The sequence below is a fragment of the Quercus robur genome, chromosome 9, assembly GCF_932294415.1.
Source record: "Quercus robur chromosome 9, dhQueRobu3.1, whole genome shotgun sequence".
NCBI classification, from domain to species: Eukaryota; Viridiplantae; Streptophyta; class Magnoliopsida; order Fagales; family Fagaceae; genus Quercus; species Quercus robur.
This window is the reverse complement of record NC_065542.1, coordinates 35,702,069-35,774,157: the sequence shown is the minus strand read 5'-3', so window position 1 is coordinate 35,774,157 and position 72,089 is coordinate 35,702,069. Positions and strand designations below refer to the sequence as shown.

Sequence of the window (72,089 nt, the reverse complement as noted above, 5' to 3'; positions counted from 1 at the left end):
AGCCCCATGTCTCCTTCATCATTTTTCCTTTCTCAAATCAAGACCTCCAAGAAAGTGAGGGGTTCTCTCCATTAGTCCTCCTAGTAACCAAACTCCATGAGATTTTGAAATGGATCAAACCCAAGGTTCCAAGGTACTTGATGATGGACCTAGTGATGAGATTGGTTGATTTCATGGTGCGCGGTTGGGGTAAAATTGGTTGGCATCCCGAGGTAAGTAGCTTTTAATGGGATTTTTGAAAAATAACCATATTGCATAAATGTTGTTTTTGGATTAGACACGCTTTTGGAAACTACCTATGGAAACTATATTTTCCTTAAAAAAACTATTGTGTAACTTTAATATATATATATATATATATATATGATTATATATGAAAATGCATCATATTTGATACTGCATTTGGGGAAATGCATGGATTGTTGACATGGAAAATATGAACATCTTTGACTTAATCCTATGATAAGGAATTCATGGACTTTATGGTATATTGGAAACTTAAAGGTGCTTATTTATCTTGTCTTGTATTATTTGGAAAATATTGATGCAAAACATTTTTGACAAGAAATACTTTTGAGAATATTGTGGATATTTGGTTGTTGTAATACCTTATGAAACTACTTGGAAGTAAACTATGTATTTTGAATACATTGAACTTGTGAGCTTTTGATGGGGCTTTGCCCTTGTGCTATGATGTTGGTGATTACCCCGTCTTGGTGACAACAAGCCAAGTTGGAGACTCACACTTTGCATGACACGGGTAAATCCTTGAGTGTGTGGGTGAGGTCGCTGCCTATAGTGCCAAAAGACCACATGCAAAAGGGGTACTGTGCAACACGTCATTCCCTGCTGCCCATGGGGGGAAGAGGTAAATCCTTGAGTGTGTGGGTGAGGCTAGGTAGGGCCAAGAGACCACATGCAAAAGAGGTACTACATGATGTGTTATCCCCTGCTGCCCATGGAGGGGATAGGTAAATCCTTGAGGGTGTAGGTGAGGCTTGGCAGGACCAATAGACCACATGCCAAACGAGGTACATATCATGCTAGTGTGTTTTGGCTCTAACTTGTTTGTGGCGGTATGATGTCTGGGCGATATCTCCATCCTTATTGGTCCTTGTTGCATCTTGGGTGAGGTTTTCTAATTTTGAAATGGTATTGGATATTTTTATGGCTCACAATGAATGGAATGTAGTTTCATATTTATTTTTGGAAGCTTGATACTAAATTATTCCTATTGTTCTTGTCATGTGCTTAATGAAACTGTTTTTGCATAAATTAATTGGAAATTCCCAAATTATAACATGTTTTGTAAAATGTTCATTATCATGAGACTTGCATTTCCCCCACCCCCATTAATTATGCTACTTACTGGGTTCTGTCTCATTCCATTATTTTATAAACTTTTCAGAGTAGGCAACAATCTTTCAAGACAGCTTTTTGGTGGCTAAGCTGAACTTTTGTAATGGAGACATTAGATGATGTACACCTTAGAATAGACTTGACTCATTCTTTTGTATGTTATAGTGGTTGTGACTTTATTTCCCACCGATGGGACGAGCTGTTGATATGTAATTATATATTCAGACCTCTATTCTTTTGTGGCTAATGGTCCTTGTAATTAATGCTTAGAGCTCTAACTTACTTTAAAAGTATATTCAATGGAATTGTTATGATAATTCTTGATGTTGGTACTTGATATGATTTATGTGGATTGAATTGTCAAAAAGGAAAAATCTATAGGTACTTTGAGACGTCTTTCTCATGCTTTGGACCCTTTGGGGTTTAGGGCGTGACAAATATTGTCATTTAAACATGACTCAATAGAAAGCTGTTCAAACACAACTAAAAAATACTAAGTTGTTCAAACACAACTAATATTGTCATTCACAACTCAATGAAAACTGTTCAAACACTGCTAAGGAGTACTAAGTTCGTCAACCAAACATGGCTGGTCAAAATGCAACTTAAGTACTAAGGTGTTCAAACATGATCAGAATCATCATTCACACATAATTGTTCCAACACAGCCAAAAACAGAGAGCTATTCAAATGTGAGCTAAGTATAAAAAGTTGCTTTAGCACATCATCATAAAAGGTCGTCCAAGCATAACCAAACGTAAAAAGAGTTGTCTACTGCAAACCTATCATTGTTAAAATGATTTTTTAATTGCCCAAAACAACGGGCCCAAAGAAAAATATTGTTCTTGCCTTGCAATAAAAAAAAGGGGGAAAGAAAAAAGGAAAGGAAAAAACATAAAAACTACTGTTTGTAAGGGATAGGGTCTACAGGGATTGTAATCATGGCCTCCTCCATTACTTCAGCAACGTCTGTGGCTCCTTCCATCACATTCTCCGCTGCAACCTTAGATGGATGATCAGACATAAGTTCCTTCTCAACATTATCCATGGCCAAGTCAGAAAGATTCAAGCCAGGGTGATGCTTTTGCCATCCACTTCACGAGAAGATCAAAGCTCTCCATGTAGTACTTGCATAACTCATCAGAATACTCGTCAGAGTCTTTGAAGTCCTGTACTGTCGTGGCCCCAACTGTTTACAGTTTCAGCTCCAACTCATCAATCTGCTTGTCCATCAGCTTGTAGAAGTCTTTCTCCACCTATAGGCTTTTCTCCAAGGTTGCCACGCGCTTCTTGTCATTTTCAGCTTCGACAATGAGAATAGCAACCTTGTTCTTCAGCATCTCATTCTCAATGGATAAAAACTTGACCAAAGGCTCAGACATGGCCATCTTCTTTTCTAAGTCCAAGAGCCTTTCCGAGACGAATAGAGACTCCCCCAAAGCCTACAAAAAAACTCCCTTAGCATAAATAAAGCAAAGGAAAAGAAGAAGTAAATATGACCTACAACACTTACTTGCACAAGCTTCTGGATATGAGAAGACATCACCTCATTGGACGACTTCACCATTAGAGGGCTTAGGTCATTCACGGAGAGCACTTCATGAGCCTTTAGAGCAGCCGTGTCAGCATCATCCCAGAAGGTAGGAAGAAAAGATTTACCACCAACCTTCTTCTTCTTTCTAGCCTCCTCTCCAGCAAAGGCAATTACCTTTAGAGACGAAGTGGGAGAGGCAGGGCACTTGGCAGGCAAATGGGTAGGAGAAGGAGTGATCACATGTTCTTTCTTAGAAATGTCACCCGTTTTTTTCTTGGACCTAAGACCACTAACGATGCCACCCTTGGCCTTCTTCTCTTGGGCCTCAGTTAATTTCTACTTACTAAACCTAGTCGTCATTCTTGGAAGAAAGAAGATAATATATATATATATATATATAAAAGAAACAAAAGCTCAAGATTTCAGGAAAGGGAAGGAAGTGCTTAATCTTCTTTACAACTTCCAAATTCTTCCAAACCTTAGTAGATGGTTCTGAACCCAAAAAGTGAAGAAATAGAGATTGAGGGGAAACGAGCTTGTCAAAATCTTTGACGGACTCCAAGTACTCCTTCACTCTTTCAGCTTGATGCTGATACCTTTTCTTCAGATGAGGATGCTAGGAAATTGCAAATAGAAACACAAGTTCTTTGCTTCAGACGAGCTCCAAGTACGTCAATGTCATGGATGATGCCTCAATAGAACTTGCCCAGGATGACGCCGAGCTAGCCAAGGACGACCTAAAGTCTGGGGGCAATGCCCCCAGTGGTTTATCCCGATAAAATTTATTTCTTTTTAAGAAAAATTTATTTATTTTAGTTTGTTAGGAATGCTCGTTGTTTTGGGCTTTAAAATTTATTTAAGTACAATCTTTTCGTTCAAGTTCATGGATGTGCAACAGATACGATAGCCTTCATTGGCTTTTAATAACATGAGGGTTTTTGGACGATGGTCGTCTACCCTTCTTTAAGTTTTTATGAATGAATGTCTATTTCCACCTTCATTCTTTATTTACTGTTGAACATGTTACTTTTTGTGTATGAACGAATTTTCTTTATTTACATTGTCCATATTATATTCTATGGTTTTATGTGTGGTTCGTCCACTTATGAAGGCATTTAGCTCATCCATGTTAGGATAATTTCCTCATGGTCAACATTTTACCATTCTTTATATTTTACAAGTATAACTCATCTATGAATGGAATTTATTTTGCTAGCTTTCTTTGTCCATAGATTTGACTTATAGCTTGCATTATTTTTCGTCTATAGGCTGGACGGTTCTTTACTTGTCTTTGAACAAGACGATTCTAGCATTCACTTGTCCAAAGATTGGATTGTTTAGTTGGTCATGTTTATGCATGGATTTTAAATATTCTTGCATGCACGCTTTACCTCGTCCATTAGTTAGACAAATATACCTTAGGTTTATTTTACTTTGCATTTACCTTATTTAAGGAAAGCTTATAGACGTTACATTCCTGCATCCGAAGATTTTTCTTGTCTTAAGCCTTTAGCCTTCTTGTGGATTAGTTTTAATGAGAATTTCAACAACATGAAAATTAGAAATTCACATAAAATTATATACACTGGAAATCCAAATTGTATATACACAACATAAACATCGTCCACAAGCATGGCACATGCTTAGAAGCTGGTGCCTTTAGGGAATTGAAAATACTTATGTACAAACGGACTAAGTTCATGACTTTGTCCATCACAAATACATCCATAGACAATGCACAAGCTGGAAGCTAATGCACTTTTAGGGAATTAAAATACAAAGAAACATATAGTACCAGCAACAAACACAAATAAACATAAGGAAAGTAACACATAACTTAAACTTCGTCCATGATGATGTTCATCCAGGATGATGCTCGTCCAGGCTGATGCTTTTATTGATAATATCTTCTTAAATGCTCAACATTCTAGGGGTGCTCCAATTTCCGTCCATCCAGGGCTTCCAAGTAGTATGATCCATTCCTTTTGCAATTGATAACACTGTAGGGTCCTTCCCAATTAGGCCCCAATTTTCCATGGTTCGGGTTTCTGGTTGCTAATGAAACCCTTTTCAGGACAAGGTCCACAATGTTGAAGCGCTTGGGTTGCATCATATTGTCTAACCATAAGGTTTTATAGCTCACTGTTCACTGTTCTGCATCCATCCTCACCTCATCTATTAGACCAAGGTTAAGACGAAGTTGTTCTTTTTGTTATTCGTGTGCTCCAACTTTATTCTCTAGTGGATCGATTTACCGCTTGGAGGGCAGCGGAGAGGTTTTTCGTCGAGTTCTTCGATTTCCTCTTTGATAACACATCGCAATGTTATCTTGTGTTTGCATCCTTCTTCCCTACTCTTTTAGCATTCATTTTATTGTTGATATTTGATGAATATGACTAAGAGTAGTTATATTGTTTGTTTGCTCGCATTTACTCTATTCCGTACTTAGTTTAAGTTAAAGTAAAATCAACTAAGTCTTAATTTTAATTTGGGGGTCTAAACAGCTCTTGTGTTTTCACACAAATTCGAGCTTTCAAAACCAAATATAAACCAAATACAAGAAAGCAACTGAATGGCAACTTATAAAAGCAAATGTAATTTGCTATAATACAGAGAACCCAACATGTATGAGGCATCTAAATAGAGGTTAACAAAGATATTTACATTTTTGCCGTTGACTACACTTCAAGTCCCAAAGTCCAAAAAACCTGTTGGAGTTGGAGGAAAGAGCACATGAAAATCTTGAAGATCCACACCCCAGTACACATTCCTTGAAGTTAATGTTAGGACATATGTGTTTCACATGTTAGGAACATATGTCACTATTTTATGTAATTGGCTAATCTTTTGACAAAACGCACTTTACTTGTAATTGGGTAGATTTAGGATGTATTTAATACTTTAAGGAACAAGAATCCAAGTCTAGTATTGAAGCCATGCAAATCTATCCAAGAAACAAGGGAAGAAGTGCTGATTTTTTAAAACTCGATAACTGCTCGACACCTCTCGACAACTAGGCTATCTATCAAGCTCTTTAGCTTCTTTTTATCGCAATCTCGATACCTCTCGTTAGCTGGTCGATCGATCGAGCAACTTTCTGTCTCTCCTCAATAGCTCTCGATAGCTCACAACAGATAGGCTCGATAGCTTCTCGACACCTCTTGATCGATCGAGCTATACAAAATTCAGATTTCCAAATCTGATTTTTGGCCCATGCTTATGTATTTGTGTAAGGTTTCTTTTTTCGCAACCCTAGACATATAGAAGGCTTATTTTAGAGGCTGTCACATAAGAGAATACAAGGAGTACACATGCAAAAGGTGATTGAGACCTTATTCTCTCTGAAATAAGCTACTGTATCTTTGCGCCTTTGGGTTTTGTAACCAAGTGCTTCTTGATCTTCATTGTTGATGAAGTGAAGAACTTTGTAGCCAAAAATTTTCTTCAAGTTGGTGTGTTAGTCACGTACTGGGAGCCGTGCATCATTGGTTAGTCACATATTGGGATCCGTGCAAAAAATGTGGCGTTCATATATTGAAGAGTTCAGAGGTTCTGAAGCGGTAGAAGGTTTCTACTGTGAGTTCATCTACGGGGATTGTAGAGTCTAGGGACAAAGGTTTTGTACTAGATCTGAAACTTCTCTTTACTATAGTGGATTGCTTTTCGGGAAGGTTTCGCCCCAGGTTTTTTTTCTGTGAAACTAGTTTGTTTCATTGGTTTTCTTGGGTCATCATATCTTGTCTTATTTACTTTTCCGCTGTGCATTATATTGACATGATTTGATGCTTGTTTTTTTTAATAAGGTTTATTCATAATAAATCTAATTAACCACTTGTATTTAAAACTTGTTAATTATATCAACCGGGGTCTAAATTTCCCAACAAGTGATATCAGAGCGGGTACACTCTGATTGGATTAATTTCCTGAGTATGATCCTTGACTCCCGTTGTCATGGATCGTGGACAATCTCTTTTGATTCCTCCTTTATTTGATGGCACTAATTATGCATACTGGAAAGTTCGTATGAAAGTTTTTTTGCAGGCTCTAGGTGAACAAGTATGGCAAGCTGTTGAAGTTGGTTGGATTAAGCCAAAGGAAGCGCTGGTGGATTGGGATAATGCAATAATCATAGCAGCAAATTTCAACAATAAGGCCTTGAATGCTCTATTTTGTGGGATGACCAATGAGGAATTCAAGAAAATATCATCCACAGAAGTTGCCAGGGAAGCATGGACCATTCTTAAGACCACCTATGAAGGTACCAATGCAGTACAAACTGTGAAGCTTCAAAGACTCACTAGTAGTTTTGAAGAAATAAGGATGGAGGAGGATGAGACCTTTGATGAATTCTATGCTAAACTCAAGAATATTGTGAATTCTGCCTTCAATCTTGGAGAATCTATTACGGAATCCAAAATTGTTAGGAAAATCCTTAGGTCCTTACCTAAAAGATTCCATGCCAAGATCACTGTCATTGAAGAAGTAAAGGATATTGATCAACTTCCTTTGATTAAGCTTGTAGGGAACCTTCAAACCTATGAGATAAGATTAGGCTATGAGATAAGATTAGGTTTAATGGGAAAAGGTGGAAAGAGTAGAAACTTGTCTCTTAAGGGTATAGAGGAAGAGATTGAGGACTCTGAAGATGAAGATGATGATGAGGATGAGGATCTAACCTTTATAACTGATGAGATTATCAAGCTTCTTCAATTTAGGAAAAAGGATAAAGGCAAACCTCCTAGGAAATCTAAATCCTTAAGGAAGGGCAAGAATGAGAAACCCCTTATCCAATGCCATAAGTGCAAAGGTTTTGGTCACATGAGGATAGAGTGCCCAAACTACCTTATGAAGGAAAAGCCCAAGGAGTCAAAAGATAAAGGGTTGGTTGCTACTTGGAGTGATACTGAGAAAGACTCTTCTGATGAGTATGTGGATGAATGTAGTCACGTTATGGCCTTTGCTGCCACAACTGATAAGGTGATTGTGGAGAGTGCTAGTGACAGTGAGGATTCTTCTAATGATGAAGTACCCCCAGAAGTTGACCCTTCAAGAAGCCTATGATAAGCTATGCATTGAATTTATAAAATCTTAAAAGACTTCTCATCTTTGTAGAAAAGAGCTTAATGAGGTAAAAACTGAAAAAGCTGATCTGTTAGTTAAACTAGATGAGACTACAAGGTTAGTTGAGACTCTTGTTGTGGAGAACACCTCATTAGAAGAGAAGGTCAAGAATCTTGAAATTGAGCTTAGTCAAGGTAGAACTCAAATAGAGAGGATGTCTAGTGTAAAGCTTAATGATGTCTTGAGTGCTCAAAAGCCTAATTCTGATAAGACTAGCTTAGGATATGTTGTTTCCTCCAGCCCTCTCTTCCATGGCTTCTGGATCAAGGACTGTCTTTGTTAAGACTGTCCACCCAACCCATATACCCAACCAACCTGAGCAACCTTCCTAAGCCCGAACCAAAAACTACTTGAACCGACACTCTGACGGTCGGTGGTGGGTCACCGCCCACAGAACCCAATGCCTTCGAGTTGGTAGGCGAGTTTCCTCTCCCAAAAACCGAGCAACCCTACTCGATCTTAAACCCAGAAACTTTTGATGATATTCGAAGGTTCTTCAATGAAAACATACAAAATCCGGTGATATTTGAAGTTATCTGGCGAAAATTTACTTGAAACCCATCAAATCGAATGAGATTCGGCGAGATCTCGTCGAGATCTACTCTAAATCCGACGAGATCCGGTGAGATCTCGATGAGATCTAACGAAATCTTGTCGTGATCTATCCAGATCTCAATGAATTCGGCCAAATATCGGCTAGATCTTGACGGATCCGGCCAAAATAACAGCACCAGAGATAAAAACCGAAACGGACTAATTAACTCAAAAACCCGACGCGACCCAAACTGGTTGATTCGACTAGCATTCCGGGTCGGTTTCGGGTTCTGTTTTCACCCACTCGAAAGTTTCGGGTTGGGTCCGAGTTGGGCATAAACCCGACCCGGCTCGACTAGTGGACACCCCTAGTCTTTGTGCCCTAATATGAGAAAAGAAATAAAGGTATGAAATCCAAAATTGATCTGGCTATTTCTAAATCCTTTGTTAGACCTTATGTTTGTTACCATTGTGGTGTTTCTGGACATATTCGTCCTAATTGCTTTAAGTTGTATCCTTAAAAGCAAGTGTCCAAACGGTCACAGATTTCCTCTCAAGGACCTATACCTTTGTTTGGAGAGTTATTAAAAGCTTTGAGCTTTTTAATTCAATTTCAGGAGAATTCTAATTCTTTTATGTCCTTTAGTAGACATACTAGGACACGTGCCTTTTCATCTTCACGGCCAAAAACTCATGTTGTGTGGGTGAGAAAGGAGCCTAAGACTTAATTGTCTCTTTGTCTGTCCTATGCTTTAATTCTCTCTATCTAAAGTAGGACTCTCTTTGCTTGATTTCTTATTTACTTTTGGAATCATGCTTTCATGCATCTGCACCTCTCTATCATTCCTTCATGCATATGCATCTTTCTTTCATGCCTTCATGTTGTTTGTCTGTTTTTGTTTGATTGTTTAGTCTTTATTTTATTTTTCTTTCTTTTTTTCAAAATAAAAGGAGAAAAATCAAAGTACAAAAATACAAAAATAGTGTGTTTTGTGTACATTGGTACTTGTGTACCTTGGATGGCTATTGAAATAAAGTTTTCTAAACTTTGTATCTTTTGTAGTTTAGATAAGCATCTTTATGCACAACTAAGCAAGTGAGCTTTGTGGCTCGTGTTTGTGATGAGTAAGATTAAGTAATCTCTTGTACTTAACACTCATATCACTCTTTTTGACGGGAAGGACTAGAAAATCCTAAGAGAAAGGTATAAATAACCATTTCACCACTGTTGCCCGCTAATCATGAAATGACATTTGTATGCTTCGGCCTAGCAAAAGTGGAATGTCAAATGCTTAAAATAATTGGGTATTTCTTTTTTATCTCTTATATGCCCATGCATGATTTGCTTAAAAGAAAAATATGCAAAGAAAAAAAAAAGCAAAAAGATCAAAATACTTTTAAATATGATAGCAAGCGTGTATTCTAGGAGATGTGGGAGTTATAGGATGTACCTCAAAAGTGACCCCATCAAACAGTTATGATTGTGTGTAAGTTAAAGTGATTTTCTCATATCTCAAATCGTCATAACATGTATACACTTATGTAATCTTGCGATGTTTTTCATGCACAACACACAATATTCTTTGCTACTTTTGATACATGTACAAGTACAATATGATTTGGCCATTACAAGGAATACATGTGTTAATGTATGCTCACTAAACTATCTTAACTTGTTTTTGAAATATAAAATTGGTTAGACTTGTTGTGTGTGTGTGTGTGTGTGTGTGTGTGTGTGTGTGTGTTTTTTGAATCTATGAGCATGACATTTTTTTCTTGTTGAGAGATTTGTTTTTCACATGTTTTGCATTTTTCTATTATCTTGTCATCTGTAGCATCTTGTTTCATTACATTCATGCATTTATATGGATTTCTTGTGCCCCCTTATCATCCTTGATCATCTTTATGTCTCTCGAGTGAAGTTTTCTAGTTTCTTGTACCCTTTGTCAATCATGACAAAAAGGAGGAGAAATTGTGGAAAATATGTTGTTTCTTTTTAAAGATTCTATATGTTAGGGGGAGAAATACATGCCTCTGTTAAAGGGGAGATGTGTTTCATCTTGTTAGGGGGAGTACTTACCTCCTTCTTCTTGTACACCAGTCTTGTGACCATTTTTACATATATTGTGCTTATTTTTGATATATATATATATATATATATATATATGATGTATGTCTTCTTTACCTACCTCTACATGTGTTTTTTCTTTTCTCTCTTTATACACATGTTTCTTTATTGCATGCAATCTATTATTTCTGTTTCACACTAAGATGCCATGATGAATTTTGTTTAAAATGTTTCAGAAATACAGGTTGTCAAAGTTGTCAAAGTCTACTTGCCGTAAATTCTCTTATTGTAAAGTTTTTCAAGAGTTTGTGTTAGCATAGATTTTATTGTATTCAACAATTGATTGTGAGTTGAGTGATTTATGACTTTTCTCATACTTCATTTGTTTGTTGTGGTTTTGTCACAAATTGCCAAATGGGGAGATTGTTAGGACATATGTGTTTCACATGTTAGGAACATATGTCACTATTTTATGTAATTGACTAATCTTTTGACAAAACGTACTTTATTTGTAATTGGGTAAATCTAGGATGTGTTTAATACTTCAAGGAACAAGAGTTCAAGTCTAGTATTGAAGCCATGCAAATCTGTCCAAGAAACAAGTAAAGAAGTGTTGATTTTTTAAAGCTCGGTAGCTGCTTAACACCTCTTGACAGCTAGGCTATCTATCGAGCTCTTCAGCTTCTTTTTATTGTAATCTCAATACCTCTCGTTAACTAGGTCAATCGATTGAGCAACTTTTTTTCCACTCGATAGCTCTCGATAGCTCACAACAGATAGGCTCGATAGCTTCTCAACACCTCTCGATCAATTGAGTTTTACGAAATTCAGATTTCCAAATCTGATTTTCGGTCCATGCTTATGTATTTGTGTAGGGTTTCTTTTTTCACAACCCTAGACATATATAAGGCTTATTTTAGAGGCCGTCACATAAGAGAATACAAGGAGTACACATGCAAAAGGTGACCAAGACCTTATTCTCTCTGAAAGAAGCTACTGCGTCTTTGCGCCTTAGGGTTTTGTAACCAAGTGCTTCTTAATTTTCATTGTTGATGAAGTGAAGAACTTTGTAGCCAACAATCTTCTTCAAGTTGGTGTGTTAGTCACGTACTAGGAGCTATGCATCATTGGTTAGTCACGTACTGGGATCCGTGCAAAAAGGGTGGCATTCATATATTGAAGAGTTTAGAGGTTCTGAAGTGGTAGAATGTTTCTGTTGTGAGTTCATCTACGAGGATTGTAAAGTCTAAGGACAAAAGTTTTGTACTAGATCTGAAACTTCTCTTTACTATAGTAGATTGCTTTTCGGGAAGGTTTCCCTCTAGGTTTTTTATTATGAAACTAGTTTGTATCATTGGTTTTTTTTGGTCATCATATTTTATCTTATTTACTTTTCCCCTGTATGTGATATTGACATGGTATTGATGTTTGTTTATTTTAATAAGGTTTATTCATAATAAATCTAATTAACAACTTGAGTTTAAAACTTGTTAATTATATCAACTGGGGTCTAAATTTCCCAACAGTTAAGATATGAAAATCTTGAAGATAGACACCTCAATGTGCTTTCTTTGAAGAAATATGTGAAAGAAATTATCCAGTGCACGTTCCTTAAAGAAATATATAAAAGAAATTAAAGGTGAAGTTGAAATAGAAGGGATATTTTACACAAATATATGATTTGTTTCTAGAATATAAGAGAAGTTGTTCATAAATTAGCAAACCAAAATAGAAATGACCAATGTACATTGACATACATATACCATTGAGTAGGATCAAATTTAAGCAGAACAAATAGAAAAAAAAAAAATGATGATAATGGTGAAAGGAAAATTAACACAGAATTGAGAGAGTTGGCAAACGTGAAAGTTAAAGAAGTATTTTTACCAAAATTTGTCCTTACTTAAACGTAGGTTGTAGAGGGTATTTTGGAATTAAAAAAAAAAAAAAAAGTCAAGTTCAAACAAGGGAAGCCCTTAGTATAGATGTCTCGACCATATTTTCTTATGGAAAATAGTACTATAATGAGAATTTTTTTTTTTGAGAATATTTTTATGAGAAAATTAAATTCAATAAAATAAGAATTTTTTTTTGAGAATAATAAAATAAGAAATTGATTGGTCAAATTTATGGCTCGTTTGGTATATAAATTTAAACACATGTTTTCAGTTTTTAAACAATAAATATATTTTCACACTTTTTTATTCACATATTTTCAAAAAAACTGAAAATTATTATTTAAACATTACGTACCAAACAAGCCTTTAAAATTTTAAAAAGGCCAAGCAAATAATGCATATGATTGGAACATCCATACAAAATTTAAAAGCTGTGTTGATAACTCGGGGATACGTGCGCCGTACTATCAAAACTTTCCATACCTCTACAAATGCGAAAATCCAACGCAATATATACCCGTTCCAACGGAAAACAGAATCTGCGTTCTGCCACAGAAATTAAAAAAAAAAAAAAAAAATCAAAATGGTAATTCGAAATCACGTGGATGAGGATGGCACGACGACACACCGTAAAAAACTGAGGCACAATCACGAGGATTACGCTCTTTTTGACCGATTGATTTTTCATTGACGACGACAATACATTGCGCTCTTTCACGGCGTACTGCTCTTTTTTTTTAGTTCCCAATTCAGTAAAAAATCGCTTCCGCAAGTTCCGGTTTTGGCTCTCATCCTGCCACGTCAGCTTCTGGTCATTGGTTTAGGTGGGGTCACGACTAATGACTTGGTCCCACTTGAGCCAGCAAACGAAATGTGAATTTTGATGACATTTGTGTTTTGACCCTTTTTGTTCCTTTTTCATTCAAAGGATTTGCATTAGATTCCTTCCCGAAACTTTTTTTTTTTTTTTTTTCAAATTTTTGGATTTGTCCTTGATTTGCTTAATCATGAATAGCTTAAAAATCCAAAGTGTGATTTTTTTCTCTTTTCAAAAGAACAAGTTGGCTTGACTTAAAAGCAAAGAGTGTGAGTGACCTTATTAAAGGGGGAAGATCAAAGCGTGACCAATAATAGTGGAACGCTATTTGGTTAATCATGAAGGCTTAAAATCCAAAGTTGATTTTTATCTTATCAAAATAGATCCAAGCATGACCTATAATAGTGGAACCCTATTGACAATAAAATATTCTTTTATGTGTCGGTTAACAAATTTTAGTTAGAGAAGTATCTGTTTATTAACTCTTTTTTTTTTTTTTTTTTGGCTACTTTTCAATGTAGTGAGATATGCTCGACTCCTCATTAGTAAGTTTACTTTGATACCGATTAACAAAAGCCTATTGTTTAGTGAAAAAATCATGACCATGGTCTACTAGTTAATGAGAGAAGTAATTAGTTAAAAAAATTATATAATTTTGTGACGTCATGCATTTTCTTTGAGAAATTATGGTTCAAATATCTTTTTTTCACTATTGTAACAATCAAATTATGAATAATAAAAAAATAATTGATAGACTAATTGTTGATTAATCTGCCTTAATTTTAAAGTTGTTTTTGGTGTACTGCTCAAATTAGTAATTATAATGTTAAATGGTGACAGGTAGTTTGATAGAATATCTTCCCCCCCCCCTCCTGCCCCCTCGAAAAAAGGTGAGTAAGTTTGAATTGTTTGAATGGTATATCTTAGGAAAAAGTATTTTATATCAAATGATACCACATCATCTATATCAAAATCCAATAAATGATACCACATGTCTTTTATTTGTTAGTGAGGTAGTTATTTTTTGCTGACAAGTCACACAGTTATTGGATTTTGATATTGTTGATACTGTATCATTTGATACCAAATACCTTCTTATATCTTAGGGCTGGCAATTGTTGACTTGAAATGCATTATCTTAAGCAATATTAGTAAGTTTAGGAATAAAGTGAAGGTAAATTTGGATTGATTCTTTTTCTAGCAAAAAAAAAAAAAAAGTAAATTAAACTTGTTAAGTTCGGTCAATTGTTATTTTAGTCCTTTATCTTTCATTTTTGCCCTTTAAATATGCACTCATTGTCTCAATTAATCTTTCTAACCATAACTTCCAAAATTTTTAAGACAAAAAAAAAAAAAAAAAAAAACACTAATAAAATTACTTAGGCAAAAATGTAAATTAAATCCTTTAAGTTTGGTCAATTGTTATGTTGGTCAAATAAATTTTTATTATTATTTTATTTTGGTCCTATAATTTTACATTTGTTGTTATAATAAGTCCTTCTTAATGGCAATTTTTTTAATGAAATGAAAGAAAGACTAAAGGTGATAGCAAATATGAACTCACTACCAAAATGACAAAAATAAAACTTACAAGAAAAAAAAATGACAATTGACCAAACCTTAGTGTAATTTACATTTTTGACTTATTATGTTTTTCACTAAGAAAAAAAAATTATTTGCTTACGCACACTCACTGTTTACAAGTATAGCTGTCTTTTAACAATTTTCCACAAATAAAATTTAAGAAATAAATTCTAAACACGCATGTATTACTAGTATTAAATTGAGTTTTTAATTATAATTTGTCAATTTAATTTTCTTAAAAGTTTATTCACGGTTTCATAAAAGATTGTAGTGCATCATTCATTATCATATATATATATATATATATATTTTTGAGAAAGTCATTCATTATTATATCTATAAGAGAAATGCTATGTCCATAATATTTTCACAACACTTTCACAATAAATTCTAAGTGGTAATTCTTATTAGTTGTTATGAGTGTGTAAAAAAGTAATTTAAGTTGTGAATTCAAATTAAAGCCAATAATGACTTACCATATATAATTTGTTGTGAAAATGTTATAGATATAACACTTCTCTATCTATAAACAAAAATGCTATTAGATTCAAATGTCATTGGTAACTTCATTTTTTATAAATTGTTATAAGTGAAAATTTTGAAATTTCAAATCTTCAACTCTAATTCTCCTTATATCACTTTTGACAAATATCACTAGTTATGGAGTATTTGTTATTAATGCTTAACTAAAGTTGGAAACTTGGAATAGTCTTCTAATTTAGCTTTGGTATAAAATTAGTGGATTTGAATAAACCTTCAGAGCTGATTCTTTAAAAAGCAAAAAGGACTAGAGCAAGAGGATGAAATCTTTTGATTCTTTTCCAGAAGCAAAGGACCAAATCGGTCTGATAAGGCTGTACATGTCAAAGTTGAGCTTGAGTGGCGAGTGCTACTGGGCCATATCTCTCACCTTTGAGTTTGAGTCCCTCTTTTTGGTCCTTTTTTTTTTAATCTTTGGACCAAGTCCTTTCTTATTGTTTCTTGTGCAAGAGAGAGATGGAGGGGGGGCCACTCATTCACCACTCCTCCAAATTCTCCGCGTGTCCTCGAAAACACCCGTCCACCTGTCACTCTCACACTCACACGGCGGCGATTTCCACACTCTCTCTCCCTGCACCCTCACCGCACCCAAACAAAACCAAGAGAGAAAAGACAGACACGCACGACAAAAATAAAAAATAAAAAATCACAGAACTCACAAAACCACGCAATCATAACTCTTTCAAAACCAACCGCCTCATATATATACCTCGATGCCTGCCATATCATACCACCACTACTCCCTTCAAATCAATATTTGCGTCTTGACTCTTGACCGCTGCACTCTGTTTTTCTTTAATATTTAAATTCACAATTTTCTGATAAAGTCTGCCAACTCATCTCACCGGACCCCTCCTTCTCCAGTCACCACCTTCTTATTCTTTCTCTCTCCGATCACTCCTCTTCACAATTCAAAAACATTTCTCTCTCTTTCTTTTAAAAACCGAATCAAAATAATCCTTCCTTTCTTATCAATGAAAATAACCGCTACCGTGAAACCGTTTCTTCTCCGCCACGATCTCAACGGTCTGTCATTTTAATATATATATATATATATATTTATATATATATATATATTTATATAATTGTGATTGTTATTGATATTCTCATATGCATCCATTCTGTTGCGTGTCCACCGTGTCGGACCACTCGACGACGAAACCCTCACCACCGCCGCCTTATTTGGAAGTCCACCACATGGCGCATCTCGCGGCAGCCAGATCCGATCACAATAACAACAACAATAACAACAACAACAACAACAACAACAACTTCAACGGCGAGTGTGGGGGACGGCTGAGTCAGGCGCGTGAGCCGGTGGAAATGAAGATAAACGACATAGTAGGGAACGGGATCTCCGGAATACTGTACAAGTGGGTGAATTACGGTAAAGGATGGAGGCCGCGGTGGTTTGTTTTGCAGGACGGCGTTTTGTCTTACTACAAGATTCATGGACCCGATAAGATCGTCGTTAACCAAGAAACAGAGAAAGGATCCAAAGTCATCGGCGAAGAGTCCTTGCGAAGAATTTCCAGGCACAGAAATGGAGCCTCGCTGCCTCAACAAAATCTTCCTCGCAAGCCTTTCGGTGAAATTCATCTCAAGGTCCTTTTTTCTCAACCGCACTGTTACTATTTTTTTGGTTGCTATTTTGTTTTCATTTTTTTTTTTTTTTTTTTTGAATTTGCTGGCTAAAATATATGTATATTTTAGGAATTTTTCGGTTTCAATAATTCTTATTCAGTTTCTGTATGAATTTCTTTCATTTTTTTTTTACTTGCTAATTTAAGTTTGTTTGATTTGATTCTCTTACAATTCTTCCTTTGTGATAGCTTCAATGTGATTGTGTATATTTTAGGAATTCTTCGGTTTCAATATTCTGATTCAGTTTCTGTTTCCATATATATATGAATTTTATCCATTTAGTGGTCAATACTGATTGTGAGAAATTTCTTCTTTTCCTTTTATAAATCGTAGTCTATATTAAATTTTTTATTATTTTTTTACTTTCTTATTTAAATTTGTCCAATTATCTTCTCTTATAATTTTTCCTTTGTGATAGTCTCAAGGTTGTTGTTTATTTTAATTTTAAGAAATAAGATTTAATGTGATTGATCTAATTCCTAATGGTTTCGAATATTTAAGCCCCAATTAATATAATATTAAATTTAATCCAGTCTTTTTTTTTTTTTTCAACTACAAATTTAATCCAGTCTTTGTATTTGTGTAAAGAGGTTTTTTTTTTTTTTTTTCCTCATGTTTTTATTTATTTATTTATTTTTAAAATTTTGTTTTTAAATTTTCCAATTTGGTAAATTTCAGGTTTCCTCAATTCGTGAGAGCAAATCAGATGACAAAAGATTCTCGATTTTCACTGGCACAAAGAGGCTCCACCTGAGGGCTGAGACGCGTGAAGATCGAATTACATGGATGGAGGCATTGCAAGCTGTGAAGGACATGTTCCCGCGGATGTCCAACAGCGAGCTAATGGCTCCCATCAACAATGTCACTGTGTCGACTGAGAAGCTGAGACAACGGCTTTTGGAAGAGGGTGTCAGCGAGGCAGCCATCCAAGACAGTGAGCAGATTATGAGGAGCGAGTTTTCGGCACTGCAGACCCAACTTGTGCTGCTCAAGCAGAAGCAGTGGCTCCTCACCGACACCCTGCGGCTGTTAGAGGTACATGTAATGAAATATTGAAAACTTCATGCCAGTCGAATTCAGAATTCTTCTTCATTTTTTTTTCCCTACTAGTTCTACCACTAATGCATAGAAATCTGTGCCCTAAGCCTCTCAAATAAGTTGCTTGGAGGCTGGGAGTTTATCATTGCTTTGTTCTTTTGTAATTAATTCTTTTGTATAGAGTAGCAGATGGGGCTGGTTGTTTGAACACTTGTGTAACTATTTTGACTCAAGGATAATTATTATTAATGATTCTTTTAATTATTAAATTGATATATTACAATTTGATGTTAGCCAATACGCATACCTTTTTTATTGTGGGGTCATTTGATTGTTGGATTACATAGCAAACTCCATTTCATTGTGGAAATGTTATTCTTACTGAGTTGAGGCCTTTGTGTTTAGTTCCTTTGTTATACTATAGCATACTCAGTGGATGTATATGACTTCCTTTTTTTTTTTGGGGAGAGGTTCATGTGGTGAGTTGTAGATTGCCAATTTTCTCTTGAGGTACTTCTAACAGGGTAGTGTTCTTTTATTCTAGACTGCTGAGATGCTGTTGAAACAGGTTAACAGTACAGTCATTCCTCATTGATGCCCTGAATAAAGTGTTCATATGTTTTCTTGGAAATAATTTTATTTTTTTATTTTTCCTTTTTTTCTGAAATAGGAAGCAAAATATAGCTAATAGAGACTTTCGTATGGATGCCTTTATGTAGCATGTTTTTATTTTTAGATCCAGTCGGTGCATTTAAGCATATGGATAGAAACTGTCAATAGTAAAGTAGTCTTTTAGTGTCTTGGTGTTTTGAGGGAAATAATAGAATTTAATGGAAGTGTACTTGCTTTGGTAGCAACAGCTGTAGTTGCTGGTTGTTGTGATAGATTTTGTGGCTGTGGTGACTGGTACATGCTGGTTGTTGTGGCAAAGTAGCACCAACAATTTTGGCACTGGCGTCTTTGATTTTGGTGAGGGGAGCAGTTGTGATTTTGTGGCTTTTTGGGGGTGAGAATCGAGATACTTGACCTATGTGTGGGTGTTTTTAGTTTTCTCTTCAAAGAATAAGTTTTGTGAGTCACTCTGCTGATTTATAATTCCCAAAAGTAGACTATTTGATTGGTTTGGGGATTTTTGAGATCATTATATATTTGAGTTGTTACTTTTCCATGCTTGCCTTCTCTGTATGTTAATTCCCATAATATGTTGTTTATTTATCCAAAAAAAAAATTCCCGTAGTATGTTGTTTTATTCCAAAACAGATATTCTCTAAACATAAGCTCTCAATATTCACCATATGATATCACGTGGTGCATAATAGGTTAAGTAATGTGTTGTAGTGCTTGTCAGTCTCCTACCTGTCTCACATTAAGCTTTGACTTGCTGATAATTGCCTTTTTGCTGTTATGGAATTATTTGAAACTAGAGGGATTTTTTACATTTGGTTTTTCCTTCATTTACTTCATCTCTTTGATGGAGTAGCTTCTTTTTAATACAGATTTTTCTTACCTATCAAAAAAAAAAAAAAAAAAACAAAAACTAGAGGGATTTCATGAAGTCTCTGTAAATTTTTACCTTCCTATTTTAAAATCAGCTTGTGCATCCAACAATACCACTCCTTTTTTGCCAATCCTATTTAGTGCCTGTCAATCAAATACTCTCACATTAAGATAGATCTTCCTATTATTTGCCATTTTTCTGTAATGGAAGTATTTTAACAGAGAGAATTTTCACTGCAAGTCCTTAAGCTTATCTTTGCAGTGCTAGTGCATCCGGCAATATCACTCCTTATTTTGCTAATTTCTATCTTGCTAATTTTTTTAAATTTTTACATTTGTTAATTGAAAAGAGAATTACTGACTTTATTGCATTCTGGGGGAAAGAATGAAACTGTAATGCAACATATTTTTCTGTTCAGATGCAATAACTGTGCATTGTAGTGAGTGATAATTAAGGGAAATCTTAAGACTACAGAGGACACCATTGGAGGGCATTCCATTTTGTTATGAGACTGTCTCTAGTGCAGAAATAGTTAGTTAGATATACGTCTGATATATATATATATATATATATATATTAAAATTTGGGTGTGATATGCAAAACCTTCCTTCATGGAGAGTGTATTTACCAGCATCTCCATGGGAGTTTGTTTAACTTTGGTTGTTCTCACAGTCTTGTTTATTTCAAATGTAGCTGGGCTAGAAGTACTTGAATTTAATGTGGCAGATCAAGGATAGAGGATATTCTAGCATTTACAGTTTATGCTTTAAGCTAAGGGTGAAGTTGAGGATTTTATACTAGGATGCTCTACTTGATGCTTTGAGTTACAATCAGAATTTTGGTTAGTGGCATGTTGACAATTACTTTCCACTAAAAGGTTCAAATATCCTGTCTATCTAGAAATTGTTTCATAGACTGTAGTCTCCTAGTATTAAATGCTCTAAATTAGTTATGATTTTTTGAAATTTTATTTGAAGGAGCATATTTTATGTCCGTTTGAATGTCTTTACTGGATCTGATTGTTCTTAACAGAATGAATATTTCCCTTCTCATACAAGGTTTAAATTTTTAATGTTTTTTTCCTGCTAAGAAACTGTGTTATATTGTATTATGTAGACAGAGAAGGTTGATCTGGAGAATACGGTGGTTGATGAGAGCCAAAGACAGTTCCAAGATCAAGGGGGTTGCTCTTCTAGATTAAGACAAGACAAATTCAGTGGTATGTTTAGATGCAATAATCTGTTGATTAGCAAGTTTTTTAGCTTTGTAAGCTATTATGACCTGGACCATCTGGTAATTGTACAATTAAATATTGGTGCCTTTTGGTTGATGTGTGGAATTAACATTTAGAGTTTGGTCTAATTATCCTCTCCTTTGATCAGAAATGGATGAGGCATTTCTGGGTTATTTTAAAAAGTAATGAACTGTGTCACAATGTTGTAATGCTATGTTATTGAAGGTCAGAAGACATGAGATTGCCTGCCTTTTTCAGTATTAGCTAATATGTGCTGAACGTCATTACAAAACCTTCCTTTTTTTGGACAGTCCATGATTTTTTACTTGGATTTTTGTAGTCCTCCAATGGGAACAAGATTTGACAGTAAAACTTATGGCATCTAGTCTTCTAATGGGAAAAAGATTTTACAGTAAACTTATGGCATCTGATGTGGTTGCCATGTTCAACTCATAACCAAATGATTGCCAATCTTGTGTTGGGACAAGTATGGCTCATAAACTATCTTGCCTATCCTAACATGCCCTTGCTTGTGGTGGTTGGATACCTAAAACTTTAGTTACTTTACACACTTTATATTTGTGCATTAGATTCTTTACTTTTAACACTTTTTTATTTTATTATATTTTTTTGGGGGCTGGGGTTGCCTAAGATATTTTTATTAATTTTCTAGATTTGCGATTGTTTATCTGCTGTACTAAGTTCTGTATGTTATTCTCAACAAATTAGATATTTTGTCCTCTATTCTTCCTTGAATTTTTATGTCATGACAAATATTGTTCTTCGCTAGTTCTGTTGTTATATTCTTGAAAATGGTTAGAAGTACCCATTGTTTTGCAATTTTTTTTCTTATTATGTTTTCTAGTTTTGTCTTCTATGCTATGATATAGTAATTTACTCAATTTCCTTATTTTTAGAAGCAAGTGTTAGTGAATCTGAAGATGATAATGAAAGAGTAGATGCTGCGGAGGAAGAAACAGATGATGAAGACAATACATTTTTTGACACTCGTGACTTTCTGTCGTCCAGCTCTTTCAAAAGTAATGGATCAGATTTTCGGCTATCGTCTTTCTCTTCAGATGATGACGGTCTTTATGTGGTTGAATCTGATGATGATATTGACCCTTCCATGAGAGCTGTTGGAACTAACTATACTCATGTTAAGCGTCGTAAGAAATTGCCTGACCCTGTTGAAAAAGAGAAGGGTGTTAGCCTTTGGTCAATGATTAAAGATAACATTGGAAAGGATCTCACAAAAATATGTCTTCCTGTTTACTTTAATGAGCCTCTCTCTTCTCTGCAAAAATGTTTTGAAGATTTGGAATATTCTTATCTCATTGATCGAGCATATGAGTGGGGAAAAAGGGTAAGTATATGAGCAAGATTTTGATGGGTTTCTTTTGATTTTTTTTTTCTTTAAGTTTCTTTTGCTATATATGTCTTCATATTACTCCATCACTTGCTCTCATGCTTTTTAAGGTACTCTCACAAATCATGATTTAGGTTTTCACATTTTTATACACTAAATGTACATCTGTTTAGTCTGTTGCAACATATAATTTGAAATGAGTTTCTCTCTTTCAACTTTTGGAGTCTACCAGTGTGTTTCTTGAAGTGGTTATATTCTGGAATTTATTATTTTGGTGATTGTGGTGATTTGACTTAATTCTCCATAATACACTTTAATTTTGCATGGTCAAATTGTATGTAAGACACCTAATACTAGTGGCATCTCTTGCTAGTAGTCTCTGGAAAAGATTTAATAATACCACTCATTTTGAATTTTGGGACACCTGGTGGCCACTTAAGCTGTATTTTAAAAATGCTTAGGAGGATGTGATAAATTTGTGAACAGTCTTTGTTTGTTTGAATTTGTAGAGCATAGAAGGCTATTTTGTTTAATTTTATTGCTAATGGGTTTAGTCCCATATTTTGGGTATCTAATTAATTTTTATTTATTTATTTATTTTGTTGCCTTCTGTGGTGCTCTCTCCATCTGTCTTGGTACAATGATATATTTGGTGTTAAATCAAGTTGAGAATTATTTGGTGGAACTCTAAAAATTGTTTAGACAATGCTGTCAGTGTGTTCCTAGGTGGTTTTGTTTAATTTTGATACGTATGAAAAAGACTTTCAAACTGTAATTAGAGATTGATGCATTAATTAATTGGTCAGCTATTCCCATTCTTTTACTAGTAGTTTACTCCTTGATATTTTGCAGGGTAATAGCCTCATGAGGATTCTTAATGTGGCTGCTTTTGCTGTGTCTGGATATTCTTCAACTGAAGGAAGAATGTGCAAACCGTTTAATCCTTTATTAGGGGAAACCTATGAGGCTGATTATCCAGATAAAGGCCTCCGCTTTTTCTCAGAAAAGGTATAATTTTTCACTCCTGACACTTCAAATACATTATTGATATGGTCTCTCCATTTTGTAATTTATTCATTCCTGTACTTTAAACAATAATGATTGCTTTCAGTACCTTGAGGGTCTGATTGTGATGGAGGGGGATGGAGGGAGAGGAGCCACCTCCCCTCTACTCCCCTCTTCTCTCCCTCCTTCCAAACATTGGGTAAGAGTTAAGATGGTAAATCTAATCCAAACCCTAGCTTAAAGTGGGATGGTTCGATTTGGTGATCCCTTCTCTTCAACCCAAGTATTCTTTCTAAATTATGGTGTCACCTAAACACAATCATAGAGATTTTTCAGAGTTAATAAATAATATAGCAAAATTTGGATTTTCCCATGTATTTTTAAATTTACTGACAACTGTTGTCAATCCAGTATATTGGTTTTACAAATTTTTAAAATTATTTTGGTTCTTTTTTTTTTTTTTTTTTTGGTTGGGGTGGGGGGCCAAAATGTGTTCGTAAAAGAAGAAAAGGTTAATTTACTGTATAATAAAATTTAATTAAAATGATTACTGATACAATTCAAAGCTGTTGAACAACCTTACCCTAACATGAATTCTATGAATCTATATGGTCTAACTCTAATATGATGTAAATAGAAAAGAGGATGCAAAACAAAAATGATGAACCTCATTTCAGGAAAAGGAAAAAAAGAGAATTGAAAAAAGAGAGAGAGAACTCAGCACAATTACGACAAAACTGGAACAAATGGGGCAAAAGTCTGAAATAAGAACTTAAATGATGGCCCTTTATGGTGGAGAAATTGGCCTTACCGTAATTATACTAGATGGGTGAGAGAAAATGACACTGATATATGAGTCACTGCATTTCATGGACAATATTCTGTAACAAATGACCTTTATGCAGTCAAACCTTTTAAATGTGTATAATTGCTATTGGGAATGAAAATTGCTAAGTTGCTTTCACTTTTGGTGTCAGGTTAGTCATCACCCTATGATTGTAGCATGTCACTGTGAGGGTACAGGATGGAAATTCTGGGCAGATAGCAATCTAAAGAGCAAATTTTGGGGTCGATCGATTCAGCTTGATCCCGTTGGTGTTTTGACATTGGAATTTGATGATGGGGAAGTTTTTCAATGGAGTAAGGTATTTCTCCAACTGTTCAAGTGATATTTATTCTATCCTGGGTTCCTGTTTGAAATGGGCTTTCTTCTGCCAGGTCACAACATCAATATACAATCTCATATTGGGAAAGCTGTATTGTGATCATTATGGTACAATGCGTATACAGGGAAATCGTGAGTATTCATGCAAGCTCAAATTCAAGGAACAGTCTATCATTGACCGAAATCCTCATCAGGTGCACTCTTTAGTCTCAGATTTTCATGGGTGATATAAACTTGTAGGTCTCTTACAAAAGAATGTACAATATCTCTTTATTCCTTTGCGATTGTTGCAAAATAGTCCTTTGCTAAGTCAAGTCTTAATAAATATCTGGTCATTTGAAGTCAAGTCACACTCCTTACAGGATGCAATGGGATTCACTATTAACAATCTAGTACATCTTATTCCAAGTATCTTCTGTATTTATTACATCCTTGGTGGAAGTTTCTTTGAAGCAAAGTAGCTAGCATGCGCCATGGCCAAAGGCTTAGTCCTCTAAATTATAAATAAATGTTAATATTGTTGCTTCTTGCTTTGAGCAATCAGGTCGACTAAGGTGGAGAATGTACCCTGTATGCATTGTATCTACTCTGGTACTTGTGTTTTATACACTCCTTTTCCTTTGCTGGTTTATGTTGCTATATGTTGTACAATGTTTAAGTTGGAAAAATGAGGATTGTTATCCAGGGGTATGTTGTTTGAAGATACAGCAGAGAGTATGAAGACATGGAGAAATAATAACTATTCGTGGTATTTTTCTCCCTGCTGGGAAATAACTAACGATTTGTGGCCATTCCTCATGGTCTTTCTTTAGGATGTAGATGACCATTGTGTATGATCAATTGGATTCCAACTCACTATTTCATGGAATTTTAGGATTTTATTGGATGATTTAATTTCAAGTTCATTGCTGTGGTCGTGGTGTTTGTACCACTAGAACTGTTGTCAGTAGCATTATTGGCTAATACAAAAAATGATTGTTCTTTCAGGTACATGGTATAGTTCAAGATAGGAATGGAAAAACAGAGGCAACTCTTCATGGAAAATGGGATGAAAGCATGTATTATGTGAATGGAGACTCTTCTGGTAAGGGAAAAGGATTTGAGTCTTTGTCAGATGCGCATCTGATCTGGAAGCGAAGCAGACCTCCCCAATTTCCCACTAGATATAACTTAACTCGCTTTGGCATCACATTGAATGAACTCACTTCTGGACTGAAGGTATTTTTTTCATTATTTCCTGAAGTTTCCAATTTAATGTAAATCTTCTTCATTTAATTGGTGGTATGGAAAAAGGAAAGTCAATCGATTTAGTTTCCATTGCTTTTTTTCTTTTGGGGGTGCACATGCTAAAGAGATTCCTAGAAAAGCTTATAATTGATTCCCTGGAATCCTAAAATTGTTAAATGTAAATGGTATAATTTCAGTGTGCTTTCAAGATACCCTCCAACTTTTTTTGTAATTTGTTGCGATATTTTTAACTATCTTAAGTGTACATGACATGCATATTCAGGAAAAATTGCCACCAACAGATTCAAGGCTAAGACCTGACCAAAGGTATTTGGAGAATGGAGAGTATGAAATGGCAAATTCAGAGAAGTTGCGGCTAGAGCAGCGACAACGGCAGGTAAACTTAATGTCTCATTTTATTAACTCCACTTGTAGATAGTAGTATTTGTCAAATTATCTAATTTAATAATAGCAACTGAGCCTTGGTATTAGTCAGGAAACCATAAAATCTCACAATAGCACAAGACAATTCATTCTTTAAGGTTCTCAGGCCTGAAAAAAGGCCTTACAGACAAGTCAGATATTTATTGGTCACCCAGTAACATTCTCATTCAGTTGGCTAAATTGACAAAAAAAGGTTTTGCTCATCACGGAGACTTTTAGATACTCAAAACCATTTTCATGCAGTGACAAATTGAAGAATGTACTCATCAGTTGCAAAGTGCAGAGAATTTGGAAGCTGATAAAAGATAGTTTGTTGGAATCCATCATGTGAACAGTGTTGGTAAAAGTATCAAACGTATTTAAGTGCACAAGCTTCTTGAAGCCTTAAGCCCAAAATTCAAGCGTGTGCCTGATTGAAACCGCACATTTTTCAAATAGTATATTAAATTTTTAAAAATTCATAAAATATCAATCGAAATAACTTAATACACTCAAAATAGTATTATATTTTGCCTATTAGCTCTAATGGACAATGCAATTGCACAAAGTTTGTAAGTTCAGACTTGCCTACACGCACGCGCACACACATATATTTATTTTAATGTTTCCTTTACACATGAAGTTTCTATAAAATTTTTGATTAATGCAAAGCTTTGTATTGCATGTATATGTGACAAACTTGGCCACTGCTCAGGCACCTAGGCAATGACCAAGTCTGTTACACCCTAGGCTTTTAGATTAGTATCTCATGTTCATTATCTTAAATGCTTTAGAATTAAGTCTTTTGGCCTTGATTGTAATTGAAGGGACATTGTATCAATTGTGATTCAGGCTCGAAAGATGCAAGAGCAGGGTTGGAAACCACGGTGGTTTGTGAAAGATAAAGGAAGTGATACATACCGCTATAGTGGTGGGTATTGGGAAGCCAGAGAACAGGGAAAATGGGTATCGTGTCCTGATATCTTTGGCCAAATCCCATCTGATCAGTTATCTGAGTAAGTTCAAATTGTTGTTCTCTTTGTTTCTCTATTCTTTCTCATTTTTCGGATGGGTGGCATATTACTGCCTTAGCAGCAGTTGAGGTGTCCCATGACATGCATGTAAAGTAAATTAGATGAAATATGGTTAAAGGCAATAATAGAAATTTTTTTCCCATCTGTGTCCTTCCTTCCGTTGTGTACTGAAGAAATTGGCGTGATCTTGGTGTAAGAGGAATATCACAACAGTTGGGTTGATTTGGCAAATCATGACTTAGAATGAGAATTCATATAACTGTTGATACAATTCATAGGCAGCATTTCCAGGACTCCAGTTGGAGATTGAATTTGTGGAAGTAATCTAGAATGGCGCAGCACCTATCATGTGTGGTGTAGCATCCTAACTGTGTTGATGTTCCTTTTGACAACCAGTACAATATGGGGAAATTTTTTTATCTTGGAAATGGTATTATTCATTCTACTCAAACTCCAGTCCCTGTAATGTTTTCACTTCATGCGTTTGGAGCTTTTGTGACGTAACTTGAAACACCGAACCTTGTAAGAAGAATGCTTAGGAATTCTTTAGGTTTTTTTTTCATGGCGATGTTTCAAGTGTTATTTGGTTCGTATGCTTTTGATTTCAAAGTAATGTAGAGGAAAAATTGTGATGGTGACCCTGCTTCGAACGCTCCAACGATTCCCTCCAAAATTTGGCTAAAAAGGGAAAACATAAATCCCTCCACAGCAATACTAAAAAGCCATTGTTATTCAGGTGTTTACCAAACCGTATAAACTGCAAAAACCGCACCAAAACTGCCCGCAAAATGGCATAACCATACCTTAAGTAATAGTGTACAGCATTGCACCACACCACATGGTGCAGTACGGTTTGCAGTTTTATAATAAGAAAACCGCACAAATTGTACTGCACCGCACCCTTTCTATATATTAATATTTTTGTTTTTAATATTAAATATATTATTAATAGTTTAATAACCCTAGTTTTCAAAAAAAAAAAAAAAAAAAAAAAGTTCAATAACCCTAGCAAGTGTTGACTAGAAAAGCCAACCCAAAAAAGAAAAATTAGCTCAATAATTAAAAACTTGGCCCAAAAAAAGGGGAAAAATTAATTTTTGATTGAGTAGGAAAAATCCAAAATTTGAAAAATATATCGATATCAAACTGCATTTTATACCTAGTATCGCACATGTGACTGTAGAAAGGAGGTGCGGTTTTGGTTTTGGTTAAACTCTAAACCGCACCACACCGCATATGTGACCGCAAAAACAAGGTGCGGTGCAGTTATAGTTTTAGTTAAACCACACCGCAAAGTGCGGTGTTAAAAATGACCTAAAACCACACTGCATCACACCGCGAACACAGTTCTTATTAGCTCTTTCTGTTTTAATAGCTGGTCCAATGGTTAAAAATGATATGCCAGTATCCAATACCAAAATCAAATTTAAGATATTAGATCAGTTTGAAATGAATGCATAAGCCACATGTAGGAATTCCTACTTTTCACTTTCCAAAAACTCGACAACAAAAGTAAATGAATTCCCGAATAAAATATTTTCAGAGCCCTTGTCCACATCACCAAATGGTTAAAAACAACAAAACATTTTTTTTTTTGGGTCTGTTGATCTTTGAGTGTCGTGATGTCATGCATGTTGTGGATAATGGGGACTTATGCTGTGTGGATCCATTTGGAGGTGGTTTGGCATCATGACCAGACCTTAGGCCCCGATGTTATGTGGCCATTATCAATTTACAGCTCTAATTTTTTAGCCCATGAGTAAACTAGGCCTATTCCATTACAAAGATAAGAAACATATTTTAGTACTACAGGAACCGAAACCTTGACTATAAGTCAATCCTTAACCTAGCCGGGCCATAGACCTTGACTATAAGTTTTAACAAATGAAACAAACACAAAATCCCCCATAAGTCCATAACCACGTTAAGCCATATACATCTATTTGTTCTTAAAGCAACTGCCACGGCTTTCGTTTATCACAAAGTTTTTCCCATTCGAATGGCATGGAGATACAAAAGTCACCCAGAGAGTTTCCCTTTCAATTCCTCATCGAAAAAACCGGGTACCCACAACTCTTCATAACTGTGTGTCTCTTAAACCACCTGCCTTAACATAACGGACATCCACCATCAATTGGAAACAACCAGAGCTTTTGTTAGGGAAAGAAAGAATTAAATTTAAAAAAGAGAAAATTTTTTGTTAGTTAAACTGATTAAACAAAAATACAAAGATTATCAAAGAAACATTTATAATGAGATGTATCTCGTTCAGAACGCTCCCCTCCAATATATACATGTATCTCTCATCACACATTTGTACACATCGTAAAGCAGAGAATTTACATTAGACAACTAAGAATCTAAGAAACTACATGCATAAAAAATTAATTTGAAGCAGACACATCCCTTTAAATCAATCTTCACAAGAAACAGGGTTTTGGTCAAAAAATATGTACTCAAGAAAAGAGGGAACATCCACCCTACAGGGTGTTGGCTTTAATTCCATGCCAAATTTGATTATAATTTTGTTCAATATGTTGTCCCTTGTATTTTATATGGGATTTCATTGTAAAGGTTGTGTGTGAGAGAGAGTGTGAAGACTCAAGGCAAATTGAAGACCAAAGAATTTTTCGCGGGTAGCTCGCGAGAAGCCTTTCCGCGAAGTGAAGCATGTGCTTAGCACATGACTGGAATGCGAAGAGTCATGACAGTTGGTGACAGTTAGTTTTCGTGAGTGTCTCATGGGTAAAGCCTTCCCACAAGATACCCGTGGCACATTTTGTTTTGCCAATTTATCATATATGATACACTAAGTCTCTACCCACACTATATATACCCACATTACCCACATATGTTAAGGAGTGTTTTCTAGAAAGAAAACCCTAACCATTACCCTTGAGAGTGAGAGATTGTCATACCCACAATTCTCTACACAATCCATTGTGGTTTTCCTCAACTCCTACCTCTCCATTTTCAAATCCTTAAGAGGTTGATAGCCCAAACACTTACCACACCCATCCTGAGTATAAAGTGAGGTTTAGGTGCTACTAGGAAGCATTGGAAGAAGCCATTTGTTTGGTGGATGCAATCAGGATGAATTACGTGATCCGAAGAGCTAAAAAAGACAAGGCTTCATTATGCCAGTTGGTAGCAAGAGCTTGGAAGGCTCGAGTACATGGGGTAGACTAGGCTGTGAGGGTCTTTTGTTATTCATGTACTCCAACTTATTCTCTAGTGGATCGATTTACCGCTTGGAGGGTGGCGGAGAGGTTTTTTGCCGAGTTCTTCAATTTCCTCTTTGATAACACATCAACGTGTTATCTTGTGTTTGCATTCTTCTTCCCTACTCTTTTAACTTTTATTTAACTGCTGTGATTTGATGAATATGGCTTAGAGTAGTTATATTGTTTATTCGCTTGCATTTACTCTATTCCACACTTAGTTTAAGTTAGAGTAAAATCAACCGAGCCATAATTTTTATTTGGGGTCTAAATAGCTCTTGTGTTTTCACACAAATTCGAGTTTTCAATTGGTATCAAAGCGGATACACTTGCTTTGGTTTCATTACCAAAGTGTGATCATAGACCCCTTGGCTTGCTATGGCAAACGCCAACATGAAACATAATTCATGTGTTTGTGATAATGATTCTATGAGCATTTTTGGAGATTGTCCTAGCAATGAGCTTTTAGAGTTATTCAAATCAAAGAAACATGCTAGAATTTTTGTACACATGTTGAAATCCTTAGAATATAGGAATCATGATATTCATAATAGCTTGTGTGAGTCGAATTCCTTAATTGCTAAATATAAGAGAAGGAATAGACAAATTGTGATAAGCTTGATTGTTTGAAAAGAAAGCTTCACTCATCTATGAATGAAGTAAAGGAAGATGAATCCTGCTTTAATGGTCAAGAATGCCTATCTTATGCTTGTCTTTTTGTACATACCACATTGAAAGTGTTTAATTCATGTCTGTGGTATCTTGACAGTGGATGTTCAAGGCATATGACAGGAGATAAATCACTATTCAAAACTCTTAAGGAAAAGGAAGATGGCTATGTGACATTTGGAGATGGTAGTCACTCACAAGTTATTGGAAAGGGAACCATTGATATTCCGGGAATTCCCTTATTGACTGATGTCTTGTACATCAAAGGATTAAAAGTGAACTTCCTGAGTATCACTCAAATATGCGATGAAGACTTCCTCATTCAATTTTCAAAAAAAGGTTGTCTAATCCTCAATGAAGAAGGGGTTCAAGTATTGAAGGGACTTAAGACCACAGACAATTGCTATGGTGTTATTCCCAAACCAAGCATATCATGTTAGAGTGCTCAAGTGAATCTCTTGGAGTTATGGCATCAACAATTTGGGCATGCAAATTACAAACAAGTGGCAAAAGTCTCAAAGCTTGAAGCAGTGGTTGGTTTGCCAAAGTTTGGAAAAATTGAGAAGAATGTTTGCGGTTCATATCAATTGGGAATACAAACAAAGTCAACCCATCCTAAAGTAAATGAGGTTGCTACTTCTCGTCCTTTAGTCTTCATGTAGGTCTAATGGGTCCAACGAGAACGGAAAGCATGGGTGGTAAACATTACATCATGGTGGTAGTTGACGATTTCTCAAGGTACTCTTGGGTTGAATTTCTTAGAGAGAAGTTGGAGGCATATGACAAGATGGAAAGGCTATGCAAGAGGCTCCAAAATGAAAAGGGAGTTCCCATAGTCAAAATACCGTGCATTTTGCAATGAGCATAGTATCAAAAAGGAATTCTTAGCCCCAAAGACTCCACAACAGAATGGAGTGGTTGAAAGAAAGAACCGAGTGATCCAAGAGATGGTGAGAGTAATTCTTCTCAACAAAAACCTTCCACAGAAGCTTTGGGCTGAAACAGTGAATACTTCGTGTCACATTGGGAATAGGATTTTCTTCTGAGCAGGAACAAAGAAGGCATCATATGAAATTTGGAGGGAAAAGAAGCCAAAGGTGAAATACTTCTAAGTATTTGGAAGCAAATGCTACATTCTCAATGATAGGGAGAATCTTGAGAAATTTGATGCTAAGCGTGATGAAGGAATCTTCCTAGGATACTCCACAAACAATCAAGCATATAGAGTGTACAATAAGCACACTAAGATGGTGATGGAATTGATAAATGTGGTCATAGATAACACCATCTCAGAAAAGGATATTGATGAGGATGGCGAAGGACCAAACCTTAAGAAGAATGAGGGTGATGACAACATGTCTCAAGGTGATGATGGTGAGAGAGAATCACCAAAAAAGGAGTCTACACCTCCTACATCAAGAAGGGAGACTAGATTGACTCAAGGATCTCTAAGCCCTCTCACCCCTCCAGAAGTTCAACCTCTAATCTCTCGTGATAGGGAACCCTCAACTTCCAAGAAACCGTCATCAAGAGTAACTCTTAATCATCCCATAAGTAAAATCATTGGTGATTTAGATGAGGGACTTTGTTTGAGAAAAGGATCGGGCTATAGTGTGAATCATGTGACATATAACTGTTATCTTGCTCAATTTGAACCCAAGAAAGTGGAAGAAGCTTTGAAAGATGAGAATTAGGTAGAGTCCATGCATCAAGAGTTGCACTAATTTGTTAGAAATGATGTATGGGAGTTGGTACCAAGGCCCAAGGATACACATGTAATTGGCACCAAGTGGATCTTCAAGAACAAGACCGATGAAGGTGGTGAAGTTGTCCGAAACAAGTCTAGAATGGTGGCTCAAAGATATACTCAAGTTGAAGGCTTTGACTTTGATGAATCATTTGCTCCAGTGACAACACTAGAGTCAATCCGAATTCTTCTCTCCATAACGTGTATCATGAAGTTCAAGTTATACCAAATGGATGTGAAGAGTGTCTTCTTGATTAGATTTTTGAACGAAGAAGTGTTCGTTGATCAACCAAAGGGGTTTCAAGACCCTTACTTTCCGGACCATGTGCTAAGACTAAAGAATGCATTATATGGGCTAAAGCAAGCACTAAGAGCTTGGTATGATCGACTCACCACATACCTTTTGGATCATGGTTTCAAGAGAGGTCAAGCCGATCGAACCCTTTTTGTTAAAAGAGATAAGAAGTCTCTCTTTGTTACTCAAGTATACGTGGATGATATTGTCTTTGGATCCATAATCGATCACCTTGCTCAAGAATTTTTGAAAAAGATGAAAAAGGAGTTTGAGATGAGCATGGTGGGGGAGCTGAGCTACTTCTTAGGGCTTCAAGTGAAACAACGGAAAGATGGGATATTTATATCTCAAGAGAAATATGCCAAAAATCTTGTCCAAAGATTCGGGCTAGACTCCAAGAAACATACTTCCATTCCTATGAGTTCCTCAGTAAAAATAAGGCTTGATGCAGCCGGTGTGAAAGTAGTCGAAGCATGATCGGCAGTCTTATCTACCTTACTGCGAGTAGACCAAACATCACCTTTAGTGTAGGGGTATGTGCCAAATTTCAGGCAGCACCCAAAAAATCCCACTTGATAGCAGTCAAATGAATTATCTGTTATATCAATGGCACATCTGACTATGGAATTTGGTATTCAAGAGACTTGAATGAGTGCTTAGTTGGATATTCGGATGCTAAATAGGCTGGATGTGTTGATGATAGGAAGAGCACCTCAGGTGGTTGTTTTTACCTTGGAAATAACTTGGTGTCGTGGATGAGCAAAAAGTAAAATTCGGTTTCTCTATCAACGGCTGAAGCTAAATACATTGCAGTAGGGAGTTGTTGTGCACAACTATTATGGATGAAGAAGCTCTTACATGATTATGGAATCACTCAAGACACTATGTGTGTGTTTTGTGATAACACGAGCACCATAAACTTGTCAAAAAATCCAATTCAACACTTGAAATCGAAGCATATTGAGATACGGTACCACTTCATTCGAGACCTGGTGGAGGAGAAGATTGTAGGCTTAGAGTTTATAAACATCGACAACCAGAAGACAGACATATTTACCAAACCTCTTGATGGTCCACGGTTTGAGTCTCTGCGTAAGACTATTGGTGTCGGTATCATCCCTTGACTTCTATTTCTTGTGTGACCTTACTCTGCTCACTGTTGTATACTTGCTTTATAGGTCTCACTTGTTTAGTTAGATCATGTTTCTGTTCAAGTTTGTTGTGTACTTGTTGTTTTTGTTGATCTTACTTTACATGTTCTATTTTTGAGTATGTTGAAAAAATTCAAAAACCCATAAAAATTGAAAAATCTCTAAAAAATTTGATCGCTTGTGTTGTGTATATATCACATGTGAGTTTGGTCTAGTACTTTCGTACTAATGGCGTAGTGCATTTACGAGCTTAACTTGTTATGTATGCACATCTATTTTTGTGGAAAAAATCTTGAAATCTATGTGTTGTCATGAATGATTAGTCAATAGTCTTGATGGTTTTGATACATGCATAGACTTGTGTCTATATATCTTCCCACACTTTTTATGTTTTTGTTGTATAACTCAACAAATGTCAAATCTTGAAAAGAGAAAATGAGCTGCAAAAGCCATCACACATACTAGTATTTGACTAGGAAAAAGGAAAAGTGACTTGTATTGAAATGTATGGTGCTCAAAAAGCCAAAGGCTTATTCTTAATATTGAAATATCAAAAATTTTAGGCACCGATCTCAAAATGAGATGTATTGTTCAAATAAGATCAAATGTTATGAATTGCAATGAAGCCAAATGAAAAGCTTCAAAGATGTGTAATCATTTTCTTGTAGGAGGTCATATATGTTCATTTCTATAATTGTGATAGACCACTTGACTTAGTACCAGTTGTGTATGACTTGATTGAATTGATCATTAAAGCTTTACTCTAGACTAAGGACTATTCCACATTTGATGCTCACACACAACACACAAGACTCTTGTTCAACAAATACTTATTTCATTTGTGTGATTGTACATGTTTAAATGTGATGTGTATACTCAATTGCTTGTCGATCAAACCCAAAAAGATTTTTGAGTATTTTACATGTTTTTGAAAGTGTTTTTATGCTTTCGTGTTTTGAGTTTTTGTTTAAATTGCATTTTTCATGTTTTTCATCAAAAACTCCTTCAGAGGCATTTTCACAAGAAGCTTGCGACTAAACTCTTCCCACAAAAATGGGTTAAGGCAAAACATGAAAACACAAAATTCAGACAGAAACTTTCACAACTGTCTTGCTACTGTTTCGCAAGTAAAGTCTTCCCGCGAAAAGTTTTGTGCTTCAGAGGCATTTTTTGTGAGTAACTTCGTGAGAAGCCAACCCGCGAAAAATGCTCATTTTCAGTTTTAAAGGGCTGATGTAGACAATTTTTCAAACTTACTTATTTTCCCTCACTTCGTCTCCCTCAAGCCTCAAACAACCAAAAACTTAATTTCTCTAAAAAACCCAACAAATTTCAAGTGCAAATCGTTTCAAAATCATTTCTAAGGTATGTTTATACAATCTCTTCTCTTTATTTCCTTAATTTATGTAGAAAATTTTCGATTTTACTTGAATTGGGGTATTTTTTGAAAAAGGGTTGGGAACTTTCAATTTTGTGATAATTCTTTCAATTTCTTGATTGGGCTATGTCCCATTTGATCTGTGTGTGTTTGTGTTGGCTAATTTTGGCAATTTTAACATGTATTTAGGCAAGTTTCACTCATGTTCTTGCATTGCCCACATGTTAGTTATATAGGTGCATACTAAGTGTTTGATAAAATGCCCAAATGGCATTTTGGTGTTGTTTTGGACTCCAATGAGTTCCAAACTTTTGGGATTACCATGATTAGACTTGTATATCATAATTTGATCATTGGATGTGTGTTTTACACACTTTGACCAAAATGTGCTTTGTCATAGCTTGCACATGCATCGCACATGCACACCACATGCACACACTTACACAATTGTCAATTGTTTTGCATTTCATTGATATTACATGCTTTAGAACCATTGAGGTAGACATGGCCTACAACGACTACTATAAAAGGGTAACAATAATCATGGAAAGGGTTGTGCAAATGGAGACCCTTGAAAACACTTCCATCCCTGAAGTGTTCAAGGAGAGAAATTGGACAAAGTTGCTGAATCCAAGTGGAAATGTATATGCTGAACTCATAAGGGATTTCTTCGCCAATGCCACTGTGGAAGGAGTCCACATCAATTGTTGGGTGCGACAAAAGGAATTCATTATCACAAGTTATTCCATTCAAGAGTTTTTAGAAGTTCATCCACCATCTCAGCCAATCTCTATACAATATGATGACAGATTGGACTCTCTTGAGCCAATGGCGAAGCTCCTTGGTGGCTCTCTCAAGAAGAAGTCATTGAACACCATCTCTTTCAATGTGGAGATGAGGACATTGGCCTATGTTATGATTCATAACCTCTACCCAGTGATGAACTCGACAACATTGTCCTGACCAAGAATCATTTTCCTATATGATCTCTTCACACATAAGGAAATCGACATATGTGGTCATATATACCACCTCCTGACCAAGAGCATCACCAAGAGGAACTCAAGGACAATATTGCCATTCCCATGCCTTATTATGAGTCTCATAGCAAAGACAAAGCTAAAGATTCCAAGCGGTCTTACCATTGTGCAACGAGATTATCCCATTGGTGCTCATATCGTGACTCGAAGCAAAGCCCACATCACCGGATCAAGAACCGGTGTTTCTCAAATCCCAAGGGATGATGTTGAGGAAGAAGGTGGGGATACGGAGGAAGAAATTGATAGGTTCACCTCAGCCTCGGAGGGCTCTGCACAACCATCTTCCCAAGCATAAGCACGGGGACCCGATTGTCTTGATTGCCTAATGGCAAGGGTAGAGCAGATGTATGGCATGCTCGAATCCCATGTGCAGCACACCTTGGATCAATTTGCTTATATCCAAGGCCAGATTACTACACTATCATCACATATTGAAGACATGACGATGGAGCAGGGATTAGACTCAAAATTTGAGCAGTTTTAGCCTCTTTTGCCATTTTGGTCAAAAAGGGGGAGAAACTTTTTAAGGGAGAGATGCACAGTTTGAAGGGGAGCAGAGCATATCATAGATATTGGTTTATTTTGGTGGTTTAATGGTTTAATATTGCTTTTACCTTTATAGTTTTTATAACTCTTGGATATTTACATTGCTTTCTTTTAAAGCTTTAAGCACCTTGGTTTAAAACTTTCAGTTTATATTCAGTACTTTGTTTTTATATCCTTGCTCTGTAGCATTCTTTTCAAGTACTTTTAGATTTTATTACATTATCTTGAGTACTACACACTTATGCTCTTGTTGGATCTTGTATCCTTGATGCAAATACTTCTTTTATTTCACATTGGTTATGTATTGTACATGCAATTGATTTTTGCATTGCGTGTCCGGGTGATCATTTATTAGCTAAATGTTCATTGCAGTCATTCTTTAATGACTGCTCCTGTCTGATCAAGATATGCTTAACTGTTTATATAGTGTTTATTACATTGATCACACTTTACTTGCTCATATACGTACCGTGTATTCAACTTGTCATAAGCTTAATGAAAGTTTTGTTTATGTGCGAGTATTTCAAGTTACATGTATATACATGCAAGTGCTTCACAGCTTCTAGATTAGGTGTGAGTGAGTTTTACCACTGTTCCCAAATTCACGTTTAAGTCTAGAGTTTGTTTTAGGGGTTTTGTCACAGAATAGCCAAAGGGGGAGATTGTAAAGTTGTGATTTACAACTATTTTGTGTTGGCTTTAATTTCGTACCAAAGTTGAATGTAATTTTGTTCAATTTGTTGCACCTCATATTTTATATGGGATTTCATTGTAAGGGTTGTGTGTGAGAGAGAGTGTGAAGACTCAAGGCAAATTAAAGACCAAAGAAGTTTTCGCGGGTAGCTCGCAAGAAGCCTTCCTGCAAAGTGAAGCATGTGCTCAGCACATGATTGGAATGCGAAGAGTCATGACAGATGGTGACAGCTGGTTTTAACAAGTGTCTCGCGGGTAAGGCCTTCCCCTGAGATACCCGCAAAATATTCTATTTTGCCAATTTGTCATATTTGATACACCAGGTTTTTACCCACACTATATATACCAACATTACCCATATATGTTAAGGAGTGTTTTTCAGAGAGAAAACCCTAGCCATTACCCTTCAGAGTGAGAGATTGTCATACCCACAATTTTCTATACAATCTATTGTGATTTTCCTCAACTCCTACCTCTCCATTTCCAAATCCTTGAGAGGTTGATAGTCCAAACACTTACCACACCCATCCTGAGTGTAAAGTGAGGTTTTGGTGCTGTTGGGAAGCATTGGAAGAAACTATTTGTTTGGTGGATGCAATCGGTTTGAATTGCGTAATCCGGAGAGCTAGAGAAGACAAGGCTTCATTAAGTTAGTTGGTAGCAAGAGATTGGAGGGCTTGAGTACATGGGGTAGACTAGGCTTGGAGGGTTTATTGTACTCTAACTTATTCTCTAGTGGATCGATTTACCGCTTGGAGGGCGGTGGAGAGGTTTTTCACCGAGTTCTTCGGTTTCCTCTTTGATAACATATCAGCATGTTATCTTGTGTTTATATTCTTCTTCCCTACTCTTTTAACTTTCATTTTACTAGAGTAGTTATATTTTTTATCCGCTCGCATTTACTCAATTTCGCACTTAGTTTAAGTTAAGTAAAATCAACCGAGCCGTAATTTTTATTTGGGGTCTAAACAACTCTTGTGTTTTCACACAAATTCGAGCTTTCAAATATAAACAAGAAGGGGCTGAAAAGCAAGCCCGATGCAATTAATTTATTGAGATGGGTTATCAAGGCCAATCTTTCAAATCTTAATGGCTTTACTTAGTGATTTCAAAGAAAGGAGAAACTTCCAAGGCAACAGTTTAAGAAGAAAATGGTAGAGTGAAAGGTAAGGATTCTTATTCAAGATCTTCCTTGGTTTGGCCGAGAAGAGGTGATTCTTTGGATTACACACTTCTTGGTAGTACAATTATATGTTCTTCTCTCTCTTTTCCTTTTTCCCTCCTTTTTTCAGATTCCCTTTCTTGGAGGAGCTTCATCCACTTGGATTGCTATTGATCCTTACTTGGATAGTTGTCCCATCTTTGTCTTGCTAGTGGTGGTAAAGTAGGTTACAATTTGTAAGGACACTATTCAAGTGTCGTTCTGCCATAAATGCTATAGGTTGAGTTAGTACAATTTATTTAATGTGGAGGTGATGGGTACTTTGTCAAGAAACTTCCTCTTTCCCTTGCCTGCATGTCTCTACTTTCTTCCTCAACCCCTATCTTGTTGGTTTTAGGAGAGGACCCTAGTCTCCCGAGGGGACTTTGTTCCTTAGCCTTCTCAAACGGAATACTCTCCTTGGTTTTCAGTATTTGGTTGTCTCATTTGGGTTGGGCCAATCTAATGAACAATTAGGCCTAATTGCCTCTTTGGGATGTTTTCATGCCATGTGCCTCTACTTCTCAAGTTCCTCCCTCCCACATTAACAATTTGAGTTCGATATAAAGAAAAATGTGCTTATGTTCACTTATTTAAAAAATGAATCGAGTCCTAAGTTCATGTTTAATTGTTAAACTAGTTGAGCTTATATGTATTAATGCATTCATGAACAAACTTACAAATATTAGACTTGATTAAAATATTATATAAGTTTATGTGTCTAATATGTTTAAAATATTTTAATTAGATTTATCATTGGCTAATGTGAATTTGTAAATAAGTTCACAAAATATTCTCCAAAAAAAAAAAAAAAAAAAAATTCACAAAAGATCAATCCTAATTTATTATATAATTGATTTTTTTATTAACTAAAATAGTATATTTTTAATTATACTTTTATTATTAGTTATTAACATTTATTTATCTAAAAAGTGTCATGTCATGTGTACTCTAGTTCTAGTGCAACTTTGACATGTCATTTTTTGTTGTTGTTGTTCGGATAGACTGTAGACATGACATGTTTTATCTAAAGAGAAAGATATTTTGCAGACATTTTTGTGTATTCTTAGGACATATATTAATCATTTATTTTTTTTTTAAGAAAAATTTATGAGAAATTGAAAAAACTGTTAAAATAATAAAATTTATTTTTAATTTTTCTATTAAAAATTTCCTAAAATGAATTACTAATATATGCCATATGGACACACGTTAATAAATCCCTAATTAATTATCAAAATTGCCATTAATTATAGATATTTTTCGCAATCAGAGGTTCATCAGGTGGAAAAAGATTCTGAGTTATATAAAAAAAAAAAAAAAAGAACTTAATCTCATATGTCATAAGTATATTACAAAATAAAATAAAAACTAATTAAGAAGTCTAAATCAGGTGGACAAAGATTCTCCAAAGTCTACAAAATAATTAAAGAAAAAAAAAAAGTAAAAACTAAACAACATGTCTAGCTCTAATGCCAATCCCCATGGCCTAGTCCATGCCTTTTATATTATAAATAATCAATGATTGACCCATCAATGTCAGCACATCCAACGGTTGATAATGAATTCTGAGCGGCATGAAACCGCACTTTAAAGTCCCAGCTGATCTGAGCTGACCTCACAATTCTGAGCTCAAAAATTTCTTCCGAGTTTCACAGTTGTAGAATAAATCACACTTTTATCATGCAGGTCCATTGCACCTGGACATGCCCTTTGCGTTTCACAGTACTTTCTTTTTCTAAGCATCTGGGTCATAATATTCGAGGCTGCAGGAGAGAAAGTTGTAATCTTTACCCATCTCTTGTGGCCACCATGTCCACTGTTTCAACGGAAAACGCCGCCGTCACAACTCAGAACGAGTCTACCCAGAAGACCCATCACCCTGTACAGGTGCGTGTAACTATTACCCACTTTGATTTCTGTTTTATTTTCACAATATTTCTTGAAATGAAATGGGGTTTTCCCATTTTGTCATTTGGCCTCGTTTTTGTTATCTAAAAATTTCTTCTTTGTTTGTGTTTGTGGGTTGGCCCTTTTTGTGTTATTTGGTTTAAGGCTCTCTTTTTTGTTGTTGAAGTATCTGAATTTTTAGCTGGTTGAATTGTTATTTGGATTATAATTTGTTTTGTTGATTGGTATTATTTTGGTTGGTTCTATTTAGAGTTTGTGTTTTCTGGGTGATTAGATTGAAATTTGATGCAAGTAAATTGCATTGACATGCATGGCATACACTGATGCGTATGAATAATAGGCTCACTGGGGAATTGGAGTCCTAGCAATGCATAAATTGGATTCCTGCTTGATATTGAATAATGTTAATACTTGTTGGCTCTGAGTGTGAGAATAAAGAAGGTTCTGCTGTATGTTGTAGTCTGACTAGACTGTGTGCGCCTTTGTTTGTGTATTTACTTGTAGGCAGTGAGTGATTCTTATTTATTACGCCTTTGAAGCTAATTGCTATGCAGTCTCATCAGAAGATTGCATGCATCTTCGAATACCTTCAAGAAAGAGGCAACCCCCATTCTGATGATTTTCCCCCCTGATATGTATGTTTGTGTGTTATGGATCGTTCTACTTAGTTCATCAAAGGTTCTGGTAGCAAACATCTAAATGCTTATGATTTTGTTCATACTTAAAAGGCAATAGGGTGCCATTTGTTAGCGAGGCACAGCTTTGATATGGAGGATATATAGAGTGGGACTAATCCCACTATTTAGTTGCCACTTAAGGGGAATTGCGATGCACTGTTTGCTGTAATGCAACATTTAGTTTTAATACCTCTCCCAAACCCCGCAAAAACTGGGAGCGTTGTGCTCTGGGTACAACCCTTTTTTTTTTCTTTTCACTTAGAAGATCTTAGAAAACAAGAGGTGAATTTCCATTCTGGACTCATTTCAAATGGTAATTAGTTGACCACAATTAACTAATATAATTTAGTTGTTAACTATACAATGTGAAATGTAATTAAATGCTTCTGAAGGTGAAGGACACTGGATTATCAAAATTCAAAATATCAACAATTCAAAATTTTAGTTCCAAATAGTCCAAGATCACTTTCCACTCCTCTTAGGGAATTCAATGCTTGGATTTTCAAATGAGGTGAGTGTGATTAATTGGTGAAAGAAATAAAAGGAAGTCCATGGAATTTCTGCAATTTCTGAAACTATATCTGTGTTAGGTTATGGGGTAATATGTTTTTGTGCAAGTATGTGGTGACTAGTATCTTCTATTCCCTTTTGGGAATGCCCTTTCTATCTTGTTTTAGTTTTCTATATTCTATAAGGGCTTAAGTTTGTCATTATTTGAGTTATTTACATTCTGCCTCCCACTATATTACTTCCAGAAGCCTTTGACATCTGTGGTATCAAATTTATGATTGTGGATAGGTGCTAGTCCAGTCCCTGGAGAGTTTTTTTCCCGCCTGGGAGGGGGGGGGGGGGGGGGGGGGGAGTGTGCAGGTGGGTGTGGCTGGGGGCTTAGATGATGCCATAGTGATTATGATTTCTCTGATCCATATCATGTTCTTCATCAAATGTTCATATCTGATTCTGCTACTCATGTGTATACATTATACATGCATGGACTTTTATGAATGTAATTGGGACACATACAAAAAACCCCAGATGAGCATCCAACCATTGAAGCATGTTTACAATTTTGGCTTTGAACTTTTTTATCCTGTTGAGGGTCAGAGAGCCTGACCCATTGTTGAACTAGCTTTCCTCTGGTTTTCTTTTTCCCCCTTTTTTTTTTTTTTGGGAATGGCTTGTCATTATCTATATTGTGTCTACTATTCCTTGCAACAAGTGTTTTGGCATTTGTTTGTCAGGTTGCAAAGCGATTGGAGAAGTTCAAAACCACAATTTTCACACAAATGAGTAGTCTCGCCATTAAGCATGGGGCAATAAACCTCGGCCAAGGCTTTCCCAATTTTGATGGTCCTGAGTTTGTAAAGGAAGCAGCAATTCAAGCCATTAAGGATGGAAAAAATCAATATGCTCGTGGAGTTGGAGTTCCAGAATTAAACAATGCCATTTCCGAACGGTTCAAGAAGGATACTGGACTTTTGGTGGACCCTGACAAGGAAGTTACTGTTACCTCTGGGTGCACAGAAGCAATTGCTGCTACTATCTTAGGATTGATAAATCCTGGTGATGAGGTGATCCTCTTTGCTCCTTTTTATGATTCATATGAAGCCACTCTCTCCATGGCTGGTGCCAATGTCAAGTGCATTACATTGCGTCCTCCGGATTTTGCTGTCCCCATCAATGAACTCAAGCACACTATCTCAAAAAATACACGTGCAATTCTTATAAATACTCCACATAACCCAACAGGAAAAATGTTCACTCGGGAGGAACTCAATGTGATTGCATCCCTCTGCATTGAGAATGATGTGTTGGTTTTCACCGATGAAGTTTATGATAAGTTGGCTTTTGAAATGGATCACATTTCCATGGCATCTCTTCCTGGAATGTACGAACGAACAGTTACAATGAATTCCTTGGGGAAGACATTCTCTTTAACAGGGTGGAAGATTGGATGGGCAATTGCTCCCCCACATTTGACATGGGGAGTGCGGCAGGCACACTCTTTTCTCACTTTTGCTACCTCCACTCCAATGCAGTGGGCAACATCAGTAGCCCTTAGAGCCCCAGACTCTTACTTTGTGGAGCTAAAGAGAGATTACTTGGAAAAGAAGGCAATTTTAGTGGATGGATTGAAGGCTGTCGGTTTCAAGGTATTTCCATCAAGTGGGACATACTTTGTGGTTGTTGATCACACACCTTTTGGGCTAGAAAATGATGTTGCATTTTGTGAGTATCTGATCAAGGAAGTTGGGGTTGTAGCAATTCCGACTAGTGTGTTTTACTTGAACCCTGAAGATGGAAAGAATCTAGTGCGATTTACATTTTGCAAGGATGAGGGAACTCTGAAGGCTGCAGTTGAGAGGATGAAGGAGAAGCTGGTGAGAAAATGATCCAAATGCATAAGTAGATAATCTGATAAGCTGAACTTAAAATATTTCATTGTTTAAGTTGTGTTGTAGCATGATGCACTTGATGTTGAAGGGGCTTGAATATTTCATTGGATGGAAATTTTATTGTTGCAATGTTAAGCGCTTGAGGTTGAAGGTTAGGTGTCTTTCCTTTTAACAATTTTAGACAATTTACTCAACTTAAAATTAATAAATTCAGAAGAAAAGGTTACTAGTGACTTGGCTTGTTCAAGGTGAAATTATGACCATGTGCTGATCATGGTACTTCGAAATTTTTGCAAAAAGATCCTTTTGCTACTCTGCTAGAAATAGTAAGATTATTATTTTTACCATTATTTTCAGCCGAGATACTTATGGTCATTAGCTGATGTACGTAATCATTACTATCATCAGATCAGCCCACCACAATGCAATAATATCAACATGTATAAGCAGTTACCACTTAAAAAAGAAAAAGAAAAATATCAGCAGCTCAATAACTGATATCATAAGTTAACTTTTACCATCTTAATATGCCAAAATTTGCCCTATTTTTCATTGCAGACTGTGTTCATAACTGTAAAGTTGAATTTATTCAACTATGTGTTGGTTTTATTCCATGTCAAATTTGCTTATAATTCAGCATTTAGAAACCCTATATTTAGTTGGGAATAATGTAAAAGTTGTGTGTGAGAGAGTGTGAAGATCTAATCAAGAGTGTGCAGTAAGAAGGTGACTCGCGACTAGCCTCGCGACTCGTGAGTGGTAACTTGCCAAAATGAAGCACACGTGTGAACCATGCAAGAAGATGAAGAGTCAGGCCAGCTAGATCACTATAGGACAAAAAGTACAGTCTGGCCTAGTCTGGTAACTGGCGGCTGGAACTCACGACTTATCCCAGTCGCGAGTGACTCGCCAGTACACCCTGTTTTGCTGAAAAGTGTCTTTTCACATTCCATCTTATACCCTACTATAAATATCCTCACACCCACGAAATGTAGAGAGGTTCTAGAGAAAATTTTGAAAGAAAAATTCTAGAGAAAAACAAGGTTGATTTATCCATAATCTTATATACTTGATTCTCCAAAATTTTCTACTTTTACCTTCTCCATTGTCATACTCATGAGAGGGTCATAAACCAAATCCTTACCTCACCAAATTCAGAGTAGTGAGAAGGTTCTTGGTGTTTGGGAAGCAATTCAAGAGAGAACCAATTCATATTGGTTGATGCAATGGACTAATTGCAGGATCCAGAAAGTTAGAGAAGACACGGTTCGGCGTAATCTTATTAGAGTAAGAAGCTTGGAGGGCTTAGGTGCATTGGGTAGATTAGGTTTGAAGGATTTATTGCTATTTATGTATCCTAATTGATTTTCTAGTGGATCATTTACCGCTTAGAGGGCAGTGGAGATGTTTTTAGCCGAGTTCTTTGATTTCCTCTTCGATAACACGTGTTGGTGTTATCTTATGTTTGTCTCTTTCTTTCTTTTAGCTTTTAATTTCTATTAGTTGTGATTAATTAATGGCTTAGAGTAGTTTGCTAAATTTGGGTATTGCTTATATTTCATATTCCACACATATATTGTTTGAATATGAGCTTGTATTGGAAAATTTGTATTTGGAGGTCTAAACATTCACAAGTGTTTTATACACTAAGTGAACTAAGTGAGTTTTCAGTAACTTTTTTTTTTTTTTTTTTTTTTTCTTCTTCTGTAAGAAGCTGATTTACAAATATTAATATTTTTTTTTTTAATGATCTTTTATTACATACTCCTACTAAACAACAATAAGAAAGTAGCATAAAGATCCAATGATTTCTCTTCCCACCCACGAATTCCTTCATCTTCATGACTTGGCTTTCATAGCTTGGCCTAGGCAATATCCCACATCAGAACATTTAGGTGAGTCCAGCAACATTTCCAAAAGCCTAACAACCTACGACTCAAAAGGGGATTGTAGCAACAAATTTTAAACACAACCTACAAGTCAAAAAGAGTATTGAGTATTGACAACAACCAATTGAAAAATAATTTGATTATAATGAATTAACATTAGAAGAACTATGCATATACAAAATGGTCATGCGAATTGTACTCCTGTAATTATTAGAGGCAATTTTCTTGACACTAAGATAACACGGGCTGAAACCCACAACAATCAATCTATAGCTATAATCATGGAATACAGACAGCCAGCCAGTACGGCCCACATATTTGGGCTGAAACAGCAAATGAGGGGATGGCTAAATAAGCTATACAAGTCAGCCCCAAAGCCTAGTAGCACGGACAGCAAAATCTCTGGGCCAAATTGATGAAATTGACTAAGAGCATCCACATTACTGGATGCAAAATCTTGTATAATAGAAAAAGACACCACTTTTACATATTTTGCCTTAAAAATGCTCAACATCAGTGTTTCTAAAAGTGTGTAAAGATGTGTATATTTATACATTTGCTACAGTAACCGTGTATATTTACATGGTTACTGTAGCTCGTCCATTTATTATTTTATTACTTTCACGTTTGCACCTTTTTTTCTCTCTCTTCTCCGTGCACAACAAACTCAGTAACTTCTCCTCTCCTCATCTTCTTTTTCCTCAGATGCACACAGCCACACCCACACACAAACACATCCACACAGATAAATCAATACAGAGATACACAAACACACCCACACACAAACAAACCCACACGGACAAACCAACAAAGAGACAGATCGGTGCTTGACTGGAACGATTGATGCTTGACTGAAACAATCGGTGCTTGTGGGTCTTGCTTGATCAGTGCTTGTGGGTCTTGTTTGATTGATGCTTGTAGGTCTTGCTTGATCGGAGCTCGTATGTCTTGCTCGATCGGTGCTTGATCGAGTTTGTTCGGAGCTCGTGGGTCTTGCTTGATCAGAGCTCGTAGGTCTTGCTTGATCGAAGCTAGGGAGATCTGACCAATAGGGTGTGGATTACACCGAGAGGGAGAGTTGATCTATGTTCAAAAATGGGTATAGAGATGGGTATAGAAAGAGAGCAACAAATCAGAAAAAATGGAGAGAGAGAGAGAGAGAGAGAGAGAGAGAGAGCATATGTAAAAGGGGTAGTTGAGAGAAATAATAAAAAAATTGAGAAAATTGATTATTTAAAGAAAATAGATGGTAGAATAGATGGACTGATGTGGAGTATTTTGAGAAGTGGATATGTGAAATAGAAAAAGTAGGTTTTTAGTATAAAATAGACAAAAATTATAGCCGAGCTGATGCGAATGCTCTAACAACCACAAAATCAATATCAAACAGCCAAGATTCAAGGCTGGAACAAAACCAAAATAAATTAAGAGAGCTTTTCCCTCTATCATGTGAACCAAGCTCACTAAAGAGAGAGGCCGCCAGCAAAGGGAAATAGAAAGAAACAGTAGATTGGATTTGGAGTGCTAAAATATATGGCCATTCCACATCAATTTAGTTCCACCCAAAGTCTAACAAATGAGCCTGGAAAATATGTGAGACCATTGGACCCATGCTTATTTTTATTTTTATGAGAGACCCATGCTTGATTCATGTGTAAGTAAGAGAACTCATAGAAACAATGTTACACCTACTGTATAATAAGGTCTCATCCAACATAATCATTTCTTCCATAAATCAATGGACCAGCATCAATGAAGAGCTGCCATTGACTCTTGCTTCCAACAAATTTGAATGGTGATTCTCCCCTTAAACAAGTGGGTTTTGAGGTATTTAGGCGAGCCATCATAGCGTCTCTTTTTCCTTCAACTTATCACTTTCTATTTCCCCTATTTCTTGAAGCTAACATCTATATTTCTCTCCAATAAGAAAAAAAAAAAAAAAAATTCTATTTTTCTCAAGTTGTGTGAGCTATTTTTGCAAGCTTTTATAGTTGTTGCCATTTCACACTTACTAGCATATATCTTTAGGCGTAAGTACCTCACGATTTGTTTTGGTCAAGAGAAGAATATGGGTTGCTTCCAACTAAGATAAGTTACTATATATCATATTCTCTTTAGATATTTATAGATTTCTTCATATGATGTTACCTAGAATATTTATTAAAATGAGTTGTAATGTTAAATATATTAACATGGGCATATATGAATATAGTCATTTAATATTGCCAAATTCACTTGCTTGTCCTAAGTTCTAACATATTTCTTCGCATTTCTTTGTATATACCTCATGGTTTAAATTACATACACACGAAAATAATCTTTTCTCATTAATTTGATCTTAATATATTGCTACACATCTTCTATTATGTTGCTTTCCACATCTGTTAGCATAAATTTAATTCCAAGTACATTAAATTGGGCATTGACAAATTTATTTTTATTTAATCTTGTTTAATATTCTTGTTTAGTCTTGCTAAACATATTTTATTATCTCAATTTCATATGTCTCATAGTATGAGAAAAACAGAGAGCTATGGAGGAGAGAATAGAAGCTAGAGAGAAAAGATTGAAGATTGGGAATTTCTGTAAAATGTATTGAATGAATATCTGAACTATCTATACAGTGTATATATATATTACGATTCACACAGTAGAGCTCAACAATTAACTCTAACTAACTCCGCAATATCCGGATCTATTTTAACTACCTATCCATCCAATTCTAATAGTACACGTGTCCATATATACAACTGCTAATTCATTTAAAGTAAACTACAAGTCGTATATCAAAAGACTTAATCATTTCAGTCGTTTTAGCAAGCCTTGTACAAATTCTTCCAATGCCCTGTTTCATTGCTCTGCCTCTCTGCCTGAGCTGATCCTTTTGCCTGAGCTGATCCTTCAAACACCCTTCTCATCAATGCTTGCATCTGTCTTCTTTTTCTTGTTCTCAGTAATGCTTTTATCCAAGCTTTGACACATAGCGTGACATATCTCCTCCCATTTATTTCATAACTTAAATCATTTATATGTGAGAAAATTATTATTCACATTAATTCATTATTTTAGGATTCATCCTGAACTGTTCCAAGACTCCCAAGATCCCTATAATTTGGATTACAGCATAGGCTATAGACATCCATAGACATAAATCCTGCAGATTAAGAAAGAAAAGAGTTATTTCACCAACAGACTCAAACAGACAGACATATTCCCATAAATAAGCACGATAGATTGCTATTCATTAGTACGCTCAAACAAGACAGACAAATAGGGAAAAAAGAATCTCCACATTTCATCATTGCAAGGTAGACAACTGAAGAGAGAAGGAAAAAAAAAAAAATCTAATTATTGCAAAAAGACAGAATAATAACAGAAAGAAGAAAGATAGGAAGGAAGCATCGAGGTGAAATTATGATGGTGTGCTAACCATGGAACTTCAAAAGTTCAAATTTCATCCATTCTTGTGACGAAGATCCTTTTGCTACTCTGCTAGAAATAGTAGATTATTATTTTTACTTTTATTTTCAGCTTAGATACTTATGGTCATTAGCTGATGTATGTAATCATTTGATTCATTACTATGATCAGCGTCCACCACAATGAAGTGGGTTTATATTAATAATATCCACATGTATACAGCGTGATGACGTCGAAAATTGTCACCAATGGGTCACACCGTACTCGTGTCTCGAATCGAACCTGCACGACAAGAACAATCGACGGACGTCCTTCAAAGAGCACCGGTGTGGTGCCGGCCAAAGGTTCTCCGACGGTCAAGTTAGAATTGTTCTGTTTTTACTTAGAGCGTTAGAGAGGGTCAGTTAAAGCGTACCTCGATTACTGTGGGTATTAGACCTTTTATAGTGATAGAGGGTTGACTTTTCCTTTTTGGTTTTCACATCTTTTCAATGTGGGACTCTAGTCCCAATTCTTCTAAGCGTGGTGAGCAAGGATTCCCGTTTCCGGATCATGGGCCCTTATTGGGCCAGTCAGCGATGGGCCTTCAAAGCGCGTGGGATAGCCCTTGCACAGGCCCAACAGTCCCAACCCGTCAGGCCCGTTCAGGTGGGCCCGTCAATCAGGGCCGTCATGTCCGTCCAGGTGTGCCCGTCAAGCAGGGCCGTCATGTCCGTCCAGGTGGGCCCGTCAAGCAGGGCCGTCATGTCCGTCCAGGTGGGCCCGTCATGTATTCCGCATTTCTAACCGTCTTCAGTTGCCCCCTTCACCCCAATGGTCCGTCAGTTTTTAGGATATAGGATCAATGGGGTGACGATCCGAAAGTGATGGTATGACGGGTATTTTTACGACGGAAGGAGACTCATGTGACGGGGAGTTTAAAGTTGTCATAACGGGTGTGACGGATCAACACAAGATAGGATGACGGTTCAAATGAGGAGTCCGTCGATTACACCAATTACAAACAGGCTGTACGAAGGTAATTAATGCCGATGACACGTGTTGCAAGCTGATTGGACCTTGTCTCGGATCGAAGCGACGCTTCGACTTCCGTGCATCTCTCTTATAAATAATGGAGAGACCCCTCTCATTTCTTCAGATTCAGTAGAAATCAAGCTGTCAGAGCTCACCCGTCACCCTTGTCAGAGCGCACCCGTCGTAATTTGCCGATCCGTTCATTTACCTTAGTCGTCAACGCCGTCCTTCGTCACTTTGTTGGCAAAACTGGTAAGTGCTCTTCTTAAAACTCATACTTGTTTTAATTTTCCTTACAATCCACATCCGTTATAGACACATAGACCGTCAGAGTCTTAGGCTCTTGTCATTTCGTGTAGGAAATGTCTAGTGCGTCGAGTAATCAGTCAGTTATTCGTGACGGGGTGGATTACGAGGAAGTATATCCGTCCAGTCAACGAGAACAAGGTAGTCCAGATGATAGTAGTCCGTCCACATCTTCCTCGTCCTCAACATATGAGGATCTGGAGGTGGTTGATCCAGACGAGGGACCTGGTGTTGGTGAGGATCAAGTTGTCAGATCCGTCATTGGTGCTGATGGGCTTAGGAAGTTCGTCATGCTACCAGAGTGGACGGTGAATTTCTTCACGTCCGTTATCAAGGAAAAGCACTTTAAGACATTTAGAGATAATTACCAAATTCCAGAGAATGTTACGATCCGTCTACCCTACAAATCAGAGAGGTGTTACTATGACGGGGTAGAGGGAGTCGGGGTGTATGAGCAAATGTTGAAGGCCGGACTTAGATTTCCATTGAGTTCGCTTCACCGTTTGCTCCTCCGTCAGCTGGGGTTATCTGTGAACCAGATTTCCCCTAACGCTTGGAGAGTTTTTATAGCGATGGAGGTACTGTACGGTGCCATGTCCAACGGAGAAAGGAGGCTGACGGTTAGGGAGTTTTTCCACTACTACCGTCCGGACGAGATTGACAAATCCAGGGGGATTTATAGCTTCGTCCCTAGGAGTCCGTTGCTGAAAGTCATCTATGATACGCCGGACTCAAATAGGGATTGGAAGAGTCGGTTCTTCTTCCTAGAAGGCGACGGTTGGATGGGTCATCCTGGGGAGACAGATTTCATGCCCGTCGACACTACTTGGGGCATATTGGATCCGTCTAGTATGGACTATCCTCCAAACTCTAACATTACTAAGTTTCCTTCTTTTTTTTTTTTTTTTTTTTTTTTTTTTTTTTTTTGAATATAATCTAACCGTCCTCTTTCTTCTTTTGCAGTTAGACGACGGCCCCAAATTGACCTTGAGGAGTTTGCTTTCATTGAGAAAATCCTTAAAAGGACCAAGCCGGAGGAAAGGACTTGGGCGAAGCTGGTAACACTAAATACCATTCACTGGTATTGCGACGGACCGGAACCTACAGCGGCTGCCGTCAAGTACGAAACACAGATAAGGAGACATAAGTTCGTCACCCTTTAGTTAAAGAAATTGTGCATCTTATTTTTTGTTAATTAACTCTCCCGTCCACGTTTCAGAGATGGACGATGCTAAGAGAAGAGCCTTGATTCGGTCAAAGGCTGCAAAGAAGACTGCTGACGACACTCCTCCTGCGACGGGCCCAAGCAATCCGTCTGCTAAGCGGAAGACTCAGCCCAAAGCGGACCGTCAGGCCAAGAAGGCCAAAGTGTCTTTAGAACCCGTCGTGGGACTCATGGCGGAGCCTCCGAAGACGGTCACTCCAACCAAACACGGGGTTGGCAAGGGTTTGATGAAAGGCCCGTCGAAGGTTGACGAGAAGCCGCCCGTCCTTCTTCGAGAGGATTCTAAGCATGCCTTAGAATAGATTTCCTCCATCATCTCGGCGGAGGATTATGAAGACTTAGGCAACCACTCGACGGAGGCCATGGGGGAGTCGGGCCTGTTTGCCATTACACAGGTAAGATAGTCCGTCTACTACCCAAATACAACTTAAATCATCTGTCGAAAGTTTGTTTTACAACTGTGTTGTTATTTTTCAGGCAATGGTCATGATGAAGGGGCTGATGGGACGGTGCCTCAGCCAAGAGACGGCCTTGGATCGTGTACGGGCCAAGGCGGAGAAGACGGAGGAAGAACTCCTCCAAATGCGAAACTGGAGACCCAAAATAGAGAAAAAGCTTGAGCTGTCGGAGAAGGCAAGGAAGAGCCTTGAACAGACGACGGAGGAGGCAAAGAAGGCTCTAGAGAGCAAGGACAAAGAGATAGCCGAGCTGAGAAACGAAGTCAGTCAAGCTAAGGACGCGGCGGTCCGTGAATACCGTGACTCCGACGCCCTAATCACTGAGCTGGGCGACTCTTTCCATCAGGGCTTCATGGATGCCCTCCGTCAAGTCAGGCAAGCTTATCCAGACGTGGACCCTTCCAAGTTCAAAGTTGAAGACCCGGTCCAGTCATTCGTCGTGCCTGTTGCCTCCGAGGATACAGACGACCTCTTTGATGTCGACGACGCAGTTGTTGACGGGGCATCTGCCCCAGCAAAAGTTGACCAAGTTGAGCCTGACATGGAGACGGTTCCAAAGCCCGTCGATAATGCGGACAAGGCTCAGTAGAAGGATTTTTATTTTTATTTTATCTTATTATTTTTCTTTTTGGAACAATTCTCATCCGTTGTTGATGATGTGTAAACATTGCCATTTAATGGCCCATTTTGTTAAATGAATCCGTGCACTTTATTTTATATGTTTTGAATTTTGTCGTTGCTTGACCTGTTTACATCCGCTCGCGTTTAAGTACGTTTTTTGATCTTAGAAACTTATTCTTTGCAAAACCTGTGGAATACTCCGTCCACCTTGTTGGTACTACTTTGTTATCTAAGATAATTAGTCCGTCTTCTTTGCTTCATCTTATTTCCGTCCACGTTGCGGACGATCCGTCCAACCTGTGAACTTTAAGTGGTCATTTTGTGGACTAAGTTATCCTCATTTAGTATAGTCCGTCCACCTTGTGGTGATCGTCCTTGTAGGATGACCCGTCCATCTTGTGGACTTAATGTGGACTTGAAGTGGTCGTCCATGCAGGATGATCTGTCCATCTTGTGGACATAAAGCGATCGTCCTTGCATGACGGTCCGTCCATCTTGTGGACTTATATTTTGTCCGTCCATATTGTGGACTTAGGGCTATCGTCCCTGTAGGACGATCCGTCCATCTTGTGGACTTAGGGTTATCATTCCTGTAGGATGATCCGTCCACCTTGCGGACTTAGGGTGATCGTCCACGTAGGACGATCCGTCCATCTTGTGGACTTCATAGTTTATCCGTCCATCTTGTGGACTTAAGGTTATCATCCCTGTTGGATGATCCGTCCACCTTGCGGACTTAGGGTGATCGTCCACGTAGGACGATCCGTCCATCTTGTGGACTTCATAGTTTATCCGTCCATCTTGTGGACTTAAGGTTATCATCCCTGTTGGATGATCCGTCCACCTTGCGGACTTAGGGTGATCGTCCACCTATTGGATGATCCGTCCACCTTGTGGACTTGGGGTGATCGTCCATGTAGGACGATCCGTCCATCTTGTGGACTTCATAGTGCATCCGTCCATCTTGTGGACTTTATTTTCTGCTTGTCCATCTTGTGGACTTATGGTTGTCACCCCCTGTAGGATGATCCGTCCACCTTGTGGACTTCATTTTGTTTCCGTTAACTTTGTGGACAATTGCAATGACATACATTCAAGTAGAAGATCAAAATTGCATTTGACTATAGAAATGCGTAAAGGAAAAGTGCCTGCCCCCTTGGGCTTAAAAAAGGCACGACAATATTGTAGCAAAAATATAGTTAAACAGTTGAAAGAAAAGTTAATAGTGCCAAAAAGTCTTAAAAGAAAAACTGGTTGTCGTGTCGCTATCATTGGTAGTATTTCCTCAAGTGCTCGGCATTCCACGGATGTGGTAGCTTTTCTCCGTCTATTGTCTCCAGGTGGTATGTCCCTTTCCTTTTCCACGACGTAACTCTGTAGGGTCCTTCCCAGTTGGGGCCTAGTTTTCCCTGTGTAGGGTCTCTAGTTGTACCCATGACCCTCCTGAGTACGAGGTCTCCTGCTTGGAAGCTTCTTTGTCGGACCCGGGAATTGAAATGTCTGGACATGCGATCCTGGTATCTAGCGATCCTCTGTTCTGCTGCCGACCTGACTTCATCTATAAGGTCCAGCTGTAGCCTCATGGATTTGTCATTCCTTTCCTCGTCGTGGTTGTGAACCCTGTAGCTTGTGAGCCCAACTTCCGCTGGGATGACTGCCTCGCTCCCGTATGTCAGTCGAAACGGTGTCTCTCCCGTCGGAGTCCTCGCCGTTGTCCTATATGCCCACAGTATGCTTGGCAGTTCTTCTGGCCATATGCCCTTTGCCCCCTCGAGCCGAGTCTTGATAATCTTTAGCAGGGATCGGTTTGTGACCTCAACCTGACCGTTAGCCTGAGGATGGGCGGGGGACGAGTAGTGGTTTTTTATTCCTAGCTGTGAGCAGAAATCACGGAAGGGGCCGTTATCGAACTGCCTTCCGTTATCTGAGACAAGGACTCTAGGAATACCAAACCTGCATACTATGTTCCGCCAGACAAAACTTCTAATATTCTTTTCTGTAATGGTGGCCAAGGCTTCCGCTTCTACCCATTTCGTGAAGTAGTCAATGCCCACTACCAAGAATTTTAGCTGCCTTATCGCCGTTGGGAAAGGTCCCATGATGTCCAGTCCCCACTGAGCGAACGGCCATGGAGCCGTTATGGGGGTTAGCTCTTCAGCTGGCTGTCCGATAAAATTGCTGAACCTCTGGCATTTGTCGCATCTTTTAACGTAGGACTCAGCATCCTTTTGCATGGTCGGCCAGTAATACCCAGCTCGTAACAGTTTGTGCACCAACGACCGCGATCCAGAATGATTCCCGCATATTCCTTCGTGTACTTCCCTCATCACGTAGTCTGCCTCCTCAACCCCGAGACATCTCAGGTAAGGACGGGAGAAACCTCTCTTGTAAAGAATGTCTTTTATCAAGACGAACCTTGCCGCTCGGACTTTTAACTTTCTCGCTGCCTCCTTCTCTTCAGGCAATACCCCGTCCTTTAGGTATGAAGTTATCTGCGTAGTCCAGTTTCTTTCGGAGCGTATCTCCTGCATGTTGTCGAGGTCTATTAGCGGAAAGATTTGAACAAAGGAAAGCACATTACCCGGTGTTACCATATGTTCTGCTGAAGCGGCTTTGGCTAGCCGATCAGCGGGCTCATTGTCTCCCCTGGGGATCTGGACGAATATTGCTTTTAGCCCGTCGACTCTAGCCCTCACTTGATCAAGATATCTCTTCAACCTTTCCCCTTTGCATTCATAATCTCCGTTTACTTGATTGGTCACGACTTGGGAGTCGCAATGCACGACCACACTTTCAGCTCCGGCGGCTTTGGCTAGGTCGAGTCCTGCTGCTACCGCTTCGTATTCTGATTCATTGTTGGTAATGGGGAAGTCGAGACGGACCATAGATTCAATCTCGTCTCCTTCAGGTGACAGCAATACTATGCCGGCTCCTCCAACTCGCTTATTGGATGATCCGTCGGTGTAGATGTTCCACTGGGGGGGTTCTTCTGCCCCCTTGTCCGCGTCATGCGTAAACTCTGCTATGAAGTCGGCTACAGCTTGTCCTTTAATGGCCACACGTGGACGGTATTTGATGTCAAACTCACTCAATTCTATTGCCCACAGCGTCAGTTGACCTGCGGCCTCAGGATTACTTAGTGCCCTTCGCAAGGGCTTGTCGGTCATTACGTTCACGGTATGGGCTTGAAAGTAGGGCTTGAGCTTGCGAGCCGCCGTGACCAACGCAAAAGCGAGTTTCTCCATAGGTTGGTATCTTTCCTCGGCACCGCGGAGCGCCCGGCTGGCGTAGTACACGGGCTTCTGTGCCCTGTCCTCCTCTCTGATTAAGGCCGCGCTGACGGCCACAGTGGAGACGGCCAAATAGAGGAAGAGCTCTTCACCTGGTTGCGAGGGGCTCAGTAGAGGTGGTGAAGATAGATAGGTTTTTAACTCCTCGAATGCTCGTTGACACTCGTCCGTCCACTCGAATGACTTTTTCAATGTTCGGAAGAAAGGTAAACATTTGTCCGTCGCTCTCGACACGAATCTATTCAATGCCGCTACCTTGCCGTTAAGGCTCTGTACTTCCTTCACGTTTCTCGGGGGGGCCATCTCCATTATGGCTCGGATTTTGTCCGGGTTAGCTTCAATCCCCCTTTGAGATACCATGAATCCTAGGAATTTTCCTGCCGTTACACCAAACGCGCACTTTCCTGGATTGAGCTTCATGTTGTAGGATCGAAGTGTGCCGAATGTTTCCTTGAGATCTTCCAAGTGGTCTTCCTCCTTCCGGCTCTTCACCAGCATGTCGTCGACATAAACTTGGACATTCCTCCCGATTTGCTGTGCGAACATCTTGTTCATTAGTCTCTGGTATGTTGCCCCTGCATTCTTCAGACCGAATGGCATTACTTTGTAACAGAAGAGACCTTGACTGGTTACAAACGAAGTCTTCTCCTGGTCGTCCTCGTGCATGCGGATCTGGTTATAACCCGAGAAAGCATCCATGAAGCTTAGCAATTGGTGTTGAGCCGTCGAGTCCACTAGGATGTCGACCCTTGGAAGGGGATAGCTATCTTTGGGGCATGCTTTGTTAAGATCGGTGAAGTCCACGCACATCCGCCATTTGCCACTCGTTTTCTTCACCATTACCACATTCGCCAGCCAATCGGGGTAGTAGACTTCCCTGATGAAGCTTGCATCTTGGAGTTTGCGGACCTCTTCCGCTATTGCTTGGTCTCGTTCCGGGGCGAATACTCTCTTCTTTTGTCGGACGGGTGGAAACGAAGGCAACACGTTCAACTTATGTACCATGACCGAGGGATCGATTCCTGGCATATCGTCATGGCTCCAGGCGAACACATCCTTATTGCTTCTCAAGAAAGCCACGAGCTCTTGACGGATTGCGGGTTTTGCAAGCGTTCCGATCCTGGTGGTTCGGTCTGGATTGGAACGGTCGAGAGTTATCTCCTCTAGCTTCTCTGTAGGTTCTGTCGTCGTTCGGTGTTCTTCTATGTTCAAGGCCTGGATCTGGTCTTCCACCTCCATCATAGCTACGTAGCATTCTCGTGCGGCAATTTGACTTCCGCGTAGCTCTCCTACCCCATACTCTGTTGGGAACTTGATCATCAGGTGGTAAGTTGATGTCGCCGCCTTCCACGAGTTGAGCGTGGGTCGCCCAATAATAGCATTGTAGGCTGACGAGCAGTCGACCACCAAGAATGTTACGTCCTTGGTGATTTGTTGTGGGTAATCTCCTACCGTCACCGATAACGTGACTGCGCCCAAAGGGAATATTCTACTCCCTCCGAAACCAACGAGCGGGGCGTTTGTTGGTATCAGCAGCTCCCTATCAATCCTCATTTGTTGGAACGCCGGATAATAAAAGATGTCGGCCGAACTGCCGTTGTCGACCAACACTCGGTGGATGTTGTAGTCGCCTGCCCGCAAGGTGACGACAAGGGCATCGTCGTGTGGATGGTGTAGGCGCCTTGCATCCTCTTCCGAGAACCCGATAATAGGGCCTTCCCTTCTTGCCATCTTTGGCACTGTGCCTGCTAATTGGACATTCTGTACCATCCGAAGATATGTTTTGCGAGCCTTTTTCGACGATCCGGCCGCACCTGTTCCTCCAATTATCATCCTTATGTCCCCCAATGGGGGCCTTGGTCGCTCGTTCTCTCGGCGGGGGTGTTGTTCTTGTGGGGGTTGATCCGTTCTCTCCTTACTGACGAACTTCTTCAATTTCCCTTGTCGGATAAGGGTTTCGATTTGTTGCTTCAAATCATAGCAGTCGGCCGTGTCGTGACCATGGTCACGGTGGAAGCGGCAATATTTGTCTCTGGACCTTTTGTTGGGATCACTCTTCAGCTTTCCCGGAAACGTCAGGGATCCTTCGTCCTTAATCTGCATTAGGACTTGGTCTATCGGGGCGGTCAACGGAGTGAAACTTGTGAACCTTCCGCCCATTGGTTTTGGGCGTCTCTCCTCCCTTCGATCTCCCATCCGTCCTTTCTTCCGCCCCTGGTCCTGTCGGGGGTCCTCTTGTCTGTCCCTTTTCTTGGGTCTGTCTTCTCGGGCTAACAATGCGTCTTCAGCGTTCATGTACTTGGTGGCCCTGTAAAGCACCTCTGACATGGTCTTTGGGTCGTTTTTGTATAGGGAGAACAAAAACTTGCCCCCCTTCAGCCCGTTCGTGAACGCTGCCACCAATATCTTGTCGTCGGCTTCGTCGATCGTGAGCGCTTCTTTATTGAAGCGTGATATGTAGGCCCGTAACGTCTCCTCCTCTCTCTGCTTGATATTCATTAAACAAGCTGTGGACTTCTTATACCGATGTCCTCCGATGAAGTGCGTAGTGAACTGAGCGCTCAGCTCCCTGAAGGTGCCGATGGAGTTTGGTGTCAGCCGGCTGAACCAAATCCTTGCCTCGCCCTTCAGGGTTGTAGGGAATGCCCTACACATAATTGCGTCCGCCACTCCCTGAAGGTGCATCAGGGTCTTGAAGGTCTCTAGGTGATCGAGGGGATCCTTGATTCCGTCATAACTGTCCATGCTCGGCATGCGGAACTTACTCTGCAGGGGGAAGGAGTTGACGGACGCCATAAATGGCGAGTCAGTCCGGTTGACAAGGTCGTCAAGATCGCTGGACACTCGCCCCTTGAGAGCGTTCATCAGGACTTCCATCTGTTCCTTCATCGCCTGCATCTCCGCGATGATGGGTTGTGGAGCTATGTCCGTCACTGAGGGGATGCTAGCGTCCCGTCGCACTTGTTTGCTCGGGGCATTACTCTCCTGTGGTCCGTCATTATTTCTCCTTTCCTCACTGTTCCCTTCTTGATCTTCTCCTTGGCTATTCACCGCTGCACTCTTTTGGTTCAGCTGCTCTGTCAGGTCGTGGTTTTGTTTGGTGAGGCGCTCCACGGCTGCGGCGAGCGTCTTGACCTGTCTCTCAAGGGCAGTCGTAGGGGCTTCTTCTTGGACGTCATTTGTGGTTGCCATCGAGCGCGTGAGTACCATGTAACTCCTTTATCTAGGAAATGTTACCGTACCCGGTCGATTTCCCACAGACGGCGCCAACTGATGACGTCGAAAATTGTCACCAATGGGTCACACCGTACTCGCGTCTCGAATCGAACCTGCACGACAAGAACAATCGACGGACGTCCTTCAAAGAGCACCGGTGTGGTGCCGGCCAAAGGTTCTCCGACGGTCAAGTTAGAATTGTTCTGTTTTTACTTAGAGCGTTAGAGAGGGTCAGTTAAAGCGTACCTCGATTACTGTGGGTATTAGACCTTTTATAGTGATAGAGGGTTGACTTTTCCTTTTTGGTTTTCACATCTTTTCAATGTGGGACTCTAGTCCCAATTCTTCTAAGCGTGGTGAGCAAGGATTCCCGTTTCCGGATCATGGGCCCTTATTGGGCCAGTCAGCGATGGGCCTTCAAAGCGCGTGGGATAGCCCTTGCACAGGCCCAACAGTCCCAACCCGTCAGGCCCGTTCAGGTGGGCCCGTCAATCAGGGCCGTCATGTCCGTCCAGGTGTGCCCGTCAAGCAGGGCCGTCATGTTCGTCCAGGTGGGCCCGTCAAGCAGGGCCGTCATGTCCGTCCAGGTGGGCCCGTCATGTATTCCGCATTTCTAACCGTCTTCACAGCGTATAAAATATCAAATAAAAAAATATGAACACAAAACCAGTTACCAATAAAATAAAATAAAATAGCAGCAGCTCAATAACTGATATCATTAAGTTAACTTTTACTATAATAATATGCCAAAATTTTCCCCTATTTTTCAATGCACTGTGTTCATAACTTTTTTTATTTTCCAGTAAGAAGCTGATTTACAATTACTAGATTTATTTTTTTTAATCTTTGATTACATGCTTGACAACAATAAGAAAAGTCCAGCAACATTTCCTTCATAGCTTGGGCTTGGCAGTTGGCAACATTTAGGTGAGTCCAGCAAAATTTCCAAAAGGGGATTGTAGCAACACAACCTACAAGTCAAAAGGGTATTTGAGTATTGACAACAACCAATTGATAAATAATTTGGTTATAATGAATTAAGGTTAGAAGAATTATGCATATACAAAATGGTCATGTGAAAATGTACACCTGTACGATGTAGTATTAAGATGTAAAAACACAAATATTAATGCATGCAATTTTCTTGGGGCCCACAACCAATTGAATCAACCAATAACCCGTAGAGATAAGCTTTAAAATGAGTTTAATTAAGCTGTACAAGTCAGCCCCAAAGCCTAATAGCACGGACTGGGCCAAATTGATGAAATTGACTAAAAGACCCACAAAACCAACTTCAAACAGCCAACCTCACTAAAGAGAGAGGCAGCCAGCAAAGGGAAATAGAAGGTCTAACAAATGAGCCTGCAATATATATATATATATATATATATATAGGTGTGAGACCATTGGGCCCATGCATCTTAATTCATGTGCAAGTCATAAAAACAATGTTACACTTGCTGTATAATAAGGTCTCATCCAACGTAATCATTTCTTCCATAAATCAATGGACCAGCATCAATAAAAAGCTGCCATTGACTCTTGCTTCCAACAAACTTGAATGGGCATTCTCCCCTTAAACAAGTAGGTTTTGAGGCATTTAGGCGAGCCATCGTCGCGTCTCTTTCTCCAACTCATCACTTTCTATTTCCCCTATTTCTTGAAGCTAACATCTATTTTTTTTTTTCAAGTTGTGTGAACTATTTTTGCAAGTTTTTATAGTTGTTGCAATTTCACGCTTGCTAGCATATATCTTTGGGCTTGACTTACCATAAGTACCTCATGATTTGTGATAGTTTCTAGACCCCTTAAAACACAATTGGATTAACCTAGGTAATTTGCCAAGTTATTACTTAGTCCAAATTCCAAGTCTATGTTATCACAATCAAACAATCATATCATGCATAGCAGCGGAAAATAAATAAGACAATGATATGATCACCCAGGAAAGCCAAACCGATAAAAAACCTGGGGAGGATTTAACCTAGCTATTCTCAAGGTAAAAAGCAAATCCACTAGAAAGAATCGAAATTCATACAATAAGACTTACAAGCCTCCACGCTTGACTTCTTATTGCTACCAACCAGTAGAACTTACTGACACGATCATGTGCAAGCTCCGAATCCACGAACTCCTTCTTTCTTTAGCCTTTGCAAAACACAAACACCCCCGTTCGTGACTTCAAGACCACCCTTGAAGTTTTAGATCATCAACACCTTTGATGATAAGAGAAGGCAGCAACTTCTACAATACCGGATCTTGAGATTCTTCTAAAAATAGCACCGGTAGAAGACATAAGAGAGCTTTTTAAGAACAAAACCCTAAATACAAAAGAGGCACACTCTTTTCTCTTTGAAAAGCCACATAAAAACGTGTTTAGGGTTTCCTTTATATACTGGAAGAGGTAGATTAGAAACCCTAATCCTTAATGGGCTTGAACTGCTGTTTGAGCTTAATTTAAAATTCTGCAGATACAACTTTCGATCGATCGAGCCTGTCTTTCGATCGATCGAACTAGACAGATTATGAAATCTTCTTCCTACAGCTTGTATGTTATTGAATCTTGATTTGAATCACATTGAGCATTGTCTAATAAAACCTATAGACTCTAAGATCTATATTTAGACAAGTTTGTGTTCACGATTTGCCAATTGTTCTAAACATTTAGAACCTAACAAACTCCCCCTTTGGCAATTCGTGACAAAACTTTCATACAAAATGAAATGCTCAAATACAAGAACAACCCAATACAATAAAATGCCCAATTACATCACAAATCCCAATCTAAGACTCCTAACCTAGAAGTTGCAAGAAGAGGTAGAAGGTCTTGATCAGAATGCACCTGTCTTTCTTGAAACACTCAATAAACACATCACCGCATGTGAGGAAAGAAAGACATAACAATAATATGAAACAGAATATAAAAAAACAAAAGTAAATTCTAACTCTCCTCCTAAGTTAGATACATCAAAAAGTTTTTATATTCTCCCCCTTTGAAAAACAATTTTATCTCCCCCTAAACAAAACAAACAGGTCATCTATGTCTCCCCTTTTTTGTCACGTATTGACAAAGACTACCTAATCAGAAGGTAGACAGAAAACATACGCAACAAAGTAAGAGAAAATAGAGACAACTCCCCCTATGAAGAGCAACAACTCCCTCTAAGAACCACAAAGGTTGAAAAAAATTTCTCCCTCTATAAAAATAGGAAAAACAAAACAAGTTTTGGGGAAAAATAAAGGGGTTGAGGATAAATAAAAAGACACAAACCAAGTTTTAAAAAAAAACAAAGTTGAGAATACACATGAAGAAAAAATATTTTCTCTTTCAATAAATGCAAACATGGCACTATGTGACCCATAAATAGTTGCATGAGTAGAGAAAATATTTGCACATTGATTATCCATCATATCTCTTAAGAAAAATATTTTCTACAATTCACACATAAAAAAGCATATACTAGAAAGTACATAGCTCAAAAATTAATTAATCAATTTTTTGATCAAGTTGAGTACCCAATGTAGCAAAATGTATGCATGTTATGTGTGAAAACAATGAGAGATATGACTGCAAAACTGCAAGGTGGATACAAAAAATCAATGCAATACATGTGAATCCTAAACATAAATGATGCATGGAAAAATCAAATTTTTGAAAAATAGAGCAATTTAATGTAGAAACTCCTCAAAGCACAATATTTCATGAATAAAATGCATGAGTATGAGATTAAAAGTTTTTCAAAAACACTAGAGTTTAACCTAGATCTTCCAAAAACAAGATTCTCAATCAATTTGACCTCAAGTCTCAATCATTAAAGATATTTTGCATCAAAATCCAGGAATATGTAATCTTGGATGACCATAACAAGATCACACACAATATAATGTACCAAGTTTAGCAAAGAGTAACTTTTGTAGTGTGTGCAACTAGCAAAAACTTGAGATACATGTGAGGTGATATGTGAATTGAAATCAAACACAAAGTCTACAAAATTCATCACATAGAATTTGAAAGAGACTATCACCAAAAGAGTTACATCATATAACTCCCACATCTCCTATAAAACAAGCTTGCAATCATGTAAGTTTCTTGATTTTATGCCTCATAATATACACACCAATTTTAATTATGTGATTTGGTATCAAACCTAATAGTACACACCAATTTTAAGTATTAAGCAATTAAACCGAGGCTACACCTTATGTTCTTTTTGTGCATGTGCTACACTTTCTCAAACACAAAATCTTATGATATGCACTAAGGTGTTCATGATTGGCTAGTAAACAGTGGTGAGATGGTTATTTATGCTTTTCTCAAAAGGTTCAAATCCGACAGTCAAAGACATGTGACTTCAAGATCAAGACAAAGTGATCAAAAACTATAAACATCTCCCACACAACATGCACTACAAAGTTTCAACTAGTAAAGTGCAATAAGTAAGCTCATCAAAACTAAACAAGGTATATAAACTTGTTATGTAAAGATAATATAACTAATCCTTGATTATAAATCCAAGATGTGAAATACAAAACACAAAAATCTTTTTGGTTTAAAAAAAATTTATGACCAAAAAGAAAAAACACACATTATGCTAAATGAACAGTGCAAATGCAATGCATGACAGTGCTTAACTAAGCTATAGAGGGTACACAAACAAGAAATATCAATTTCTTAATTAACCCTTGAGTACATGTACAAACTAGTACATACTCACATAAAATCAAAAATAGCTTAGTACTTATATAACACATACTATCCAAGTTTCTCCACAATGTCAAGCATGTTCTAAATCAAGAGAGAGATATCATAATTCATGTAATTCTCAAGAAAAATAAAACAAGACTCAAAATAAAATATTTTTGTCTTTTTGAAAATTTTTCAATGTTTTTGGATTTTTTTTTTATTTTAAAAAAAAACTAAAAAAAAACAACCAAAAACAAAAACAAAACATGTCCACAAACAATTGAAAGAATTAAATTAGGGACAAGTCAGCAACACTCACCTTAGAGAATCTTTTCTCACCCATCTAGCACGAGTCTTCGGCTTTGTAGGTGAAAATCCATGAGAAGTAGAGTGTATTTGAGGGATTACACCAATCTTTTGAGAAAGACTAAAATCCTGCAAATTCCTTTCACAAGCCAATAAGCATAAATTTTTCAAAATAATATGAAACAATTTATATGGACTTATGGCAAGAGAAATATCATCACAAATCCTAGATTGAAACATAGAATGCTTAAATTTCAATTTATGACAATTAGGACGAATGTGACCGGAGACACCACAAAAGTGACAAACAGGAACAAATTTAGGAACATCAGTATTCCCAACAACAAGTCTAGTCTCAGATTTTGGTTTTTGCCTCAACAAAGAACAATTTGGTCTAATATGACCAACAACACCACAAAGGTGACAAGAAGGCACAAAAACAGATTTATTGTACTCTCTAACAGTAGGTTTAGACTTAGGTTTAGAAACTTCAGCGTCTACATCAGAACTTTTATCTTTGTCTAACCTAGCAAAATAAGCATTTTCTTTATTATTCCTCTTAAAAGGAGGGATATAAACTTTTTCAGTTTTTGGCTTAAGAGAAGCAGAAACACTTCTGTTATCAATAGCAGGCTTGGTACAAGTCAAATTTTCAATTTTAGCTTTAGATTCAACTAACTCTTGTTCCAAACTTTTCATCTTCTCATCTTGAGAGAAAATTTGATTTCTCAAAAATTCATTCTTTTTATTAGATTCATCTAATCTAACAACCAATTCCTCTTTTTCAAGATTAGCCAATTTTAACTCTTCCTTGAATTTCTTAGCAATTTTCATAGATTTTAATAATTCCTTACGAAGAGTTTCACATGCATCAATAAAATCAACAAAAGCATGAGCTAAAACATGATCAGAAAGACACTTCAAATTATCCATGACAACAGGGGTCAAGGATCAGCTTTTAGATCAAAAGATCTAAAACAAAAGAGCAACCCGTTCTGATACCACTTGATAGTTTTTAGACCCCTTAAAACACAATTGGATTAACCTAGGTAATTTGCTAAGTTGTTACTTAGTCCAAATTCCAAGTCTAGGTTATCACAATCAAACAATCATATCATGCATAGCAGCGGAAAATAAATAAGACAATGATATGATCACCTAGGAAAACCAAACCGGTAAAAAACCTGGAGAGGATTTAACCTAGCTATCCTCAAGGTAAAAAGCAAATCCACTAGAAAGAATCGAAGTTCATACAATAAGACTTACAAGCCCCTCACGCTTGACTTCTTATTGCTACCAACCAGTAGAACTTACTGACACGACCACGTGCAAGCTCCGAATCCACGGACTCCTTTTTTCTTTGGCCTTTGCAAAACACAAACACCCCCGTTCGTGACTTCAAGACCACCCTTGAAGGTTTAGATCATCAACACCTTTGACGACAAGAGAAGGCAGCAACTTCTACAATACCAGATCTTGAGATTCTTCTAAGAATAGCACCGGTAGAAGACATAAGAGAGCTTTTTAAGAACAAAACCCTAAATACAAAAGAGGCACACTCTTTTCTCTCTGAAAAGCCATATAAAAACGTGCTTAGAGTTTCCTTTATATACTGGGAGAGGTAGATTAGAAACCCTAATCCTTAATGGGCTTGGACTACTGTTTGGGCTTAATTTAAAATTCTGCAGATATGACTTTCGATCGATCGAGCCTGTCTTTCGATCGATCGAACCAGACAGATTATGAAATCTTCTTCCTGCAGCTTGTATGTTCTTGAATATTGACTTGAATCACATTGAGCATTGTCTAATAAAACCTATAGACTCTAAGATCTATATTTAGACAAGTTTGTGTTCACGATTTGCCAATTGTTCTAAACATTTAGAACCTAACAATTTGTTTTGGTCAAGAGAAGAATATGAATTGCTTGCAACTAAGATAAGTTCCTATATCTTCTAAAAAAAAAGATAAGTTCCTATATATCTTGCTCTCTTTAAATATTTATAGATTTCTTCATATAATGTTACCTAAAACATTTATTGGAATGAGTTGTAATGTTATATATATATTAACTTGGGCATAGATGAATATATTTATTTAATATTGCCAAATTCACTTGCTTGTCCTAAGTTCTAACATATTTTTTCGAATTTATTTATATATACCTCATGGTTTAAATTACATACACATGAAAATACTCTTTTCTCATTAATTTGATCTTAATATATTGCTACACATCTTCTATGATGTTGATTGCCACATTTGTTAACATAAATTTAATTCCGAGTACATTAACTTCGGAATTGACAAATTTATATTCATTTAATAATGTTTAATATTCTTGTTTAGTCTTGCTAAACTAAACGTATTTCATTATCTCAATTTCATATGTCTCATAGCCTGACGTATATCCTCCCATTTATTTTATAGCTTAAATTATTTATACGTGAGAAAATTATTATTCACATTAGTCCATTATTTATATCACTCATTATATACATTGCCTAGAAGAAAACGCAACGGTAACAGCCAATGGGTAACCAATTAGCATGAATATCAAACTCAATTACTCCAAAAAAAAACCAGAGTCTAGCTACTAGCTTATCAAAACATGACGAGTGTTGAGACTATAAAAAAAAAAAACCCAAACAATATTCAATCACCAAAATGAGAATAAAACATACAAAACATTTTTCTCATGGTCCAAAGCATATTTAACAGTCGCACTCACCATATATAATAAATTATACAAAATCATAAACTTTTTTTTTTTGTTTGAGAAGCCAGATCAAAGACCTGGGAACTTTATTCCACAAAACAAAACTTAATGAACATCACACAGTAGCAACGGGGCAATATCAGCTGGCAAATCATTTAGCCAAACCTGAACCCCCCAAATTGACTTAGCTTTCTTAGAAAGCGCATCAGCCACAGCATTACAACTAAGATTAACATAAGCAAATTCAACGAATTGAAAAACATCAGAATGCATCCGAATATCGCCTAAAATATTGCCGAAACTAGCCATATCACCCGCACCATGAAGAAGAGCATTAATGATAACTGTAGAATCCCCTTCAAACACAACACGAGTGAGACCAAGCTCCAGTGCAAACTGAACAGCCTTCAAACAAGCTAAGGCTTCTAAATCCGCCACTGAGTGGGCCAAAGGAATGGACAAAGACAGGGCACCCACAGCCTCCCCACTATTGTTACGAACAATGACACCTAAACCCGCCAAACGTGAGGCACGAAACACCGTGGCATCAAAGTTTACCTTAAAACATTGAGGTTTAGGGGGGCGCCACTGTTGCATAGAAGGAGGACGGGGTGGAGCGGGCTCCTCTGTCTGGGCTTGAAGAAACTCTTGCAGGTAACTCCCTACTCTACTACAAACGCTTTAGACAGGAAGGGCTAGACGACCAAAGTGGATTGCATTACGTCTATTCCACAGGAACCACGCAATGGTAACAAAAATCTCAGCTCTGAACTCCTCACAGAAAAACAGGAACCTGGAAAGTAAATCATTGAAGGAGCTCGATTCTGCCGCCACGGATTGGTTGAACCAGTCCAACGTATTCCACACACCCGAAATAACTTCACAAGCCCAAAGTGCATGGATGGAGTCTTCAGGATGATCCTTGCATAGTGCACAGTTTGCATTTGGAAAATATTACACCGATGAAGGTTCACCATTGTTGGCAAGGCGTTATTGCATATTCGCCACACAAAGTGCTTTATTTTGTTAGGGACCCGTAGCTGCCAAATACCCTTCCAAAATTTTTTCTGAGCTTCCGGGTTTGAGCTACCTTCACTAAAAGATGAATCACAGGAAACTAGCATTTTGTAAGCACTACAAGTAGTGAACATACCAGACGACGTGAACGCCCATGTAATACGATCATCGAGACGTCGAATGCTCAAAGGAATTCCCAAGATAATCTCGGCTTCATGGGGCAAAAACAGTTGCTGCACAACCTCCGCTTTCCATGCTACTCTTTCTTGATCAATTAGAGAGGAAACTTTCACATCAGGAGCCAAAGATGGAAGGGGTAATAGGACTGAACAGTTAGTACTTCCAAGCAGCCACCTATCCTCCTTAATTCGCACAGCCTCCACTGTACCTATGCGCCAAACCATCCCTTTTCGAATTACATCCTTAGCACTGATAATGCTTTTCCAAGCATAAGACCCTGAGCTTGAATCTTGAGCTTCCAAGATAGAGCAATCCGGGAAGAAACGGGCCTTAAAAACTCTATGGCATAGAGAATCAGGATTATTAATCAATCGCCACACTTGTTTCGCCAATAAAGCATCATTGAGTTTTTCAATTTCTTTAAACCCCATCCCACCACCTTCTTTGGCTTCACATAAGTGCTCCCATTTCACCCAATGGGTTTTTCGATGCTCTCCACCATACCCCCACCAAAATTTGCGAATTAATCATTCCAGATCCTTAACAAGCCCCTTTGGAAGTTTAAAACAACTCATGGTATAAGTTGGTATTGCCTGAATTACTGACTTGATCAGAACTTCCCTATCCGCCTGAGACAAGAGTTTCTCTTTCCACCCTTGAATTTTTTTCCATACTCTTTCTTTAATATAGATAAAACTTTGTTTTTTTTCCCCTACCCACCAAAGCCAGCAAACCCAAATACTTCTCAAATTGGCGAATAGTTGGAACACCCAAGACCTGTTGAATCTGAACCCGAACCTTATGGGGGGTGTTAGAACTAAAAAAGATATTAGTTTTCTCACGATTAATCTTCTGACCTGTACCCCTCTCATAGATAGCTAGAATATCAAGAATTTTCTGACACTCAGCTTCTTTGGCATTGCAAAATAACACACTGTCATCTGCAAAAAATAAGTGTGATATTTTTAGGCTATTTCTACAGATAGCTACACCCCGAATATGCCCCTTAACTTCAGCTTTAGTCAATAAACTTTGCAAACCGATAGCACAGATTAGGAAGAGATAAGGCGACAAAGGGTCACCTTGCCAAAGGCCACGACTAGGTGTGATATTACCAATAGGTTGCCCATTGAGCAAAACAAAATAGGATACCGAACTAATGCAAGACATGATGAGACTGACCATACTTTCCCCAAGCCCGAGATTCCTCATAGCACGCTCCAAGAATTCCCATTCAACCCTATCATAAGCTTTGCTTATGTCCAGCTTAAGCACCATTTGACCCATTCTCCCATTTGTTTTCCTCTTAAGATAATGTAGAGTTTCAAAGGCCACAAGCACATTATCCGAAATAAGCCTACCCGACAAGAATGCACTTTGAGATTCCGGGATAGCACTAGCTAGGAATTTTTTCAAACGGTTCACTAGCACTTTGGAAATCAATTTTAGACCACATTACAAAGGCTAATACAATGGAAATCAGCAGCTTTCTTTGGGTGTTTTACTTTTGGGATCAAGGCAATAAAAGTGGAATTAAGAGACTCTAGCACCACCCCGGAATTGAGAACATTAAGGACCACAGATGTTACATCACCACCAACAATATGCCAAAACCATAAACTTAACTACACAATTTCAACTAGGATTTTTCTTCTCCCCCAATCCAATTCTCAAAAAAGTATATTTACAAAAGAAAATAATAATAATAATAATAATAATAATAATAATAATAATAATAATAATAATAATAATAATAATAATAATAATAATAATAATAATAATAATAATAATAATAATAATAATAATAATAATAAAGTTGGGTTCAAGTTACACTTGGTGTAACTTTAAGCAATATTACACCACTCAATATTTTTTAATGGGATGTGAATATTGAAAAATTTATGTTAGATTACATTATCTTTATATATTCTCCATGTTTACAAAATTCCAAGGTGATTAAAGATTAATAGCCATGTCATCAATCAATTGTTAAAATTCAAGTTTTTGTAGTTTCAAATAATGCATAAAGGATGAATTTATGGATCAAATGGTAAATAACATCTGATTGATATGAAAATTGGCATGCATGTTAAGAACATATAAAACATGTAACTCAACAGTTAGATTTTCAAAAGATTAATTCAATAACAAGTTATTGAGTGGTGTAACATTGTTTAGAGTTACAACAGATATAACTTGAACCTAACTCATAATAATAATAATAATAATAATAATAATAATAATAATAATAATAATAATAATAATAATAATAATAATAAAAGCATGCTTATTTCGCATAATTCTTCTATCAGCTAGGATATTGCATTGATGAGATTGTTTTTAAACACTTCAAACCTTGAATCATTGAAAGAGTTCCTTAATTCAGCATCTTGTGTACCAATAATATCCTTGTCAGAATTTAACATATAGAGCACCATTGCAAACTTAACATCGAAATGAACAATATAGCATAAATGAGAAACATATGCATGTGTTGAATCGTTGTTTAATTCATTATTTTATTTCAATGTGAATGAGATTAGAATGGGTGTTCGGGGGCCTTTTTTTTCATTGCTTGGCCACGTGTTGTTCGTTGGAGGGGTGACCTTGCTAGACTCGAATATGTTTGAGGAGTTGCATCCAGAACTCAACATTGGGCCACGTAGTCCAATGGTTACCAGCATAGTTTTAGGCCTACAAAATCAGTAAAACCCAAAGTCTAAGAATCATGATAATGATTGAAATAATAAATAATGTGTGTTTGATATGATAACTTTGATTAATAGTTGTAATAGTAGTTGAAATAAAGTAATATGTATTTAATGGTGAAATAATCATGTATTCAATAATGTAAATTTAGAGATATGGAAGCAAAGTCACTTATCTTTGTATGGTTTGTAGCTCCAACTATATAGCATCAGTGAGTTGATATCATTCCAGCAGAATGACTCCAGCGATGGAGAGGCAATATGCCATGATAACTTCAAGATTGAAAGGGAAAAAAATGGGTGCAATTGGAGGGAGAGAGAGTACATCCAGTTGTGTGTAGAGGTTTGTTAAGTTTGTCCCCTTTATCATACACTTGAATGAATTTCCCCTTGACAATGCTCTTTTAGTTATTGTGGAGTTATGAATAGTATTGCCTTCCGTGGGAAGGGCTTTTGTAAGATAGGTTTGTGCCTTCCATGAGAAGGGCTTTATGTAAGATAGATTTGTACCTTCTATGAGAAGGGCTTTGATATGAGATCTTGGTGCCTTCTAGGAGAAGGGGTTTAGTATTAGAAGTTTATACCTTCCATGAGAAGGGCTTTTATAAGAGAGGTGGAGAAGAGTTTATGCCTTCCATGAGAAGGGCTTTTATAAAAGAGGTGGAGAAGAGTATCGAGATGTGTTTATGGGTAGCAAAACAAGAGATTTCACAGTGAGGGAGTGTGAGAGGAGTTTAGAAGAGTTATGGTATGTTATATGTAATGTTGTAGTAAGTGTGTATGAGATTGTGTAAGAGAAATGGAGAAAGAGGTGTTTAGATATATGGGCAACAAGATAGATGTATTTTCTGAATATGGAAAGTGAGAGAATGAGTATGAGAGAGTAATGGTATTGTAATGTGTTTAGCAATGCTTTTGGGATTTTTTGCTAGAGGATGGATAAGGGCTTATGAAGGGCAGTTATGAGCTAATGGCTAAAGAGTTTAGTTCCTAATTTGGAAACTAAAAACTCAGAAGCT

General features: G+C 37.6%; 3 protein-coding genes and 1 long non-coding RNA gene across 5 annotated transcripts in view; 3 read left to right on the top strand and 1 right to left on the bottom strand.

Annotated features, from left to right (window-relative positions):
- Positions 1-1,683, top strand: part of LOC126698268 (uncharacterized) — a 2,524-nt gene extending 841 nt beyond the window's left edge. The window contains exons 1-2 of the long non-coding RNA XR_007646422.1: positions 1-212; positions 1,409-1,683. The exon at positions 1-212 is cut by the window's left edge and continues 841 nt beyond it. This is a non-coding gene — a long non-coding RNA (uncharacterized LOC126698268). The remainder of the gene's footprint in view (positions 213-1,408) is intronic.
- A 14,488-nt stretch (positions 1,684-16,171) lies between these two features.
- On the top strand, positions 16,172-27,724 carry LOC126698267 (oxysterol-binding protein-related protein 1C-like). 2 transcript variants are annotated; one of them, XM_050395377.1, is made up of 11 exons: positions 16,172-17,060; positions 17,778-18,134; positions 20,752-20,854; positions 21,790-22,235; positions 23,091-23,246; positions 24,221-24,388; positions 24,462-24,602; positions 25,396-25,626; positions 25,919-26,032; positions 26,911-27,074; positions 27,266-27,724. In XM_050395377.1, exons 1-11 carry the CDS (start codon positions 16,566-16,568, stop codon positions 27,312-27,314), a joined length of 2,424 nt encoding a protein of 807 aa, XP_050251334.1. In that variant the 5' UTR covers positions 16,172-16,565; the 3' UTR covers positions 27,315-27,724. The 2 variants fall into 2 exon arrangements, with proteins under 2 accessions (XP_050251334.1, XP_050251333.1); XM_050395376.1 differs by having other exon boundaries at positions 16,173-17,060; positions 21,787-22,235.
- Positions 27,725-40,637: 12,913 nt separating this feature from the next.
- LOC126698266 (uncharacterized) lies at positions 40,638-44,172 on the top strand. The gene is made up of 2 exons (XM_050395375.1): positions 40,638-40,923; positions 42,863-44,172. The coding sequence occupies exons 1-2, from the start codon at positions 40,717-40,719 to the stop codon at positions 44,012-44,014; spliced, it is 1,359 nt and encodes a 452-aa protein (XP_050251332.1). The 5' UTR covers positions 40,638-40,716; the 3' UTR covers positions 44,015-44,172.
- A 23,098-nt stretch (positions 44,173-67,270) lies between these two features.
- LOC126701013 (uncharacterized) lies at positions 67,271-69,649 on the bottom strand. The gene is made up of 4 exons (XM_050399161.1): positions 69,403-69,649; positions 69,083-69,303; positions 67,888-68,853; positions 67,271-67,723 (listed from the first exon to the last, which is right to left on the bottom strand). The coding sequence occupies exons 1-4, from the start codon at positions 69,647-69,649 to the stop codon at positions 67,271-67,273; spliced, it is 1,887 nt and encodes a 628-aa protein (XP_050255118.1).
- Positions 69,650-72,089: the final 2,440 nt, after the last annotated feature.

Coding starts and splice junctions, on each gene's coding strand:
- LOC126698267 (XM_050395376.1), top strand. CDS start 16,566: ATGCATCCATTCTGTTGCGTGTCCACCGTGTCGGACCACTCGACGACG. Junction 23,247..24,220: donor TCCGCTTTTTCTCAGAAAAG/GTATAATTTTTC, acceptor TTTTGGTGTCAG/GTTAGTCATCACCCTATGAT. Junction 24,389..24,461: donor AAGTTTTTCAATGGAGTAAG/GTATTTCTCCAA, acceptor TTCTTCTGCCAG/GTCACAACATCAATATACAA.
- LOC126698266 (XM_050395375.1), top strand. CDS start 40,717: ATGCAGGTCCATTGCACCTGGACATGCCCTTTGCGTTTCACAGTACTT. Junction 40,924..42,862: donor AGACCCATCACCCTGTACAG/GTGCGTGTAACT, acceptor TTTGTTTGTCAG/GTTGCAAAGCGATTGGAGAA.
- LOC126701013 (XM_050399161.1), bottom strand. CDS start 69,649: ATGGGTCAAATGGTGCTTAAGCTGGACATAAGCAAAGCTTATGATAGG. Junction 69,304..69,402: donor CTTCCTAATCTGTGCTATCG/GTTTGCAAAGTT, acceptor TATTTTTTGCAG/ATGACAGTGTGTTATTTTGC. Junction 68,854..69,082: donor ATTTGGGTTTGCTGGCTTTG/GTGGGTAGGGGA, acceptor TATGGTGGAGAG/CATCGAAAAACCCATTGGGT.